Raw genomic sequence first — 72,089 nt, forward strand, 5'->3', positions numbered from 1 at the left:
CAGAATCATCTAGGCCCTTATATCATATTCCTGAGGATTCAAGATCCTTGTCTTATTTTCATATCAGCAACTTCATCAAGAAATCTCTCCCAGTACAGAGTGCCATCACCACCCCCATTATGGAGTGATTTTTTATTAGTCTCACTATAATTCCTGTCACTGAAAGGTTACCCTGGATAACAGAAACTAAATATTCTAATTAGTGCTTGGGAAACATTTTTTTTTTCTACATTCTGAACATCTGTAAAAATTAAGGGTCTTTCCATGGAATGTATATTTATTTGTTAAATAGAAAATACTGAGCTGCACTTAGCAGTAAAGCTAGCAGAGTACAAGAAGGTGTATACTTTATTCTCCTTTGTTTCCACAACACTTATAATTTCTGAAAAGCAGAAAACAGCTGCTACACTGGCAATCTGCAGTATATTTTGGGCAAGTAGGACAGCAGGGTGACTAATGTGCACTGCAATGGCATTATAAGTGAGTCACTAGAGTGCAATTATCAGTATAGTTGCCGCATGCTTGGTTTATGATTAGGTTAATCAGTTCCTTAGCAGGTTTCATTCTGTGTCCTCTTCTGGTACGCTTGAACATTTTATTCTCTTGTTTGGGGGACCTAGGCATAGCCTTTATTTTAGGTTGTTCCCCGGTTAAATTTCATATGTCACCTTTGCTGCAAGTTGCTATTTTCCCTGGGTCCTGTTTGACCCCACAGACCAATTTGCAAACTGCGCCACTGTACAAAATTCAGTCAACGCTGAATTTCTCAAGGCATTGTGCATCTTAGCAACTAAGAGTCTCTCAAGGGAACATGCTAGTTTTCTTTATTGCTTTTCTCACCCTTATTATTCATGGTCATGAGGACACACTGGGAGGAGATGGTATTAATTCTTCACGTGGAGTGGGCATCTCATGGGCAATTCATGGGCCTCTCAACTTGTAAATGACCAGAGGAGAGTGGTTTCTGGAGCACTCTGTGAACTATGGCCTAACATTTGAAAGGCAATACCTTCAAGACAATACCTTCAAGTTCTTTTTCCTTAATACTCCTGTTTCTATTTGAAAGCAAAGCTGAATTTTCTCCTCCTTTTAGCCCAACTCTGATTATTTCCCTCCCCTACTCAAAAATCTTTAATGAATTCCTAATTGTATCAGATGGAGTTTAAATATTCTACACATGGCAATCATGGTGGATAGACTCTAGGGTGGCTCTATTTATCCCCACCTCTGGGTGTTTATGCCCTGTATTATCCTCTCCACTTGAACGTGGGAAGAATCTGTAACTTGCTCCTTATCGATAGGATTACATAGCAAGAAACTTTGATGGGTCTCTAGGAACTTTGAGCAGCAGCGAGGAGGTGAGGGTTGCTTATAACTCAACAGCCGGCAAAAGCAGCTAATGCTCAGTCCTACAACTGCAAGAAACTAAATTGCTCCAACTTTTTGAGCAGAAAAGTGGGCTCTTTCCCAGTTGAGCCTCCAGATGAGAATACAGCTGACCAACACCTTGATTGCAGCCTGTGAGACCTCATTTAGACTGTGAACTCAGTTAAACTGTGCCCAGATTCCTGAACCAGAGAAATTAGGAAATAATGAAGCACTAAAGTTGTGGCAATTGATTACACAGGCATAGAAAACTAATACAAAAATCAAAGGTTTTATCTATAAGTTAGTTACCTTTTTAGCTGCTTCTTATATTTATGTGTGTGTTGTAAGTTCCTGTCACACAAGACTATTTTCTAAATAGTCAGGATTCTTATCTACAGAATGCAGATATTAAGTGACTGGCTGGTGTACAACCATCTTCACCATTGGGGGGGATGATGATACTTGGAAAGTTTTTGTGAGTATTAAATTATGACACACAGAAGCACTTATTACAATTTTTGGAACATTGTAGGTACTCAGTAAATACTAATTTCATTTCTTTTTCACTTGCCTTCCCTTTCCAAATAATCATTTTGGTCACCAGTCTCTATGCCTTCAATTTTGCTGTTCCTTCTTTCCAGAATGCCCTTCACATTCATCTCCATTTCCCCCACTTTAAACTTCAGCTCAGATTTAACTTCTCTATGAAACATTTCTCCACAAGAATCGTAACCTTACTGTATCTGTGCCCCTTCAGTACTTAAAAATCTGATAAAAGCTCTGATTAAGGTATAAAGTGACAACAATTCTGCTTCTATAAGAAGACATGTCTGTCATAATTATATTTACACTGTAGGTCTTTGTGGAATACAGTTCTTCTTCCCTGGTCCCATCTGTTATCAGGCCCCATCATTAGAGTCCGACACAGGTCAGACACTGGGAACAGATCCTGGAGATCTGAAACTTCTGTCATAGGCTTACTCTGTTCCCTCCAGATGCACAACCTTCACTGTACAGGCCCTGCTTTTCTTTGCAACTATCTCACTTTTTTTTTTCACTTTGTCACAACATTACACTAAAAATGGATGAGGAGATATGAGGTATTTATTATTTAATTTTTTAAAAAAGAAATATGAGGATAGGAATAATACTAATAAGCAGGGTTGTTACCTGGTGAGGGCAAGGGTGAAGGGTATTTTTTATTGTCGTTTTCTAATCACAATATTCCCTCCACACACAGTTACAAATTCCATAACCCTCCTTGTGATTATGCTTTATCTGTATTGCTTTCTATCATATGATTTACATGAGTTTTTTCATCCATAAAATAGGCAGTCAAGCCTGGAACAAAAATAAGACAAAAATAGCATTTGTAGAATCAAAATGTCCCATTGAATGAAAGTAGAAATACCAGTTCCTTAACCCTGATAAAATCTCTTTTTTGCCCCCTGTTGTCTTTGCCTTTAGAGTTTGAGAGAGGGCTTTGGCATTGAAAATGATCATATTAAACATTTTTCTCTTTATTCCTCAATGTATACAGCTGTTAGTTTTTCATAAGAGTCCTGTAATATAGCTGGCAAAGTAGTAGTTACATTAAGAGAGATTAACTTTGGAGAGAAAAGAAATGCCTCTACTTCTTTTTTTACTCACTAACATTTTTAGGATCGTATTTTATTTTCTTTAGATAATTTCTCTTTTGTTGCAATCTGTTGCATATTGGCTGAGTGCAGGTTTTTCCATAAATGTTGCACATGCATATGCATTAAATTGAGTGGCTGTCTAGCAATGACAGGCAAGAAGATGTTCCACTGAATGTTCAGTTGGTCCCAAGGGCTTTCTGGGCTGTTGCCATGATTCTGTAGCCCGTAATCCGGTTGGTTATCTCTTTGTAAATGTACATATAACTCAATCACAATATTTTTTTTTATAAATGTTATACTGATGTTTGGCTCCTGAAGCTATGACTTGTCTGGTTATATCTGTATCATGAAATATGAACACACATGAAATATTAAATATAAAAGGAAATAAGATTCAGTCCTGTTCAAAAAAGTAATATAAGATATAGTCTAGTTAAACTTCTAATTATACTATTCTCCTGATGTATAGCTAGCTTGAAGTTATGGGTTGAAGGCTACCAATAAGAGAAACATACAAGACCCTCTTAGCTATGTTAGCTAGGGGCAGTGCTCATTCAGTGGGAGGCATGTTTTTATTCTAAGTTAATCTTTAGAACACTTGGAACATTTATTTACAATTAAATCCTATTAGAGGTGTTATCTTCTATGTGAAAAAGCACATACAAGATATTATTATTCAACAGCTCCTTTTAACCTAGAGAAAATTTCTTCTGAAGAATTAAATACTGGCAAAGATGCCCTTTTGAGTTTCAGCTGAAGTACCTTGTATTTCCCTGTAGGAGCTACCTTTCTCCCACACTTTGTCCTGTATCTGCCACTATTGTCTGTCAGGTAAAATAAACTAGAATGCATCTATAATGCCAAAAGTTTTGTATACATAATCCCATTCAATACTAAGAAGAAATTTTGTCCACGTCCCTTAGATTTAGTATCAGAAAAGCATTCGTAGGACTGTTCTCTTATAAAACCTAAATGTGTGACAGAAATCCACAGTCCTTCAGACCACATTGAGAAGAACATTTTTGGTAACTGACAAACTGGGAATACTTGGCTGCCTTATCTCTTTTTAATCTTCTTCAGATTGTCTATAAATATTTGAACATTTGAAAATAAAGATTATATTTATGTATCTCAAAAGAGTAAAAGTAGAGTCAATGGAGAAAAGGAGATGAATTTTACTGTATTACCAGATTTCCCATAGGGTGGCTGTCATTAAGCATAACAAGCAGAGTCTTAGAAAAGATGTTATAGACAGAATTCAAGTACCAGATGAAATATTAGACCAGAATACCTTTGAAGCTCCTTAAAAACTTAAGATTCTATCAGTAGAATATTTTAAGGACCAAGCCTCCAAGTTTCTAAAACTCTGGTCATTAAATGGTTTCAGGATGGCCTTTTTTCCTCTGTGACATTTTTCACTGATAATATTCATCATTCTTTGTAATTTATCAGTAATACGATAGATTAGAATGTCTGTAAAAAATGTAAAAAAGCAGTGATGTCCAAAGGGATGAGAAAGTGCTATCCCTCATGATCCACCACTGATTGGATCATCTCCTTGAATAAAATCCACTCGCTATGAATATCCTAAGGAAATAAGCATATAACCCAACATGGAGGATGGGTGCTGTTTCATTTTAGTCTTAAAATTACTCCTTTCCTCTGATGAATAGTATTTTCCCTGCCTGTAAGCCTTATTTTTGCCACATGTTTTCTGAGTACGTACAAGAAAGTGATTTTAATGACTTTTTAAATTATGTTTAATTGAGCTATATATTATAAATAGAGAATAAAATCATAATTATAGGTATATTAGTCAAGGTTCTCCAAGGAACAGAAACAATATATATATTGAGAGAGAGAGATTGATTTAAGGAATTGTCTCATGTAATAATGGACATCCAAAATCTGCAGAGTGGACTGGCAGTCAGGAGACCCAGGGAAGAGCTGATGTTGCAGTTCAAGTCCAAAGACCATCTGCTGGAGCATTCCTTCTTGCTAGGTCAGTCTTTGATTGTATTCAGACCTTCAACTGACTGGATGAGGCCCACCCACATTATGGAGAGCAATCTGCTTTAGTCAAAGTCAACTGATTTAAATGTTAATTTCATCCAAAAACATTCTTGTAGAAACAGAATTATGTTTGACCAAATATCTGGACACTGTGGCCCAGCCAAATTGACACATAAAGTTAACCATCACAATAGGAATATATCCACTGAAGTCTTCCACTGTTTGAGTTTCTTTGTCTAGAAGCTGATCCTTCAGGATTTCTCCCCTTTCCTTTCTCTGGACTATGTTATTTGTAATGTTATGCATCATAGTATTATTATATAAGCATATATGTGTATATATATGCACTATAATTCAGGGTTTTGTTTTATGAAAGTTTCACTGACTTGTCACTATTTTCTTTAGGTCATTTTTCACATTGTAATTATTGAATAAAAACATACCCAAGTCTATCAGAAACAAACTTAAGTTTTAACCTTATCTAGGTACTTTCAACTACCTTTTAAAACCTGTGCTATTCAAAGTGTGGTCTGTGGATCACTGACTGAGTAGCACTGATTTAATCCTCTCATGCTGCCACTTAGAGTGAATATTTTAAGCGTTGGCATATAATTATTTCTATATTTTTGCTACATGAAATTTCTGAAATCCCTTTTTATGAAAATAAGTAGTTGTAAATAGCAGTGATTATTTACAGACCACATTATAATATCAACATTTAATTAAACTGATTTGGAAGCTTATAAAGATTATAAGTATTTTTTCAAATTTTAATTACTAAAATTATCTGACAGTTATTATAATTGCTTTCCTGTTAAATGGTCACTTTGGTAGAAATTAGTATATCACTTATAATGTGTGTATTATTTGGCAGAAAATAATTTTCAAATGTATATTTTAACATTATGAGACAATGAGTTTATATTTTTTAAATCTTAAATACTTCAGTACTTCTGGGAGACATTATTCAAAAGTTAAAAAGTGGACACCATATATAAAATAAAGTAAATTAAAATGGTTTATTTCTTGTCTCATTTGGAATATTTATGCCAACACCTTCCTTTGATTAGCAAATAAATTTGTAAATTCTGGACCTCCCTCCCATATAATTACAAACATATCTGAAGTGTTTGTTAGTTAATGATTAGTCTTAAATAATTAATGTCTGAAGTAATTCAGTTCAACAACCTGCCTAGCCATGCACAGTGGCTCATCTATACCCTTTCTCAGGTATAGTGGGAGAAATTGTCTAATATTTATGACATGTTTATATTATTTTATATATAATATGTTATGCTCCTGTGGTGTTTTTCACATAATCATCACAACAGTATGACAAAGTCTGATTATTGCCTCTTTATAAAGGCTAAAACTAAGGCTTAGAAAACTAGGTTCAACGCTGCAAAGTAGCTTTTATAAAATTCAGATTTTATAAAAGCTAAAACTTGGTGACAATTAGGGACTAGCATTCAGTAACACATCCAGATGATTCCACAGCTTGCAGTTCTGCCAGTACTCTAGATGCCTTTATCCAAAGAATATTGAATGTGACTATGAAAAGGGTCAATGAAACAAAAAAGAAGCCTCACTTTGAGTAACAGTCTTTGGCTTTTAAATTTTGGCTAAAATGGAATACCTTGCATAATTCCATATGTAAGAGCCATATCCAAGAAAACATATTAGGTTGTCTAAAGACAAAAGAAAAATCGCATTGTGAAATTCAACTACATTCTGAAGTAAAATGTCCCTTTATAATTTTGCTATATAAAGTAAGTTTTGGTTATATCATACTTTTCTACCTTATTATACTTTCTAATTATATATTCCATCCATACTTCTATGAGAATTAGATATTCATCATCTTCTTTCACCACCCAGATTTCACTCACCCACAACCAAATCAGTTGGTCAAAGTTATGTGGCTAATGAAGAAACCCAGACTTCTATTCCTGTGGGTCTGATCCTTGGTTATCTTGACATTGTCAAACTGTGTTGACCCAATTGCCCATGTACTTTTATCAGTGAAAATAGAACAACAATTATATCAGTGAATCTACTGATTTCCAGAGATACTCTTCCATGCCTCATTAGGTAAAAGCAACATTAATATATTAATATTAATTAGTTATTAATATATATTATATATAATATTATTTATCATATATATGGAGATATATATATATATATATATATATTCAGTATATCCTTTAAACAGAAAGTTTTACTTCTGTCCACTTCTCCACCTAGGTAAAAATAATGAACAAGTATACTTTTCTACTTTCTGAGAGGACTTTTTCTCAACTGCTGTCCTTAGAGTATGTATCTGTCTGCCCACAAGTGAAGTTGACTGAAGCAGCTGTATACTTTTATTCACACTGTCATATAGAGATGACTCATTTATGAACCAGGCCAGAGTTTTATTCTTCTCCATCCATTGCTTGAAGATACCGTCCTACCACCTTCACCATTCACACTCCATGAGGCCTTAAGTATATGCTGAACGAGACATTATATGCAACAGTGGTGGACAACTTGGTTAGTTTGGGCCAACTGTGTAATTTACTCTTGGCTTCTGGACTTGCACAGATTCTACGCTAAATGTATAATTTCTAGCATATTGTAGGTTGGTGCTGCTCCTGCTCAACAATGTGAGCTGGAAGGTCTGACAATACCAACTTACTGTGGACAGCTTCAAGTTACAGTCAGTTGGTGCCTCAGTCAGCCACTTAGGCTCTACCAGGCCCCAGGAGCACACCAGGAACTGCTTTTCAAGCATCTATAAAAGAAACAAATTACACCAAAACTCTTCAAGAGTCCATGCTGCAAATCTGTTGGGATTTGCCACAGAGGCATCTTTTTTTTTTTTTTAATTGGAGTATAGTTGATTTACAATGTTGTGTTAGTTTCAGGTGTGCAGTAAAGTGAATCAGTTATACATATATACACTCCTTTTCAGATTCTTTTCCCATATAGGCCATTAAAGACTATTTAATGAATAGAGTTCCCTGTGCTATACAGTAGGTCCTCATTAGTTATCTATTTTATATATAGTAGTGTGTATATGTCAATCCCAATCTCCCAGTTTATCCCTCTCTCCCCCTTTACCCCCTGATAACCATAAGTTTGTTTTCTACATCTGCAACTCTATTTCTGTTTTGTACACAAGTTCATTTGTAGCCTTTTTTTAGATTTCACATATAAGCAATATCATATTATATTTGTCTTTCTTTGTCTAACTTACTTCACTCAGTATGACAGTCTCTAAGTCCATCCATGTTGCTGCAAATGGCATTATTTTTTTCGTTTTTATGTCTGAATAATATTCCATTGTATATATGTACCACATCTTCTTTACCCATTCCTCTGTTGATGGACATTTAGGTTGCTTCCATGTCCTGGCTATTGAAAATAGTGCTGCAATGAACACTGGGGTGCATGTATCTTTTCTAATTATGGTTTTCTCCAGAAATATGCCCAAGAGTGGGAGTGCTGGCTCATATGGTAGCTCTGTTTTTAGTTTTTTAAAGAACCTCCATACTGTTCTCCATAGTGGCTCTACCAATTTACATTTCCACTAACAGTGTAGGAGGGTTCCCTTTTCTCCACACCCTCTCCAGCATTTACTGTTTGTCGATTTTTTGATGATGGTCATTCTGACCAGTGTGAAGTGATACCTTTTATAGTTTTGATTTGCATTTCTCTAATAATTATTTATGTTGAGCATCTTTTCATGTGCTTTTTGTCCATCTGTATGTCTTCTTTGGAGAAATGTCTATTTAGATCTTCCACCCCTTTTTTGATTGGATTGTCTGTTTTTATGATATTGAGCTGCATGAGCTCTTTGTATATTTTGGAGATGAATCCTGTCAGCTGCTTCATTTGCAAATAATTTGTCCCATTCTGAGGGTTGTCTTTTTTTTTTTTTTGCGGTATGCGGGCCTCTCACTGTTGTGGCCTCTCCCATTGCAGAGCACAGGCTCTGGACGCGCAGGCTTAGCGGCCATGGCTCACGGGCCCAGCCGCTCCGCGGCATGTGGGATCTTCCGGGACCAGGGCACGAACCCGTGTCCCCTGCATCGGCAGGTGGACTCTCAACCACTATGCCACCAGGGAAGCCCGGTTGTCTTTTTATTTATGGCTTCCTTTGCTGTGGAAAAACTTTTAAGCTTAATTAGGTCCCATTTGTTTATTTTTGTTTCTATTTTCATGACTGTAGGAGGTGGATCAAAAAAGATCTTGCTGGGATTTATGTCAAGGAGTGTTCTGCCTATATTTTCCTCTAAGAGCTTTATAGTGTCTGGCCTTACATTTAGGCCTTTAATCCATTTTGAGTTTACTTTTGTGTATGCTTTAGGGGGTGTTCTATTTTCATTTGTTTAGATGTAGCTGTCCACTTTTCCCAACACTGCATCTTCTTCTACAATAAGAACCTCTAGATCAGTTGGATCTACTGGGCTATATGGCCTGAGTGGTAGGACAGTTTGCACTGCAGCCTGATGCTGAGCCCTCTCTTGCTCTAGGTCTCACCTAAATCTGGAAACCTTCCGAGTCACACAGTAAAAGGGTCAGAGCACTAGTCCCAAATGTAGTATACGCTATGTCTTAAATCACAAGGGGTACACCTAGAGCTGTGCTCATGATAGGAGATATAGGGTATAATAACATGTCCCTTTCATAGAGATGACATCCCTAGATCATTGGACCCTTAAAACTTCACTGATATGGCAGGCTCTGAACATTTGTAGGGTCTATCTCCAAATGTCTGGCATGTAATGTGTCTTTCTAGGACATCCAGAGTATTGCTACTCACTGCTCCCCAGATCCAATTAACATGATATCGTTGGTAGAGTGGACAAACGTGATAGTCTACACACCGTCAGGACAATTGAGGTCCTTTCAGATCAGATCATTGTTTCCGGAGGGCAGGAAAGTTATTATGTCCCTGGGACATGGTAGTGAGCTGTAACCTCCTTATAAAAACAAACTCTTTTACTCCTTTTTACTTATCAAGGTAGGAAAGAACGCACTTGCCATAGTAGCTGTGCACAGAGTTCCTGAGCTATATGGATCTGCTCCAGTAAAGGTACCACATCTCACAGGGCAACTGTTATTGGGGCTACCACGTATTAAATTTTTGTTCTACCCTTCTATGATCTATCTGTTTTTTGCCACGCAGGGAAACATGGCAGATGTTGGGAACCTTAACCCTTTCATACTTCAATTATTTGAGGGGGTGCTAACCTGTGCAATTTACCCAAGATAGAATAGTGATTGTGATTTACTATGTTAGCTGGAGACAGCATTTTACACAGCCCTTCCTACATTAATGATTCTTACTCCAAGTCAGAGAAGACATTTTGAGGAAATGGGTACATACTGAATCCATGAACTTACTGGGCCTCATATAAAAGAAACCTGGACCAGCATTTCATTTACAGTGGTTTTCATAAACTCCAGTCTTACTGGGGGCCAAGTGGTCTCTCAGGTCTGGACATCTTCCTTATTATAGTGTATACCTACTCTGATAAATGGCTGCAGATTTCATTGGGGGAAGTATTGGGGGAGTGTTCATCATATAAAGTTGTGATGGCATTACAAGGTCCTACCTCAAGGAGATCTGGCCTCCCCTTAACTGATGAGCTCTGTGTATGACAGCCAACTCAGATCAGGAAACAGGGTGAGGGATCAAACTTTTCCATTGTAGTATGTGAAAGAAAGTCCCTCCCTCAACCGCCCTCAAATAATCTGAAACAAATAAACATAAAAGCCAAATTTATTGCTTACTAAACAGGGGATAGCTGGTCCTGGAAAGCAGTATGTCTGCAAACACTGATTCTCTATAGGATTTTGAGAAACATAGAATTCAGGGATCAGCTAACACTCAGCCAAGGAAGCATGTAGGGAATGGTTATTTTTCAGCCAAGGAAGCACAACTATTGGAGCAGCCCTTGTTGACTGTCTGGCTTTAAGAATCATGGGCTGCTACTGATTGGCTGACTTCAGAGGCATAAGTACTGAGGCATAAGTCACTGATCAATTGGGATGGGTTTTAACTGGCTATAGCAATAACTTGTCCATGGATAGGGCTATAACTAAAGAAGAATCAGTATCTTTCTTTTATGAAGTTTGAGAAGGGAACTGGTTTTCACAAGCAGCTGACAACAATGTTTTGCTCCCCACACCTTGATTTGTTTTTTCTGGTTACGTAAGCTAAAGTATGCATAAGTTGCTGTCCGTTTCTCTTGCCCTAAGAACACTGTGGCCTATTAGCCATTGTCAGTGACCCCATGGTCAATACATCTTGGTTATCTGGTACCTAGTATGGTAATTATATCCACTTTGGTTCTGCTATTCTATAATCTTGTCATCCTTATCAACACTAGCGTATTCAGTTCCATGGTAGCACATGTAAGTGTCAAACTTGACCTTTAGATGATTTCTACTGAGATTTTCAAAGATACCAGTGACCTCCCTCACTGAGGAATTCCTCAAGGCTTTAATGAAGGGAGTTTCCTCTGCCCCTCACAAGGAATAGAATCAAGTGGTAGTTCTCCATACTGTGTAAATTTCTTCGGCCGTGCTTAATCCCTGAGTCTTTTGACCCTTTTTAAATACTTTGCAAAGGCAGTCCAGAATTATCACATTATTTATTAGGGTCATTGTCATTTACAAGTTTTAACAAGTCCATATCAGGAGTATATCATGACAGGTTCCAAGTGTTTGTGCTAGGATGCTAAGTCCTGAATCATAAGAGAGTGTTCCCATGTCAGTAAGTTCTCCCCTATCCAGCCTTATAGTCCACACCCCATCCTGGTCAAGCATAGTCAACTCCACATTCCTGTGTGTTCTGCTAGTTCCTGTTGGTATATTTTAGTCAAGTCCTGTGGTTCTTTTTGTAGGTAAAGCAGAGACCAAATTTTCCCTCTCAAGAAATGCTAAGCAGCGGCTGTAGTTATTGGACTGGAGGTAAAGGGGAAAGGCAGGGGAGGATCTTGGGGAAGATGAGCATCATGTTGTAAGGCAGCTACCTGAGGTAAAGCCCTTCTTTCAGAAGGTTAGACAACTCTAGCAAGGGGAAAAAGATGCTCCTTTTACCCACAAGGGTCTAGCTAATATGGGGTTCAAGGATATGAGGCATATTCACTCAAATGCCTCTATCCAAAGTCTCAGGGGCTACTTCTTCTTTGTGAAGTCCTTGACTTGAGGGAAGAAATTATTTGACTTTTGTGGAGGCAGAGAACTAGAGATATTTAAGAGTACAGTAGTATAATTTAGAGGTGTTTAAGAGATTATATGTGTGAGGAGAATACTATTGATGGTGGAAATTTTGGGAGAGTATAAAAATAAGTGCTTAAATCATAAAGTAAAAGATGTATTTTTCACAACACTGACGAACAAACCTTCTTTCAAAGAAGAAGAAACGAAAAGAAAACAACAACAAAACAAAGAAATCTTTGTCAGTGATGAGGTCTAAAGAACAAGGAAGATCAGAGTTTGAGCCAGAAAATCTGGATCATCTCAACTAGGATGGCAGTTAAAGCTGTGGAGGGAAACTGCAGGATGAGGGACTCAAGGAGTATGCAAAAGTTTTGGAACAAATGATCTAAGTTATAGGGAGACATTAAATTATATTCAGCCTAAACTCCCACTAAATCTAAGGGTTAGAAGAACATCATAAATAATTTATTGGTTCATTCATTCAAGGTATGTTTACAAACTAAGCACTGTGCTACACTCTGGGCTTATAAAGGATAATCAAGCTAAGAGATCTGCTATTACAGGAAATATTTAAGGTACATAAACCTGCAGGTGGCATTTGTGCATTCAATCAACAAGTATTTACTTAGTGTCTTTAATGTGACAGTTAACTATTTAATCATGATATTTTTATAGACTGTTTGACAGACTGCAGTGTTTGGGGGATAAAAAGGAGCATAAGAATCACATTCAATTTTTAGATAATTCCTACTCTGATATGAGAGGCATATGAATATGAACAAAGTAAAATGGAAATTGATACTGCACAGATTTGGAAATCATATTTTGGGAGCTTAGAACAAAGATTAAGTCTGCTCTGGTAGCAAGGAAAATTTATCAAAAAAAAAAAAGGAAAAAAAGTTCTGGGTAGAAAGAAGCATGTGATAAGGTAAAGAACACAAGGGACTTGAACTGTCGAAAAAATGGTGAGATATTTGGTGTGGCCAAAGCTTAAGTCTCATGGGGAATGAGGAGAGAGGAGTGGAATAAGATCAAGAACCCAAAGAAGGGTTGATTGTGAATAAATTATGAGAGACTTTATATTTTTTCTGCAGTTCTTAAGGAACTAGCATGGGTTCTGAAGCAGGGAGATAGCAAGCCACATTGTTTTCTGCACTTTGGTATTTGGTAGCAGTGTGGATAGGGGATAGGAGGAGCAAGCAGGTCTAATGGTAGGAATACCAGCTAGTAGTACATTGAAGATATCCAAAGCAGAAAGAATGAGTGCCAAACTAAGGTAGAATAAACGGAAATGAGAAGCTGGATTTATGAGTCATTGTTGGGGCATTTATAACTAGATTTTAAAATCTAAATTCTTCAACATATCAAACCAAAATCCTGATTTAAAAAGAAGAGGAAGGAGGAGAAGGTAGAGGAGGAGGAAGAGGAAAAAAGAATTTTGTTGTGAGTATTAAGATCTGTGACCTAGATCCATATGTTTGTGAAGTTGAAGAAAGAAATGAAAGAATGTTATTCAATGAAAAGAGACAAGCCATATGAGCATATTGGCTATTCAGTTAATGACTGATTTTATTATTTCCATAGATTTTGGAAAGCTGTATATTAAAAATTGACATCTATTCTTAATTAAAACACACAATAAAGTAGGAATCCAATGTGCGTGCACGTGCATGCACACACACACACCAAGCATCATGCTTTATGGTGGGGCAGAGGTGAGGGAATAAATAGAAGCATTCTCATCAAAGTTAAAAATAAGACGGAATCACCTTTATCACAACTATTATTTACCATTGCTCAAGTGAATCCAAACAACACAATTAGGTAGAAGAAAGAAGTAAGAAGCATACAATTGAAAAATAAGACAAAATATGGTTTGTACATGACATGTTTGTTGACCTGGAAAACCCCAGAGAGTTAATTAGAGCATTCTTATGCATGCTGAGAAATTAAAATGTGTCGGTACTATAAGATTATTATTAAAACCACTATTCTTCATCTTTTTAAACTGAAGAAATAGTTTGAAAATATAGAAGGAAAAAGCTTTATTATAGCGTTATGTAATTAAAACATCTAGGAATAAAATTTTAAAATGTGCTGGATCTATATAAAAACATGTTTGCATATTTTAAAACACAAAGTGTCACATGATTCAAACATACAAAAATAAGAAAATAATAGGTGAATCTCTGTACACTCATCATCCAATCACAACAATATTGTTTTGTCTATACTCCACCATCATATTATTTTGAACAGTTCCAGATAGGAAATTATTTCATCCACAACTGTTTTTGTATTCCTTAATATCATCAAATATTCAATTTTCCTTTAATTATTTGCCATATTGCAATATCAAATATCCAATTGTTCTTTAAAATATCCAATTTATATATATAAAAGCATATAATATTTAAAACATATATTATACATGTTTAAAGTGTGTGTGTGTATATATATATATAACAAATACATTACATATTTGTTTTATATAAATACAAGTATTTTTTTTAAAGAAACTAGAAAGTGGGTCATTTATGCTGTGTAGTTTCATACAATCTAGTTTAACTTATTTTTCTGACATCTCTATTTCCTGTAAATTGGATCTACAGCTTTGATCTGATTTGAGTTCAATTTTTTGGCAAGAATATATGTAACGTAATGTTCTTCCATCCGAAGACACATAAAGTCTTGTTGTCTCTATTTGTGTAATATTAACAGCTGTTCATGCTCAATGACTAGATTTATTTATCTAATAAGAATTGTAAACTGGTGATGTTCTAAATCTAACATTAATCCTCACCTTACCAGCTGAGATATTTCTGTAAAGAGGAACTTTCCTCTTCTCCAAAGGTAGAATGTGTGTAGGAAAGCAGGATAAGGTTAACTTTTTCTCTTAGTTAGCAGTTTGCAAGATAATGTATTTTTTCCCTAGCGTCTTCCAAAGGGAACCGAATAGAACTTTCAAAATAATATTTTACTTACTAACTCAAGGATTTAATAATATATGATGTGTTGCATCTATTGTGGTTATTATTGCTATTAACATCAGTAAGAGACTCTTCACCAGGAAAGAAAGAATTAGAATATTGTATAATTATTCATTTGTTTTATGCTAAATTACAGGCAAGAGCCTCAAATAACAATACCATTAATGACATCACCATCAACAATATGATTACTACAGTTTTTTTTTTAAACATCTTTATTGGAATGTAATTGCTTTACAATGGTTTGTTAGTTTCTGCTTTATAACAAAGCCAATCAGCTATGCATATACATATATCCCCATAGCTCCTCCCTCTTGCATCTCCCTCCCACCCTCACTATCCCACCCCTCTAGGTGGTCACAAAGCACCGAGCTGATCTTCCTGTGCTATGTGGCTGTTTCCCACTAGCTATCTATTTTACATTTGGTAGTATATATAAGTCCATGACACTGTCTCACTTCATCCCAGCTTACCTTCCCGCTCCCATGTCCTCAAGTCAATTCTCTACATCTGCATATCATTCCTGTCCCCTAGGTTCTTCATAACTTTTTTTTTTTTAGATTCCATATATATGTGTTACCATACGGTATTTGTTTTTTCTTTCTGACATACTTCACTCCGTATGACAGACTCTAGGTCCATCCACCTCACCACGAATAACTCAGTTTCGTTTCTTTTTATGGCTGAGTAATATTCCATTGTATATATGTGCCACATCTTCTTTCTCCATTCATCTATCGATGGACACTTAGGTTGCTTCTGTGTCCTGGCTATTATAAATAGAGCTGCAGTGAACATTGCGGCACATGACTCTTTTTGAATTACGGTTTGCTCAGGGTATATGTCCAGGAGTGGGATTGCTGGGTCATATGGTAGTTCTATTTTTAGTTTTTTAAGGAATCTCCATACTGTTCTCCATACTGGCTGTATCAATTTACATTCTGACCAACGGTGCAGGAGGGTTCCCTTTTCTCCACGCCATCTCCAGCATTTATTGTTTGTAGATTTTTTGATGATGGCCATGCTGACTGGTGTGAGGTGATACCTCACTGTAGTTTTGATTTGCATTTCTCTAATGATTAGTGATGTTGAGTGTTCTTTCATGTGTTTCTTGGCTGTCTATATATCTTCTTTGCAGAAATATCTATTTAGATCTTCTGCCCATTTTTGGACTGGGTTTTTTTTTTTTTCATATTGAGCTGCATGAGCTGCTTGTAAATTTTGGAGATTAGTCCTTGTCAGTTGCTTCGTTGGCAAATATTTTCTCCCATTCTGAGGTTTGTCTTTTCATCTTGCTTATGGTTTCCTTTGCTGTGCAAAAGCTTTGAAGCTTCATTAGGTCCCATTTGTTTATTTTTGTTTTTATTTGCATTTCTCTAGGAGGTAGGTCAAAAAGGATCTTGCTGTGATGTATGTCATAGAGTGTTCTGCCTATGTTTTCCTCTAAGAGTTTTATAGTGTCTGGCCTTACAGTTAGGTCTTTAATCTATTTTGAGTTTATTTTTGTGTATGGTGTTAGGGAGTGTTCTAATTTCATACTTTTACATGTACCTGTCCAGTTTTCCCAGAACCACTTATTGAAGAGGCTATCTTTCTGCCATTGTATATTCCTGCCTCCTTTATCAAAGATAAGGTGACCATATGTGTGTAGGTTTATCTCTGGGCTTTCTATCCTGTTCCATTGATCTATATTTCTGTTTTTGTGCCAGTCCCATACTTTCTTGATTACTGTAGCTTTGTAGTATAGTCTGAAGTCCGGGGGCCTGATTCCTCCAGCTCCATTTTTCTTTCCCAAGATTGCTTTGGCTATTTGGGGTCTTTTGTGTTTCCATACAAATTGTGAAATTTTTTGTTCTAGTTCTGTGAAAAATGCCAGTGGTAGTTTGATAGGGATTGCATTGAATCTGTAGATTGCTTTGGGTAGTATAGTCATTTTCACACTGTTGTTTCTTCCAATCCAAGAACATGGTATATCTCTCCATCTGTTTGTATCATCTTTAATTTCTTTCATCAGTGTCTTATAGTTTTCTGCATACAGGTCTTTTGTCTCCTTAGGTAGGTTTATCCTAGGTATTTTATTCTTTTTGTTGCAGTGGTAAATGGGAGATTTTCCTTAATTTCTCTTTCACATGTTTCATCTTTGGTGTATAGGAATGCAAGAGATTTCTGTGCATTAATTTTGTATCTTGCTACTTTACTAAATTCATTGATTAACTCTAGTAGTTTTCTGGTAGAGTCTTTAGGATTCTCTATGTATAGTATCATGTCATCTGCAAACAGTGACAGCTTTATTTCTTCTTTTCCAATTTGGATTCCTTTTATTTATTTTTCTTCTCTGATTTCTGTGGCTAAAACTTCCAAAATTATGTTGAATAATAGTGGTGAGAGTGGGCAACCTTCTCTTGTTCCTGATTTTAATGGAAGTGGTTTCAGGTTTTCAAAATTGAGAATGATGTTGGCTGTGGCTTTGTCATACATGGCCTTTATTATGTTGAGGTAAGTTCCCTCTATGCCTACTTTCTGAAGGGTTTTTATCATAAATGAGTGTTGAATTTTGTCAAAAGCCTTTTCTGCATCTATTGAGATTATCGTATGGTTTTTCTCCTTCAATTTGTTAATATGGTGTATCACATTGATTGATTTGTGTATATTGAAGAAATCTTGCATTCCTGGGATTAACCCCACTTGATCGTGGTGTATGATCCTTTTAATGTGCTCTTGGATTCTGTTTGCTAGTATTTTGTTGAGGATTTTTGCATCTATGTTCATCAGTGATATTGACCTGTAGTTTTCTTTCTTTGTGACATCCTTGTCTGGTTTTGGTATCAGGGTGATGGTGGCCTCATAGAATGAGTTTGGGAGTGTTCTTCCCTCTACTGTATTTTGGAAGAGCTTGAGAAGGATAGGTGTTAGTTCTTCTGTAAATGTTTGATAAAATTTACCTCTGAAGCCATCTGGTCCTGGGCTTTGTTTGTTGGAAGATTTTTAATCACAGTCTCAATTGCAGTGCTTGTGATTGGTCTGTTCATATTTTCTATTTCTTCCTGGTTCAGTCTCAGAAGGTTGTGCTTTTCTAAGAATTTGTCCATATCTTCCAGGTTGTCCTTGTTATTGGCATATAGTTACTTGTAGTAATCTCTCATAATCCTTTGTATTTCTGCAGTGTCAATTGTTACATCTCCTTTTTCTTTTCTAATGCTATTGATCTGAGTTTTCTCGTATATTTTCGTGATGAATCCGGCTAAAGGCTTATCAATTTTGTTTATCTTCTTAAAGCACCAGCTTTTAGTTTTATTGATGTTTGCTATTGTTTCCTTCATTTCTTTTTCATTTGTTTCTCATCTGATCTTTATGATTTCTTTCCTTCTGCTAACTTTGGGATCTTTTTGTTCTTCTTTCTCTAATTGCTTTAGGTGTAAGGTTAGATTGTTATTTGAGATGATTCTTGTTTCTTCAGGTAGGATTGTATTGCTATAAACTTCCCTCTTAGAACTGCTTTTGCTGCATCCCATAGGTTTTGGGTTGTTGTGTTTTCATTGTCATTTGTTTCTAGGTGTTTTTTGATTTCCTCTTTGATTCCTTCAGTGATCTCTTGGTTATTAAGTAGTGTATTGTTTAGCCTCCATGTGTTTGTATTTTTTACAGATTTTTTCCTGTAATTGATATCCAGTCTCATAGTGTTGTGGTTGGAAAAGATACTTGATATGATTTCAATTTTCTTAAATTTACCAAGGCTTGATTTGTGACCCAAGATATGATCTATCCTGGAGAATGTTCCTTGAGCACTTGAGAAGAAAGTGTATTGTGTTGTTTTTGGTTGGAATGTCCTATAAATATCAATTAAGTCTATCTTGTTTAATGTGTCATTTAAAGCTTGTGTTTCCTTATTTATTTTCATTTTGGATGATCTGTCCATTGGTGGAAGTGGGGTGTTAAAGTCCCCTACTATGATTGTATTACTCTCGATGTCCCCTTTTATGCCTGTTAGCATTTACCTTATGTATTGAGGTGCCACTCTGTTGGGTGCATGAATATTTACAATTGTTATATCTTCTTCTTGGATTCATCCCTTGATCGTTATGTAGTGTCCTTCTTTGTCTCTTGTAATAGTCTTTATTTTAAAGTCTATTTTGTCGGATATGAGAATTGCTACTCCAGCTTTCTTTTGATTTCCATTTGCATGGAATATCTTTTTCCATCCCCTCACTTTCAGTCTGTATGTATCCCTAGGTCTGAAGTGGGTCTCTTGTAGACACCACATATATTGGTCTTGTTTTTGTATCCATTCAGCCAGTCTGTGTCTTTTGGTTGGAGCATTTAATCCATTTACATTTAAGGTAATTATCGATATGTATGTTCCTATTACCATTTTCTTAATTGTTTTGGGTTTGTTATTGTACGTCTTTTCCTTCTCTTGCATTTCCTTCCTAGAGAAGTTCCTTTAGCAGTTGTTGTAAAGCTGGTTTGGTGGTGCTGAATTCTCTTAGATTCTGCTTGTCTGTAAATGTTTTAATTTCTCCATTGAATCTGAATGGTATCCTTGCTGTGTAGAGTAATCTTGATTGTAGGTTCTTCCCTTTCATCACTTTAAATATGTGCTGCCAGTCCCTTCTGGCTTGCAGAGTTTCTGCTGAAAGATCAGCTGTTAACCTTATGGGGATTCCCTTGTATGCTGTTTGTTGTTTTTCTCTTGCTGCTTTTAATATTTTTTCTTTGTATTCAATATTTGAATATTTGATTAATATGTGTTTTGTTGTGTTTGTCCTCTGATTTATCCTTATGGGACTCTCTGTTCTTCCTGGACTTGATTAACTATTTCCTTTCCCGTATTAGGGAAGTTTTCAACTATAATCTCTTCAAATATTTTCTCTGACCCTTTCTTTTTCTCCTCTTCTTCTGGGACCCCTGTAATTCTAATGGTGGTGTGTTTAATATTGTCCCAGACATCTCTGAGACTGTCCTCATTCTTTTCTCTTTATCCTGCTCTGCAGTAGTTATGTCCAATATTTTATGTTCCAGGTCATTTTTCCATTCTTCTGCCTTAGTCATTCTGCTATTGATTCCTTCTAGAGAATTTTTAATTTCATTTATTGTGTTGTTCATCATTGTTTCTTTGCTCTTTAGTTCTTCTGGGTCCTTGTTAAACGGTTCTTGTATTTTCTCCATTCTATTTCCAAGATTTTGAATCATGTTTATTCTCATTACTCTGAATTCTTTATCAGGTAGACTGCCTATTTCCTCTTCATTTGTTTGGTCTGGTGTGTTTTTATCTTGCTTCTTCATCTCCTGTGTGTTTCTATGTCTTCTCATTTTCTTTAACTTACTGTGTTTGGGGTCTGCTTTTCACAGGCTGCAGTTTCATCGTTCCCGTTGTTTTTGGTGTCTGCCCCCAGTGGCTAAGGTTGGTTCAGTGGGTTGTGTAGGCTTCTTGGTGGAGGGGACTAGTGCCTGTGTTCTGGTGCATGAGGCTGGACCTTGTTTTTCTGGTGTGCAGGTCCGCGTCTAGTGGTGTGTTTTGGGGTGTCTGTGACCTTATTATGATTTTACGCAGCCTCTCTGCTAATGGGTTGGGTCGTGTTCCTGTCTTGGTAGTTGTTTGGCATAGGGTGTCCAGCACTGTAGCTTGCTGGTTGTTGAGTGGAACTGGGTCTTAGCGTTGAGATGGAGATTCCTGGGAGAGCTTTTGCCATTTAATATTACATGGAGCTGGGAGGTGTCTGGTGGACCAATGTCCTGAACTTGGTTCTCCCACCTCAGAGGCACAGGCCTGACGCCTGCCCGGAACACCAAGACCCTGTCAGCCACACGGAAAAAGAGAAAAGGGAAATATATATATATATATTGCTGCTCCCAAAGTCCACCACCTCAATTTTGGGGTAGTTCATTGTCTTTTCAGGTATTCACACATGCATGGTACATAAAGTTGATTGTGGAGATTTAATCTGCTGCTCCTGAGGCTGCTGGAAGAGATTTCCCTTTCTCTTCTTTGTTAGCACAGCTCCTGGGGTTCAGCTTTGGATTTGGCCCCGCCTCTGCGTGTAGGTCACCTGAGGACGTCTGTTCTTCGCTCAGACAGGACGGGGTTAAAGGAGCAGCTGATTGGGGGCTCTGGCTCACTCAGGCTGGTGGGAGGGAGGGGTACGGAATGCCGGGTAAGCCTGCGGTGGGGGAGGCTGGCATGACATTGCAACAGCCTGAGGTGCCCCTTGTGTTCTCTTGGGGATGTTGCCCCTGGATCATGGGATCCTGGCAGTGGCGGGCTGCACGTGCTCCCGGGAGGGGAGGTGTGGAGAGTGACCTGTGCTTGCATACCGGCTTCTTGGTGGCAGCAGCAGCAGCCTTAGTGTCTCTTGCCCGTCTCTGGTGTCTGCACTGATAGCCAGAGCTCGCGCCCGTCTCTGGAGCTCATTTAGGCAGTGCCCTGAATCCCCTCTCATTGTGTACTCCAAAACAATGGTCTCTTGCCTCTTAGGCAGGTCCAGACTTCTTTCCCGGCTCCCTCCCGGCTAGCCATGGCACACTAGCCCCCTTCATGCTGTGTTCAAGTGCCAACCCCAGTCCTCTCCCTGGGATCCGACCGAAGCCCGAGTCTCAGCTCCCAGCCCCTGCCTGCCCTGCGGGTGAGCAGACAAACCTCTCGGGCTGCTGAGTGCTGGTCGGCACTGATCCTCTGTGCGGGAATCTCTCCATTTTGCCCTCTGCATCCCTGTTACTGTGCTCTCCTCCATGGCTCTGAAGCTTCCCCCCCTGCCCACCTCTTCTCCACCTGCGAAGGGGCTTCCTAGTGTGTGGAAACCTTTCCTCCTGCATAGCTCCCTCCCACTGGTGCAGGTCCCATCCCTATTCTTTTGTCTGTTTTTTCGCTTTTCTTTTGCCCTACCCAGGTACGTGGGGAGTTTCTTGCCTTTTGGGAGGTCTGAGGTCTTTTGCCTGCATTCAGTAGGTGTTTGTAGGAGTTGTTCCACATGTAGATGTATTTCTGATGTATTTGTGGGGAGTAAGGCGATCTCCACGTCTCACTCCTCTGCCATCTTGAAGGTTTCCTCCAGTTTTTTTTTTTTTTAAGTTTTTTCTGTCTTTATGCTATAATCCACTGAGGATATGCAGTCAAATTACCATGTTCTCTTAAATCACTTGGAATAGATCCTCTGTACTGGTATGCCGCCAACTAGATATAAAGTGCATTTGTTTTATTTCAAATTTTGGAGATTTCTTTCTTCTAAAAACATAATTTTGTTTGGTGATTATATAAATATTTATAAAACATTTTAAAAAATCATTTGGAATTTTATACCATTTTAATCCATAATACTGAAATACATCATATTTTAATGTATTTAGAATGGGGTATACCATTTTTACACAAAATTTTTCATTTTTTATTATAATTATTCTAAGTGTGAGGACTGTTAGCATATAACTACATAACCGTTCTTAAGAAAATTTATTTAATTCTAAGATCATGAAAGAACAGGTTCTTCTCAAAACTAGAATTATTTTTTGAGATTATCATCTCAATTTACAAAAGAATAGGGCCTTCTTAAAATTATAAGATACTTAGTGACAAAATATTGTACAACCATATTGCTATGTATTTTTCCTTTCATTTATCCCCTTACTGAAAATAAAAATCATTCTTTAGAAAAGCAAAAATTGTTATTAGAGTTTTCTTTTGTGAAGCCCTCTATTTTATAGATGAAAAAACAAGTTCCAGCCATGAAGATGAAAATACAAATGTGATTTGTAAATTGATTAAAAAGAGAGTTGGGCTCCCCTGGTGGCGCAGTGGTTGAGAGTCCGCCTGCCGATGCAGGGGACATGGGTTTGTGCCCCGGTCTGGGAATATCCCACATGCCGTGGAGCGCCTGGGCTCGTGAGCCATGGCTGCTGGGCCTGTGCGTCCGGAGCCTGTGCTCCGTCCGCAACGGGAGAGGCCACAACAGTGAGAGGCCCACGTACCAAAAAAAAAATACAAAAAACAACAACAACAAGGAGAGTTGATATTTAAGTTAGATTTTCTTCTTTTTGTTCCAGTCAGAGATTTTCCTTATCCTTCAGTGTAATAGGTGCTATATTAGAAGCAGAAAGTAAATAATATCACACCGATGTATCATATTGAAAAATAGGTAAGCATTTGAAGCTTGATGTCAGAAGTAATTCTCTCCAGAAACCGAAAATAGTATATGAACTTTATCCACATAGCCTTCACAGAGCTAATGTGGAATCTTCCAGAGAGATTTTATATTGTCATGAGTCTCACCCTTCAGAGAAGAGTAAGAGCCCCAAAGAACTAAATGGCTTTGGAAATAAATAAAATAATAAGAATGAGAAAATCATAGAATTTTAGTGATGGAAGAATGTCAGAAGCACTGTCACCATTCTGACTTTCAAAGCTGTGCAGCCTCCTTCACAAGCATCCAGAATGGCCTGAAGCACACAGATCTTGTTGGCTGTGTGCCCTGAAAGACACTTTATTGATGTGCTTGAATAGAGCAAAGACCTCACCTATTCACCTTTGAGCATTTAGCATAATGCCTGGCATATATAGGAGCCACTAAAGTGTTTATTCAGCAAATGCATACTCCAAATGAATATCAGTAGAAGGAACAGATAATTACAATATAATTCAGTGAATATTTTCTCTAATAATCATTTTTACAAAAAACAACAATGGATTCCTCTATACTCTAAAAATCTTTTAACAGATAAAACATTTTATGTGTTATAAAATGTCCTTAGGTGTATTAGAAGAGCTGACATCTATATGTTTTGTGACGTTATGGCAGCCTAAGTATATCCTTTGAGTAGTCTGAACACAGATTTTTCTAAATAAAAATATTTATGAAAAATAATTTTTAGAGGCACATATTAGGACAGAGAGACCTATTTCTGAAATAGGAATTCTGGAATATAACATATAAATACTTAATACCTAGTTAGAGGTAGTTACAATATGTCATAATTATATATCCTTTTTATTACTGTTAGAGGGGCTCAGGAACTATAATAAATATAGAAATAACTTATGCTTTGTATGACGAGTCTCACTAGTCTTGAATTTAATTTTTTTTTTTTTACTTTTTAATATGTTATCACATTTTGTCAGAGACTTTCTGCTGAGAAATTTACATGTGTAATCTTTAAATGGAGGTAATCATGATGGATGGGGCTAGTGGAGCTAAATTCAATGTTGATTCATCTGCCCTTAATCTGGATGATACTGATGTATCCTTGGAATGTGTAACCTAATGAAGATGTTCTTGGAGATTCTCAGAGTGGAGAGGATCTGTGATTAAATCCAGATGGATTCTGGCACCTAAAAATAAATGAAGTCAGAAATACTTGAAGGTCAAATGTTTTTGAGTAAGTGATAAACTCCATTGGAGTTTTCAAAGCAAATGGATAGGGTGAATTCTAAATGGGAGAGTATGTAATTTTCAAGATTGATTTATTGAGATAAGTACTTTATCTCTGCTTTTACATTGCTTGTTTTACATATGTAGTAGAATGGCATTTTTGAATTTTAACTGAGGTAATTTTTTTCCTATAATATTCTTGGCTTATTGAACTCTGGTATGTGTCCATGTTCAATGATGACATGATACAGTAAAAATACAGAGAGAGAGAGAAAAAAGTAAAGTACTGTTGCTTTTGAATTTAAAATTCTAAGACTTCAGTGAAATGGGAAGCAGTCATGCACATAGTTACTGTCAGAGAATATATGGAAAGAGAGAAAAGATTCTCACTCTGGAGTACAGAGACAGCCTAGATTTGGAAGGATTGTGAGAAAATAAAGGAAATGTGACAAGTGACAGGACTGTTCCAGAATGAGGGACCAGATGTGAAGGTACCAGGTGTATCAGAAAGACTCAGCATTCAGGGTGCTCCAGCCACTATCCACTAGCAGCCACTTCATTAGCCACATCTGGGAGTTAAATTCTCAGCCATACGTAACTCCTAGGCTATAGTAATTGGACACCAAACTTCACCTGTGCCAAATATTAAATATACTTTTACTCTCCATTGGCAGAGAAGACTTTTCTAGGCAGCAGCCAGGGTGCTTCCTTTAGACTTTCCAGGAACAGTGAAGCCATTTGACTCTCCTTATATTTTACTGACTTACCTTGGGTACGAAGCTTACTTTTGATTTGCCAGAATATGGAAAAACTGTGATGGAAAGCAGCACCCTGGATATTGTCAAAGAAAAATTGCACAGGACAGAGTTAAACAGGCAAGGAAGAATTTATTCAAGATTATTGCAATAGGAGAGGACAATTGAACTCAACCTTGAATATAAGAGGGTCAGGTGGGATTTATAAATGCCCATAGGCAGGTGAAGAAGTAGATGATAATTACTAAGAACTTGGTTAGGTATCAGGTGTGGGGAGAAAGAGGAACTTGATTGGATATTAAGGGTTGAGGGTAGTGTCTCTAAACTGGATTAGCAGGATTCTTTATGAAAATTCGGTTCATCGACCAAAGATGGGGCCAAGGACAAGGCTTAGTTGAAAAAAGTGCTCAAAGGACCCTGAGCAAAGTTCGGTTAAAGTTGTAGCCCTTGTCAACATCTAGAGGAAGAGAGCGCCATGGAGGAAGAAGCACCATTCTTCCCCACCAACCCTGCTTGCCAATCTCTGTCACCCCATACTTTCACAGCCTTCCTGCCCCCATTACATATATAATCATAATTTTTGGACCAGAACAATCTGAGGAACAAACTGTCTCAATAATATATCCATTTGCATAAATTATTTGTGCTACCTGAAGTCACCATGCCTAGGGCAGAGCTTCTTGCCGCTGGCCTGTACTGTGAGGGAGAATCATCAGGTTAAATGTTCGGGGAATTAAAATCTTCCAGCCCACATTTCTTTAGCTTGACATTCCAGCATTCTGCATGATACTTAAAATAGGTCTATATTTTAAAGTAGCAACCTCTACTCAGTGTTTGATGAATCTACACTACTGGTTCTAATCTCATGGAAGTACCTGGGGAACTTTGTAAATATATAAATACACAGAGACTGTACTGGACAAACTTAATCAGAACTTAGTACGGGTTGAGGACAGAGGCAGCTTTTTGTATTTTTACAGTTTCCAGGCAATTGTGATAACCATATGTATTTTGGAAACGGTGATCTTGACAACTGTCCTCCAGGGCAGTCCTCCCACACCCTGGAGCTCACAATGAGTATGTTGGGTCATCAAAATACTGTAAAAGGAAGGGAATGGATCACCTTGGTGTTTGCTTTGGAGACTACAAAATAACTGTAATAATTGTACAATTGCAATTGCAGCTAGCAATTATCGAGTGCATTCTGTTCACCAAGCTCTGTATTATTAGCCTATGAATTCCTTACATGGCAACTGTGATATTACTATCTTTACTTTGAAATGAGAAAATTGAGGCTTTTAGAAGTTAAGTAATGTGACCAAAGTCGTGCAGTGTAAGTGATAGTGCCAGGAAACACAGTCAGATCTGCAAAAGTCACGTCCTCATTCTTAACTATTATATAATACAGCCTCAATATTTTATTTCCTAAATTTTGTTTTAATTAGCAGTTACAGTTACCTAATGAGGTTGGAAGCAAAAGAAATGTAAAATAAAAAAATAACATATTCCCATCATGCAGTTAGCTACTGTTAATAATTTAAAGTATTTTTATATTTCTTTGCATATTTTTATGTGATCTTTGTAGCCTATTTTTCTGATATGCACACAGGAATATGTTCAATTAAAAAAAAAAAACTATTTCTAGCAAACATTTCCCCATACCATATAATATCTATAAAAATCTTACCCTCAATGGTTGCCTAATCTATTAGCTTTATGTAACCAGTCACCTATTTTTGGACTTAATTATTTCTAAATCTTTACTATTATAAATAACATTGAATACCTCAATAAACTTATCAAACACTAAATAATACTGTGAAAAACATACACACATATGCACACGCATGCACACACACATATATATATGTATCCGTATTTGTCCAAGTATCTATTTCTTCAGGATATATTCCTAAAAGAGTTATTTTATATCTATTTTTTATTTTTTTTGCAATACGCGGGCCTCTCACTGTTGTGGCCTCTCCCGTTGCGGAGCACAGGCTCCGTATGCGCAGGCTCAGTGGCCACAGCTCATGGGCCCAGCTGCTCCGCGGCACGTGGGATCTTCCCGGACCGGGGCACGAACCCGTGTCCCCTGCATTGGCAGGCGGACTCTCAACCACTGCGCCACCAGGGAAGCCCAAGAGTTATTTTATTAAAAAAGCAAATGATTTAAAAATCTAAATACATGATGCCAAATTTCTTACTAGAAAGACATATAAACATATGTCTTACTATAAAGACGTAAAACTTATAACTAGCAGTATGTGAAGTGACTTTAATTATATTTATTCCCTCATTGAACGGTACCATTTTTCATCTTTGTTAATGTGATAAAGTGATATCTTGAAATTATAATTTTTGTACCCCTTTTAACCATTTTTTATATTTTCTTGGGTAAATAGTATGTATCCTTTGTTTTTCCTCAGAATTTTCATCTAATAATAACAATAGCAACAGTTTAAATTCTGTGAATCACTAGCTATATGCCAGACACCATTTAAAAGCTTTATATGAGTTACCTAATATGCTCCCAACAACAGGCCAGTAAATAAACACTCTTACTTAATATTTCCATTTTATGTGTTAGGAAACTGAAGAGACATGAGGTGAAGACATCTACTGAAGACTGCACAGCTAGTACATTCTCTTTTTAGGTTACAGTGATCAATAATTTTTCTGTAATAGGTTTTTTTGCAAATAATTTGCCAATTTTGTTATTTACCTTTCCATTTTATCCATAATGTTTTTATTGTGCAGAAATCAGAGGTTTGTATATGGTCAGATCATCAATTTATTTAATGATTTCTTCCTTTGCTTCAAAGATTACAAAGTAACACCTCTATTTCAATAACAAATGTTCTCCCGTAATTCTAGTTCTTAATATTTTCTTTATTTTTTTACATGCTTGGAATATATAAATGATATGAGATGGGAATCTAAATTTAAGTTGAGTTTTTCCACAAATAATGAATACTTTAAAATTTACTGAACAATCCTTTATTTTCCTGTTGGTTTGTGATAGCCCTTATTATATGCTACATTCATATATATGCGTTCTATTAAATTATTTTATTTCCTCTGGAAGTCATAACATCATTTCATTATTATATATTGTAAAACTTTTAAATGTGATAAAGGTTTTAAACCTTTTATTTCTTTTTAATTCTATCTTTTTTAAAGTATTATTTTTTGTTGAGGTTACACTGATTTATATTATATAAGTTTCATGTATACAACATTATATTTCTACTTCTGTATACCGTATAGTGTGCTCACCACCAAAACTTTAGTTTGTTTTATTCATTTATTTTGTTTGTTTACTAGTGTTTATATTCCACATATGAATGAAATCATATGGTATTTGTCTCTTTCTCTTTGATTTATTTCACTTAGCATGATACCCTCATGTTCCATCCATGTTGTCACAAATGGCAAGATTTCATCTTATTTTACAGCTCTGTAGTATTCCATATTTATAGTATGTATACCACATCTTTATCCATTCATCCCTTGATGGGCACATAGGTTGTTTCCATATCTTGGCTATTGTAAATAATGCTGCAATGAATATGGGGGTGCAGACATCCTTTCAAATTAGTGTTTAAATACCCAGAAGTGGGATAGGTGGACCATATGGTAGTTATATCCTTAATTTTTTGAGGAATCCTCATACTGTCTTCCATAGTGGCTGTACCAATTTACATTTCCACTAACAGTGTGCTAGGATTCCCTTTTCTTCAAGTTTTCACCAACACTTGTTATTTGTTGTCTTTCTGATGCCATTCTGACAGGTGTGAAGTGATATCTTATTGTGGTTTTGATTTGCATTTCCCTGATGTTAAGCACCTTTTCACTTGTCTGTTGGCCATCTGTATGTCTTCTTTGGAAAAATGTTTATCAGGTCCTCTGGCCATTTTTTAATTGGGTTGTTTATTTTTTGTTGTTGAGTTGTATTAGTTATTTTTATGAATTTCATATATTTTATATATTATATATTTTGTATTAACCCCTTATCAGGTGTATCATTTGCAAATATCTTCTCCCATTTGGTACATTGTATTTTTATTTTATTAATGGTTTCCTTTGCTGTGAAGAAGCTTTTTAGCTTGATGTAATCCCATTTATTTTTGCTTTTGTTTCCCTTGCCTGAGAAGACATAGCTAGAAAATTTTTGGTAAGACCTATGTCAAAGAGTGTATACTGCCTGTGTTTTCTTCTAGGAGTTTTATGGTTTCAGATCTTACATTCAAGTCTTCAGTACACTTTGAGTTAATTTTTGTGTATGGTGTAAGATAGTAATTTAGTTTCATTTTTTGCATGTGGCTGTCCAGTTTTCCCAGCACCATTTATTGAAGAGACTGTCCTTTCTTCACTGTATGTTCTTTGATCCTTTGTCATACATTTTCTACATATGTATGGGTTTATGTCTGGGATCTCAATTCTGTTCCATTGATCTGTGTGTCTGTTTTTCTGTCAATACCATGCTGTTTTGACTATTATGGCTTTGTAATATAGTTTCAAATCAGGGCATGTGATACCTCCAGCTTTGTTATTTTTTCTCAGAATTGCTTTGGCTATTTGAGGTCTTTTGCAGTTCCATATAAATTTAATATTTTTTTTGTTCTATATTTGTGAAAAAAGTCCTTGTAATTTGATACGGATTGCATTGAATCTGTAGATTGTTTTAGGTAATATGGACGTTTTGATAATGTTAATTCTTCCAATCCATGAGCATGGAATATATTTGCATTTACTTGTGTCTTCTTCAGTTTCTTTCAACAGTGTCTTATAGTTTTCAGTGTACAGTTCTTTCACCTCCTTGGTTAAATATAGTCCTAGGTTTAAGAACCTTTTAGAGTAATCTCTAGGATTCTGACCATTGTTCCATCTGGCAGAATATTCTCTTGAAAGTAGAAAAAAGAAGAAAATGAAGTTATAGGAAACAGCAAATGAGAGAGAGACAAGAAAAACAAAATCTGTGACATTGAGGTTAATATTACTTAAAATCTATGCTGTCTCACTCTGAACATACTCACATGCACACATGTACTACAGATAGGCACACAACCTATATAAAGAAAAATATTTTGTAGCTATTCCTAGAAACAAACTTGTAATGGTACACAGAAATTATATTTCTTTACTTAGGAGGTATAAAATGTGAAAGCCATTTTGAGAAAAATGTTAAATGAAGGCATTCCAAATTTTCATGTGCATGAACCGCAATATATTCTGAATATGCTTTTGTCATTAGCTGGGCACAGTATTGTGTGTGCTTATTCACAGCAAGATAATTCATATTTTTTAATCACATTATCAAAATTTTTGTTTCTAATAGGGAAAAATCACTTTATCTTTAAAAATATGTATTGAGAACGTATTATTCTAAGTATTAAGAATACAAAGGCAAATGGGTCATGGCTCTTGCCTTCAAAAACTCATAGTTTCAAAAGCCTAAAAAACATGTTAAACATAATTATAACACACTGTGGTCAACTAATAATAATGGATTAAAAGAACAGGTACAAAGGAGGAAATATCTAGTTAAGGGAAAGGTGAAATCTTGTTGGAAGCAGTGATATTAGAGTAAACAGAGTACAAATTCACAAATAATATCATTGTGTATTATTATGTACTGTGCATCTGAAAATAAGTTTCAATACTGTAATATCTTTTCAGATTTGAATACCTTAATTTAAGAATTTCATTGGCCAATAAACAGTGTTTTTAAACAAAATACATGTCAGAAGTCATCACAATTGCATTTCCTGATTTTCTGTCATTACAACCTTACTTACTCAGATTTTTCTAGCATTTGAAATTTTTGCCATTTTGCAATACTTTTATCTTGCATGTTGACATGTTCCAACTACAAAAATAATATACTATGTCATGGCACCCCATGAGGTGCCATGAAGGGAAGAAGGGAAACATTTTTACACCCCTACACAGCCCGGTTTCCTCTTATACTTCCTTGTCAACATAGCTCCTCTCTCTTTCCCTCCCTTTTCTTCTCTTTCCCTCTTTCCTTTTTTCCCTTCTTCCCTCTCTTTCTCTCTCTCCCTCTCATTTTGTGGATTAGTACTTTCTCTTTCAGTATAGGTGTACCACCTCACATCCAGCACTCTGGGACTTCTCGGGTAAAGCAATCAGCTGAGACTTGTCCAGTTGGTCTAACTCATACATATTCCAAATACTAGATAGAATGTAATTGGACCAGCTTGGGTAAAGTATCCCTTTCAGATTCAACCAACCCAAGATGGTATGAGAGGTTCATGTGAGAATGTTTATTGCTGTAAAGCAGAAACAAAAGGATTGACAGATGAAATAATTGGCCACTTTGTGTGCTGCTATTATTGACAGTGTCAAATCTGAGTACAGTAAAACCTCTTCAGTAGTCATGTTTTAAAACCAGGAGACTGGACTAAGTAACTCTAAGTTTGTTTCCTAGAGAAGAGGGAAAGCCATAAAATCCACAGTGATACAATGCTAATAATAATAGTATTAAAGAATTACTGAATAATTCATCAATAAAATATTTAATGAAATGACTAATTGCACAATGAATCATTAAGTAGTTTTGATATAAAAGGGACTTTATGTCATTTACTACTTCTAAATAAATATATTTTATATCACATATTATAATGCTATTATACATTAAGTATATTATATTACACATATCACATTACACCATATTTTAAATATATTGTATAATATTTGAAACTATTCTATGAGGTGGGTGTAAAATTATCATCAATAAACAAGAAGAAAACAGATATTTAGAAAGTCTAACTTGCTTAAGCCTACTGCTGTAGACTGAATGTTTGTGTCCCTTCAAAATTCATACGTTGAAACCTAATCCCCGCTGTAATGGTATTTGGAGGTGAGGTCTTTGGGAGGTGACTAGTTCCCTCATGAATGAGATTAGTGCCCTTATAGAAGAGGCCCCAGAGAGCTCCCTTACTCCTTCCACTATGTGCAGTTACAGTGAGAAAGTGGCATCTGTGAACCAAGAAAGGTGCCCTCACCAGTCACTGAATCTGCCGGAACCTTGATCTTGGACTTCCCTGCCTCCAGGACTGTCAGAAATAAATGTTTGTTGCTTAATCCACCCAGTCTATGGTATTTTAAAAAATTATTGAAATACAGTTGAAGTACAATATTATGTTACTTTCAGATATAATACACATTGATTTGACATGCTCATATATTATAAAATGATCACGATAATAAGTATAGTAACCATCTGTCCCCATACAAAGTTATTATATTATTCTTGGCCATATTCCTTATGCTGTATATTACATCCCCATGGCTTATTCATTTTGTAATTAGAGGTTTGTACCTATTAATTCACTTCACCTATTTTCACCTACCTTCACACCCCTTCCCTCTGGCAACCACCCATTTGTTCTTTGTATCTATCTATAAGAAGACTGTTTTCATTTTGTCTTGTTTGTTTGTTTCATTTTTTAGATTCTACATATTATTGAGTTCGTATGTTATTTGACTTTCTCTGGCATTTTACTTATCTGGTGTACCATTTATCTTTTATCAATTTCATGGATCTCTAGATCCATCAGTGCTATTGCAAATGGCAAAACTTCAATTTTGATGGCCGAGTAACATTCCATTGTGTGTGTGTTTATATATATGTGTACATATATACATATATCTATGTATATATATTTGTATATACACATATATGTATGTATATAAGTTTATGTGTGTGTGTATATATATGCAGTACATTTTTATCCATTCATCTATCTGTAGACACTTAGGTTGCTTCCATATCTTGCCTATTATAAATAATGTTGCAATGAACATACATCTTTTCAAATTAATGATTTTGTTTTCTTTGGGTAATCATACAGTGGTTCTATTTTTAATTTTTTGAGGAAACTCCATACTGCCTCCATAGTGGCTACACCAATTTAAAATCCCACCAAGTGCAAGAGGGTTTCCTTTTCTCCAAATCCTTGCCAACCTTGTTATCTATTGTCTTTTTTTTTTGAGGTACGCGGGCCTCTCACTGTTGTGGCCTCTCCTGTTGTGGAGCACAAGCTCCTGACGCGCAGGCTCAGTGGCCATGGCCCACGGGCCTAGCCGCTCCACGGCATGTGGGATCTTCCCGGACCGGGGCATGAACCCGTGTCCCCTGCATCAGCAGGCGGACTCTCAACCACTGCGCCACCAGGGAAGCCCTCTGTTGTCTTTTTGATGATAGCCATTCTGATAGGTATGAAGTGAAATATCATTGTGGTTTTGATTTGCATATCCCTGAGCGCCTTTTCATATCCTTGTTGACCACCTGTATGTCTTCTTTGGAACAATGTATATTCGGGTTCTCTGCCCAATTTTTAATCAGGCTGTTTGTTTTTGTATGAGTTGTATGAGTTATTTTTATATTTTGGATATTAACCCTTTATCAGATATATCATTTGCAAATATCTCCCATTCTGGTGGTGGCCTTTATGTTTTTTGATAGTTTCCTTTTCTGAACAAAAGCTTTTTAGTTTAATGTAGTTTAATTTGTTTATTTTTGCTTTTGTTTCTCTTGACTGAGGAGGCAGATCCAAAAAAATATTGCTTAAGTTGATGTCTAAGAGCAGACTGCCCATATTTTCTTCTAGGAGTTTTATGCTGTCAGGTCTTACATTTAGGTTGTTAATTCATTTTGAGTTTATTTTTGTATATGGTGTGAGAAAGTATTTCAGTCTGATGCTTTTTCATGTAGCTATTCAGTTTTCCCAACACCATTTATTGAAGTGACTGTCCCCTCCCCATTATGTATTCTTACCTCTTTTTTTACTGTCCATTTAAGCATGGGTTTATTTCTGTGCTGTCGATTTTGTTCCATCCATCTATGTGACTGTCTTTGTTTCAGTATCATAGAGTTTTCATTACTGTAGCATTGTAGTATAGTTTCAAATCAGTGAGTGTGATACCTCCAGATTTGTTCTTCTTTTTCAAGATTGTTTTGGGTATTTGGGGTCTTTTCTGCCATACAAATTTTGGAATTCCCTATTCTAGTTCTGTGAAAAATGCCATTGATATTTTGATAGGATTACATTGAACCTGTAGATTGCCTTGGGCAGTATGGTTGTTTTAACAATTTTGATTCTTCCAATACATGAGTATGGTATATCTTTCTATTTTTGTGTCATCTTCATTTTCTTTCATTAGTGTCTTACAGTTTTCAGAGTACAAGTCTTTTACCTACTTGGTTAGGTTTATTCCTATGTATTTTATTCTTTTTGATGCAGTTGTAAATGGGGTTGTTTTCATAATTTTTTTCTGGTATAAAAAAGCAACAGAGTTCTGGATATTAACTTTGTATCCTACAACTTTCCTGAATTTATTTAAAAATTCTAATAGTTCTATTGGTGGTATCTTTAGCATTTTGTATATATAGTATCATGTCATCCGCAAAAAGTGACAGTTTTACTTCTTCCTTTCCAATTTGTTTGTCTTTTATTTCTTTCTGTTTTCTGATTACTGTAGCTAGGACATCCAATACCATGCTGAATAAAAGTGGTGAGATTGGGCATCCTTGCCTTATTCCTAGTCTTAGAGGAAATGCTGTCAGCTTTTCAGCATTGCGTGTGATGTGGGCTGTGGATTTGTCATACACAGTCTTTATTATGTTGGAGTGTGTTCCCTCTATACTCATTTTGTTGAGCATTTTTATCATAAATGGATGTTGAAATTATCAAAAGCTTTTTTTGCATTTATTGAGATGATCATATGACTTTTATTCTTGAATTTGTTAATATGGTGTATCTCATTGATTGATTTACAGATATTGAATGATTCTTGCATCTCTGGGATAAATCCCACTTGATCATGGTTCTGATCCTTTTAATGTATTGTTGAATTCAGTTTGCTACTATCGTGTTGAGGTTCCCTGCATCTGTGTTCATCAAGGATATTGTCCTGTAATTTTCTTTTATGTGGTGTATTTTCCTGGTTTTGGCATCAAGGTGGTGCTGGCCTCAGAGGATGAGTTTGGAAGTGTTTATTCCTCTTAAACTTTTTTGAATAGTTTGAAAAGGATACACATTAACTTTTTTAAATGTTTGGTAGAATTCACCTGAGAAGCCATCTGGTCCTGGACTTTTGTTTGTTCAGATAATTTTTATTACTGATTCAATTTTTTCACTGGTAATTGGTCTGTGCATATTTTCTATTTCTTTCTGATTCAGTCTTGGGTGATTGTACGTTTCTAGGAATTTATCCATTTCTTCTAGGTTATTTCTCTTTATTAGCATATAATTGTAATAATCTTTTATGAGCCTTTGCATTTCTGTAGTGTTGGTTGTAACTTCTTTTTCATTTCCAATTTTTTTTTATATGAGTCCTCAATTTGCTTGATAAGTCTGGCTAAAAGTTTTGTCAATTTTATTTATCTTTTCAAAGAACCAGTTATTTGTTTCATTTATCTTTATTATTATTAATTATTATTATAACTTTATGTTTTGTTTATTCTTCTTTTTCTAGTTCCTTTAGGTGTAAGGTTAGATTGTTTACTTGAGATTTTTCTGGTTCATGAAGTAGCCTTGTGTGGCTATAAACGTCCTTCTTATAACTGCTTCTGCTGCAGCCAATAGGTTTTAAATCATTGCGTTTTCATTTTCATTTGTCTCCAGATATTTTATAATGTACTTTTTCATTTCTTTAGTGGCCCATTAATTGTTTAGTGGCATGTTGTTTAGGACCCATGTTTTTGGTAATTTTTTCTTGTAGTTGATTTGTAATCTCATACAGTTGTGGTCAGAAAAGAGGCTTGATGTGATTTCAATCTTTTAAATTTATTTATACTTTTTTATGGCTTACCATATGATCTTGCCTGGAGAATATTCTGTGTGCACTTGAAAAAAATAGGAATTCCATTGTATCTGGATTGTCATTTAAGGCCAATGTTTCCTTATCGATTTTCTGTCTGGAAAATATGCCCTTTGTTGTAAGTGAGGTATTAAAGTCCTCTACTGTAATCCTATTACTGTCAATTTCTCTCTTTTTGTTTGGTAATATTTGATTTATGAACTTAGGTGCTCTCAGGTGTTGGGTGCACATATATTTATAATTGTTATATCTTCTTGTTTGATTGATCCCTTCAACATTATATAATGCCCTTCTTTGTCTCTTGTTACAGTCTTTGCTTTAAAGTTTATTTTATCCAGTATAAGTATTGCTACTCAAGATATCTTTTTTTTTCATTTGCATGAAATATCTTTTTCCATTCCCTCACTTTTAGTCTGCATGTGTCTTTAGATCTGAAGTGTGTCTCTTGCAGGCAGTATATATATGAGTCATGTTTTTTTATCCACTCATCTATTCTGTCCTCTGATTAGAGCATTTAGTCCCTTTACATTTAAGGCAGTTATTGCTAGGTATGTATCTGTTGCCATTTTGTTGAGTGTTTGCTCATTGTTTTTGTAGTTCTTTAAGTTCCTCTCTTCTTTTGCTCTTTTCCTTTGTGATACATTGATTATCACAATAATGTTACATTTGGATACCTTTCACTTTTTTTGTGTGTGTATGTATTATAGATTTTTGGTTTGTGGTTACCATGAGGGTCATATATAACAAGCTACATAGGTAGATTGATAGATAAAGTTGGTGATCTCTTTTTTTTGAATTTTATTTTATTTTTTTAAACAGAAGCTTCTTATTAGTCATCAGTTTTATACACATCAGTGTATACATGTCAATCCTAATTGCCCAATTCATCACACCATGACCCCCAGGCCCCTGCCACTTTCCCCCCTTGGTGTCCATACGTTTGTTCTCTACATCTGTGTCTCAATTTCTGCCCTGCAAAATGGTTCATCGGTACCATTTTTCTAGGTTCTACATATATGTGTTAATATAAGATATTTGTTTTTCTCTTTCTGACTTACCTCACTCTTTATGACAGTCTCCAGATCCATCCACATCTCAACAAATGACCCAATTTTGTTCTTTTTTTATGGCTGAGTAATATTCCATTGTATATATGTACCACATCTTCTTTATCCATTCGTCTGTCGATGGGCATCTAGGTTGCTTGATGTCCTGGCTATTGTAAATAGAGTTGCAATGGACATTGGGGTGCATGTGTCTTTTTGAATTATGGTTTTCTCAGGGTATTTGCCCAGTAGTGGGATTGCTGGGTCATATGGTAGTTCCATTTTTAGTTTTTTAAGGAACCTGCATACTGTTCTCCATAGTGGCTGTATCAATTTACATCCCCACCAGCAGTGCAAGACGGTTCCCTTTTCTCCACATCCTCTCCAGCATTTGTTGTTTGTAGACTTTGTGATGATGCCCATTCTAACTGGTGTGAGGTGATACCTCATTGTAGTTTTGACTTGCATTTCTCTAATAACTAGTGATGCTGAGCATCTTTTCATGTGCTTCTTGGCCATCAGTATATCTTCTTCGGAGAAATGTCTATTTAGGGCTTCTGCCCATTTTTGGATTGGGTTGTTTGTTTTTTTAATATTGAGCTGCATGAGCTGTTTATATATTTTGGAGATTAATCCTTTGTCAGCTGATTCGGTTGCTAATATTTTCTCCCATTCTGAGGGTTGTCTTTTCATCTTGTTTATGGTTTCCTTTGCTGTGCAAAAGCTTTGAAGTTTCATTAGGTCCCATTTGTTTATTTTAGTTTTTATTTCTATTACTCTAGGAGGTGGATCAAAAAAGATCTTGCTGTGATTTATGTCAAAGAGTGTTCTTCCTATGTTTTCCTCTAAGAGTTTTAGAGTGTTCCAGTCTTACATTTAGGTCTCTAATCCATTTTGAGTTTAATTTTGTGTATGGTGTTAGGGAGTGTTCTAATGTCACTCTTTTACATGTAGCTGTCTAGTTTCCCAGCACTACTTATGGAAGAGACTGCCTTTTCTCCATTGTGTATCCTTGCCTCCATTATCATAGATTAGTTGACCATAGGTGCGTGGGTTTATCTCTGGGCTTCCTATCTTGTTCCATTGATCTGTGTTTCTGTTTTTGTGCCAGTAGCATATTGTCTTGATTACTGTAGCTTTGTAGTATAGTCTGAAGTCAAGGAGTCTAATTCCTCCACCTCCGTTTTTTTCCCTCAAGACTGCTTTAGCTATTCGGAGTCTTTTGTGTCTCCATACAAATTTTAAGATGATTTGTTCTAGTTCCGTAAAAATACCACTGGTAATTTGATAGGGATTGCATTGAATCTGTAGATTGCTTTGGGTAGTATAGTCATTTTCACAATGTTGATTCTTCCAATCCAAGAACATGGTATATCCCTCCATCTGTTGGTATCATCTTTAATTTCTTTCATCAGTGTCTTATAATTTTCTGCATACAGGTTTTTTTTTTCTCCCTAGGTAAGTTTATTCCTAGGTATTTTATTCTTTTTGTTACAATGGTAAATGGGAGTGTTTCCTTAATTTCTCTTTCAGATTTTGCATCATTAGTGTATAAGAATGCAAGAGATTTCTGTGCATTAATTTTGTATCTTGCAACTTTACCAAACTCATTGATTAGCTCTAGTAGTTTTCTGGTGGCATCTTTAGGATTCCCTATTTATAGTATCATTTCTTCTGCAAACAGTGACATTTTTACTTCTTGTTTTCCACTTTGGATTCCTTTTATTTCTTTTTCTTCTCTGATTGCCATAGCTAGGACTTCCAAAACTATGTTGAATAATGGTGGTGGGAGTGGACATCCTTGTCTTGTTCCTGATCTTAGAGGAAATGCTTTCAGTTTTTCACCCTTGAGAATGATGTTTGCTGTGGGTTTGTTGTATATGGCCTTTATTATGTTGAGGCAATTTCCCTGTATGCCCACTTTCTGGAGAGTTTTTTTTATAAATGGGTGTTGAATTTTGTCAAATGCTTTTTCTGCATATACTGAGATGATCGTATGGCTTTTATTCTTCAACTTGTTAATATGGTGTATCACGTTGATTGATTTGCATATATTGAAGAATCCTTGCATCCCTGGGATAAATCCCACTTGATCATGGTGTATGATCCTTTTAATGTGTTGTTGGATTCTATTTGCTAGTATTTTGTTGAGGATTTTTGCATCTATATTCATCAGCGATATTGGTCTGTAATTTTCTTTTTTTGTAGTATCTTTGTCTGGTTTTGGTATCAGGGTGATGGTGGCCTCATAGAATGAGTTTGGGAGTCTTCCTTCCTCTGCAGTTTTTTGGAAGAGATTGAGAAGTATGGGTGTTAGCTCTTCTCTAAATGTTTGATAGAATTCACCTGTGAAGCCGTCTGGTCCTTGACTTTTGTTTGTTGGAAGATTTTTAATCACAGTTTCAATTTCATTACTTGTGATTGGTCTGTTTATATTTTCTATTTCTTCCTGGTTCAGTCTCAGAAGTTTGTGCTTTTCTAAGAATTTGTCCATTTCTTCCAGGTTGTCCATTTTATTGGCATAGAGTTGCTTGTAGTAGTCTCTTAGGATGCTTTGTATTTCTACGGTGTCTGTTTTAATTTCTCCTTTTTCATTTCTTATTTTATTAATTTGAGTCCTCTCCCTGTATTTCTTGATGAGTCGGGCTAATGGTTTATCACTTTTGTTTATCTTGTCAAAGAACCAGCTTTTAGTTTTATTGATCTTTGCTATTTTCTTTGTTTCTATTTTATTTATTTCTGCTCTGATCGTTATGATTTCTTTCCTTCTGCTAACTTTGGGTTTTGTTTGTTCTTCTTTCTCTAGTTCCTTTAGGTGTAAGGTTAGATTGTTTATTTGAGATTTTTTTTGTTTCTTGAGGTAGGCTTGTATAGCTATAAACTTCCCTCTTAGAACTGCTTTTGCTGCATCCCATGGGTTGGATCGTTGTGTTTTCATTGTCATGTGTCTCTAGGTATTTTTTGATTTCCTCTTTGATTTCTTCAGTGATCTCTTGGTTATTTAGTAACGTATTGTTGAGCCTCCATGTGTTTGTGTTTTTTACGTCTTTTTCCCTGTAATTTGTTTCTACTCTCATAGTGTTGTGGTCAGAAAAGGTGCTTGATATGATTTCAGTTTTCTTAAACTTACTAAGGCTTGATTTGTGACCCAAGAAGTGATCTATCCTGGAGAATGTTCCCTGCGCACTTGAGAAGAAAGTGTAATCTGCTGATTTTGGATGGAATGTCCTATAAATATCAATTTGGTTTTGGATGGAATGTCCTATAAATATCAATTAAGTCTATCTGCTCTATTGTGTCATTACAGTTTCTGTTTACTTATTTATTTTCATTTTGGAAGATCTGTCTATTGGTGTAAATGAGGTGTTAATGTCCACTACTATTATTGTGTCACTGTCAATTTCCTCTTTTATAGCTATTAGCAGTTGCCTTATGTATTTAGGTGCTCCTATGTTGGGTGCATATATATTTATAATTGTTATATCTTCTTCTTGGATTGATCTCTTGATCATTATATAGTGTCCTTCCTTGTGTCTTGTAACATTCTTTATTTTAAAGTCTATTTTATCTGATATGAGTATTGCTACTCCAGCTTTCTTTGATTTCCATTTGCATGCACTATCTTTTTCCATCCCCTCACTTTCAGTCTATATGTGTCCCTAGGTCTGAGGTGGGTCTCTTGTAGACAGCATATATATGGGTTTTGTTTTTGTATCCATTCAGCAAGCCTGTGTCTTTTGGTTGGAGCATTTAATCCATTCACGTTTAGGGTAATTATCAATATGTATGTTCCTATGACCATTTTCTTAATTGTTTTCGGTTTGTTTTTGTAAGTCCTTTCCTCCTCTGTGTTTCCCACTTAGAGAAGTTCCTTTAGCATTTGTTATAAAGCTGGTTTGGTGGTGCTGAATTCTCTTACCTTTGGTTGTCTGTAAATCTTTTGATTTCTCCATCGAATCTGAATGAGATCCTTGCTGGGTAGAGTAATCTTGGTTTTAGGTTCTTCCCTTCCATCACTTTAAGTATATCATGCCACTCCCTTCTGGCTTGTAGAGTGTCTGCTGAGAAATCTGCTGTTAACCTTATGGGAGTTCCCTTGTATGTTATTTGTCATTTTTGCCTTGCTGCTTTCAATTATTTTTCTCTGTCTTTAATTTTTGCCAATTTGATTACTGTGTGTCTTGGTGTGTTTCTCCTTGGGTTTATCCTGTATGGGACTCTCTGGGCTTCCTGGACTTGGGTGTCTATTTCCTTTCCCATATTAGGGAAGTTTTCCATTATAATCTCTTCAAATATTTTCTAGGTTCCTTTCTCTCTCTCTCCTTCTGCGACCCCTATAATGCGAATGCTGTTGTGTTTAATGTTGTCCCAGAGGTCTCTTAGGCTGTCTTCATTTCTTTTCATCCTTTTTTCTTTATTCTATTCCTCAGCAGTGAATTCCACCATTCTGTCTTCCCAGTCACTTATCCGTTCTTCTTCCTCAGTTATTCTGCTATTGATTCCTTGTAGTGTAGTTTTCATTTCAGTTATTGTATTGTTCATCTCTGTTTGTTTGTTCTTTAATTCCTCTAGGTCTTTGTTAAACATTTCTTGCATCTTCTCGATCTTTGCCTCCGTTCTTTTTCCGAGGTTCTGGATCATCTTCACTATCATTATTGTGAATTCTTTTTCTGGAAGGTTGCCTATCTCCACTTCATTTAGTTGTTTTTGTGTGGTTTTATCTTGTTCCTTCATCTGGTACATAGCCCTCTGCCTTTTCATCTTGTCTATTTTTCTGTGAATGTGGTTTTTGTTCCACAGGCTGCAGGATTGTACTTCTTCTTGCTTCTGCTGTCTGCCCTCTGGTGGATGAGGCTATCTAAGGGGATTGTGCAAGTTCCCTGATGGGAGGGACTGGTGGTGGGTAGAGCTGGCTGTTGCTCTGGTGGGCAGAACTCAATAAAACTTTAATCTGCTTGACTGCTGATGGGTGGGGCTGGGTTCCCTTCCTGTTGGTTGTTTGGCCTGAGGCAGCCCAACAGTGTCACCTACCTGGGCTCTTTGGTGGGGCTAACGCAGACTCTGGGAGGGCTCATGCCAAGAAGTACTTTTCAGAACTGCTGCTGCCAGTGTCCTTGTCCCCACGGTGAGCCACAGCCACCCCCCGCATCTTCAGGAGACCCTCCAACACTAGCAGTCTCCCTTGGGGTCACTGCTCCTTCCCCTGGGTCCCGATGCGCACACTACTTTGTGTGTGCCCTCCGAGAGTGGAGTCTGTGTTTCCCCCAGTCCTGTCGAAGTTCTGTAATCAAATCCTGCTATCCTTCAAGGTCTGATTCTCTAGGAATTCCTCCTCCCGTTGCTGGACCCCCAGGTTTGGAATCCTGACGTGGGTCTCAGAACCTTCACTCCAGTGGGTGGACTTCCGTGGTATAAGTGTTCTCCAGTTTGTGGGTCACCCACCCAGCAGTTATGGGATTTGATTTAATTGTGATTGCGCCCCTCCTTCCATCTCATTGTGGCTTCTCCTTTGTCTTTGGATGTGGGGTATCTTTTTTGTTGAGTTCCAGTGTCTTCCTGTCAATGATTGTTCAGCAGTTATTTGTGATTCTGGTGTTCTCGCAAGAGGGAGTGAGAGCATGTTGTTCTACTCCACCATCTTGGTTCAGGGACCCCTGGTGATCTCTTAAGTTTGAGTATATTCTAACAACCCTGCATTTTTACTCTCCCCACCCATGTTTAATGTTTTTGACATTGTATATTATATTTTTTTATTTTGCCTGTTCCATCAGTACTTATTGTGGATATAGATGATTTCACTACTTTCTTCATTTAACCTTTCTACTAGCTTTATAAGCAGTTGATCTGTTTTTACTGTATATTTGCCTTTACCAAAATTTTCTTCATAATTTTCAAATTTCTAGTTGTGGCCTTTTCTTTTCTGCTGAGAAAAATCCCTTTAACATTTCTTGTAGAACTGATTTAGTGGTGCTGAACTCTTTTATCTTTAGCTTGTCTGTAAAACTCTCTATCTGTCCTTGAAATCTGAATTACAGCCTTGTCTGGTAGTATACTCTTGACTCTAGGTTATTTCCTTTCATTACTTTGAATATATATTTCCATTCCTTTCTGGCCAGAAAACTTTCTGCTGAAAAGTAAACTAGTTGTGTTCTGGGAGTCCCCTTATGTGTAACTAGTTGTTTTTCTCTTGCTCTTTTTAGGATTCTCTCTTTATCTTTAATTTTTGCCATTTTAATTGTAATCTGTATTGGTTTAGACCTCTTGGGTTTGTCTCGTTTGGAACTCTGTGTGCTTCCTGGACCTGAATGTCTGTTTCATTTCCCAGATTAGGGAATTCTTTTACATCTTATTTCTTCAAATAATTTATCTGCCCTTTCCTTTCTCTCTTTTCCTTCTTGGACCCCTATAGTATGGAAATTAGTGTATTAGATATTGTCCTTGAGGTCTCATAAGGTATACTCATTTATTTTCATTCTGTTTTCTTTTTTCTGTTCATCTTGGGTGATTCCCACTACTCTGTCTTATAGATCACTGATTTGGTCTTCTGTATTGTCTAGTCTGTTGATTCCTTCTAGTGTACATTTTATTTCAGTTATTGTATTTTTACCTCTGTTTGCTGCTTCTTTATATTTCTTCTTTATATTTATGTTCATACATTCTTCTCCTGAGCTCAGTGAGCACCTTTATAATTATTACCTTGAACTCTCTACTTATTAGATTGCTTGTCTCCACTTCGTTTAGTTCTTCTGAGGATTTGCCTTGTTTTTTCATTTGGAACATATTCCTCTGTCTCCTTATTTTGCCTAGTTCTCTGTGTTTATTTCTATGCATTAGATAGGTTGGTAATGTTTCCCAAATCTTGGAGTAGTGGCCTTATGTAGGAGACATCCTCTGGGACCCAGGAGCATCCCCTCCTTTGGTCACCAGAGCTGTATGCTCTAGGGGTGCCCCCTGTGTAGCCTGTGTAGGCCCTTATAGTGTGGCCTGTGTAGGCCCTTCCATTATGATAGGGTCAACTACTGTGGGTGCGCTGGTAGGTGCGGCTGGCCGCCGGCCCAGTTGGCTGCAAGGCCTCACCTTGTGTGGTGGCTATTGGTCTGCTGGGTGGTGGGGCTAGGTGCCTGTGTACCTGATTGCACAGGTTGAGGGACCAAAGAGCCACGGGGTTGGTGTCCACCTCCTGGGTGAGGGGGCCAAGTCCTTGTGACTGGCTCTGTGGCCAGAGGGCTGCAGTGCTGGTGCCAGTCTGCTGGTAGGTGGTTAAGCCTCCAGCGCTAATAGGCTAGAAGGAGGACTGCAGAATGGCACTTGTCAGTACTAGTGTTCATGTGGTTGAACAAGCTTTTAAAAATGGCTGCTGCCAATGTCTCTGTCCCCAGGCAGAATACCAGTTGCCTCCTAACTCTCTGGGAAGCTCTCCAAATCAGCAAGTGGGTCTGACCTAGGTTTCTTTCAGACGACTGCCTCTTCACTGAGACTTGGAATGTGTGAGATTTTGCACATGTTCTTTAAGAGCAAAGTCTCTGTTCCTATAGCCCTCTCGCTCTCTCAGACATAAGCCCCACTAGTTTCCAAGCCAGACATTCTATGGGCTCATCTCCCTGGTGTAACACCCCAAGGATAGGGAGCCTGATGTGGGGCTCAGACCCCTTGCTTCTTGGGGAGGACCTCTGCAATTGTGATTATCTTCCCATTTGTGGGTTGCTGACCCAGGGGTGTGAATCCTTACTATACTATGTCTCTGCCCCTCTTACCCATCTTGTTGTGGTTCCTTCTTTTTATATTTAGTTGTGAAAAATCTTTTCTGCTAGTCTTTGGGTTGTACTCATAGATAGTTGCTCTGTGAGTAGTTGTGATTTTGGTGTTCCTGTGGGAGAAGTTGAGTTCAAGGTATTTCTAGTCTGCCATCTTGGCCATGCCTCTTAGCCAGTCTGTGTTTTTGTTTTTGTTTCGTTTGTTTGTATGTTTGTTACGGCAGCCTGAATGAACTAAGAAACTAAGACAAAGAGTGGGGATATTAGTGTAACAAATGCCATGGAGGAAGCTTTGGAACTGGGTATTGGGAAGAGGATGGAAGAGTTTTGAGATGCATACTAGAAAAAACCCACATTACTGTGAACCAACCATTAACGGCAACTTTGGTGAGAGCTCAGAAAGTAAAGAGTAGAGTTGGAAAGAAAGTCTCTGTTTTCTTAGAGAATAGCTAAGTAATCCAGAACATGACTTGGTAGAAATATGATGGTTAAAGGTCATTTTGGTGATATGTCAGTTAGAAATGAGGAACATGTTATTGGAAACAGAAGGAAAGGCCATCCTTGTTACAAAGTAGCAAAGAACTTGGCTGAATTATGTTCCTATTCTAGTGTTTTTTAGAAGGTAGAACTTGCAATTGATGAAATTGGTTATTTACCTAAAGCTATTTCTGAGCAAATTGTTGAAGATGTGCCTTGGCTCCACCTGATTGCATATAGTAAAACATGAGCAGAGAGAAATAACTTATAGACAGAATTGTTAAGCAAAAAAGCAACCAAAACTTAAGAATTTGGAAAATTCTCAGCCTATCCATATTATAAAAAATTAGAATGCTGTGGGTGTGGCCAGGTGACCATTCGATAAGAAGATTAGTATGTATCAGCCATCTCAACAGAAGCTAGGAGCTATTCTCCAAGACAGTGAAAGAATGCCACCAAAGGTGATTTGGAGATCATCAGAGCTGCCACTCACGTCACAGGCCCAGAGTGCAAGGGCCCAGAGGGCAGAGCAATTTCAAAAGAGGGCTTGTGGGTATCTGTGGGACCTAGGCTTGCACTGCCTGATACTATGTAATTCACCAGTTCCTCTCCCTACACCTCAGTGCTGCACTCCTCATCTGCCCCAGGTTTGCTTCTGGTGGGCTCTAGGCATAGCACACAGCCCCTCCCCAGGCTGCAGGCAGCTAACTTTGTCAGCACCTGTGTGGAGCAGCCTCTGCCAATGACAGAGTGCACAGGCTCACGGGGCATGGCTACCTCTACCTAGATTTCAAAGAATAGAGCTGCCTGGAACCAAGGTGGGTACAGGACCCCTACCCTGGAGAGCTACAGACACAACCCCTGTAGGGAGCCACCCCAGGGTAGGGCCCAAGCAGATTTGACATGAAGCTGTTCTGCTGAGCCTTGGGGATGATGTTGCCACTCCACTAGGCCTGGTGGGCCTAATGGAATTTGCCTTATTAAGTTTTGGACTTACTTGGGACCTGTCATTTATAAAAGAGACCCCAGACCCTTATCCCAGCCACCATGTGAGGACACAGGGAGAAGATAGCAATTTATGAAGTGACCTCTCTCAGCTGGCACTAAATTTGCAGATGCCTTGATCTTGGACTTCTTAGCCTCCAGAACTGTGAGAAATGTTTGTTGTTTAAGCTACCCAGTCTTTGATATTTTTGTTATAGCAACCTGAGCAGAGTAAGACAGCTACCCAGATAGCAAGTTTTAGAGGCTAGGCCCCAAAGTAAGTTTGAAGATAAAGTATACCTTACTGGCTCGTTTTTAAATAATTATCAAATTTGTTCCAAGGTTGTTTTTTTCAACACTTAACTATTAAAATATAATGGTCAGTGAAATAAATTTCATAGTTATGAGCCCAATTTTACTTTATTTCTACCACTTTTTGTTTAAAATTTATGTGTATAAGTATATATACACACATTAATATATACACATATATGTTTATAAGTACATATATACATTCAAAATATGTATATACACCACACAAATACACACATACATGTATAGAAAAGTTTTAAAATTTACCTTCTGTCATTTAAAGGATTTTATCCTAGGCATTGCTACGACTTGTAAGTATATAAATTATTTTTTTATTCTTATAAAGATGTTTGTCTAAAGACAGCATTCAAAACTCTCAAAATGAAGAGGCAGCCTGTCTTGTTTTTTTCTTCTAAATGAAAATGTGCTTCTATTTTCCAGTTATCAATTCTGTAGGATTATGGCATGATTACCAGCTATGAACTAGAAGCTTTCTTGAGTGATGATTGTCTCTGACAATTCTTTTGGTACTCATTGAAATAATATGGTATACTGTTACTTTTATGTGTGTAAGTTCTGTCTTTCAAGCAGATTCTAAATTTCTTGATAATGTATCCCCTCATCAAACCCCCTTCCCAGAGACTATTATGGGAACGGGCTCATTGTCTCCACTGGGTAATGTTTGAGCATAAGAACAGAAGGTCACAGAAATTGGTAAAGTAAGTAGTTGGTTTATTTTAATACTATGTCTCACAGAATCCAAGGACAGGAAATACATCCGGTTCTCATAAGAAAAGAAGCTTAAACAGTAGAGTCAGTGTAAGTGATATAGAATGAGACATTTTCTGATATTTTGGAATTGCAGTTAAAGCTAATTGTAAATTAAGCTTACAACAGACTCCTAGTGCTTTATATTCTAAAGAGAATTCCAATGAACAACTCATAAGGGTGGCCAGATTTCTCTCCACAGAGCTTACCAATGATTACTCCACCACGCTCTCCCTAGAGAAGAAAAAGAGAGACTTGAGGGTATATAGAAGGGTCAGATTGTCTTGGCACTGCACGTGGGCAGAGTGTACAAAAAATGGTAAGAGGCTGCTAAGTATCCTCTTGCATCTCTCCCTTCTTCTCAACTACGGAAGAGAGAAAGTAAGAGCCACTTACCAGTAGCATAGCCAAGTTTGAGGGATGGTTGAAGAGAATCACTAGGAGAGACTGGGTATACCTCTAACAAATGGAATTGGGCATCTCATTACCTGAGTGGATGTTGGTCAAATTGTAGAACTTGAAAGCCCATTCTTGTGATCACGAGAGAAGAGAATAATGAGGAAGCTCTTGAAGACCTTGATTTGTATGCTCTGAATTTGGGGTGCTGTGCATTTATTGTCTACAGCTTTTGGCAGGCTGAGGATCATCTGGAGAATCCCATGCTATTAGGACTTGGAGAAAGCATGATGAAAGGTATTGGGAAGAAGATGGAGGCAACCTCTATTCCATCCTTATTGTCTTTGACCCTCAGTTGATGAGAGAGCAAATCTCAGCAGTCACTCACTGGGTGTTTGATTGAAGGAGAAAGGGAATTAATGAAGGGACAGAAGACAGAGCTGACCAGACAGCTGCCAGGCAAAACAGTGGGATGCCTAACATTACAAAAAAAGGATCGGAAATTGGACTTCAAGCAGGATCACTTAGGGACAAAGCTGCCTCTGTCTGAGAGGATAATCTACAGTGGAATGGTCTAGGATCGAGGTGATGCCCATTCCAAGAAAATCACACTTATCATCTCCTTGGGGACATCCAGAATCAGATAGAACCAGATTGAACCAAAATGTCCAGGGATATTTATCACCAGAGATAACCTTACCAAGTTAAGTATGGGAACATTTTCTCATGTCTTTCCACCCACAAGCTATTAAAAGAACAAGTGACTAGAAGGTGTGAATGGGAGTGGAGCAGTGTGGGGAGTAAGTTCTTTGAATCAGATGTGTGACTGGAATATTAAACTAGACTGAATTAAATTTTAATGACGGACAGTGACCAAAGCATCTTTCTAAGGCAAAAGAAAGGGACCTAGTAGGGCACATTTGAAAGGAATAATTAGGGCTTCCCTGGTGGCGCAGTGGTTGAGAGTCCGCCTGCCGATGCGGGGGATATGGGTTCGTGCCCCGGTCTGGGAGGATCCCACATGCCGCGGAGCGGCTGGGTGCGTGAGCCATGGCCGCTGAGCCTGCGCGTCCAGAGCCTGTGCTCTGCAACGGGAGAGGCCACAGCAGTGAGAGGCCTGCATACCGAAAAAAAAAAAAAAAAAAAAAAAAAGAAAGTGAATGAAAGGAATAATTAAAAACTAAAACCAACCAATGTTAATAAAATCTAATCTTTTTAAAGTCAATGTCTACTTCTCTCATGGGTTGTTTATCTTTTGCCTCTTTCAGTTACAGGTGTGATACAGTCTCTCATTTTCTTCTTTTCTTTACCTTTATATCCTCTTTATCTACATAAGTTTGTCCTGCCTGAATATAACTTAACATGGGCCCAAGGTTATATGACCCCAGTGCAAATCACCATCTGACTATGTGTCTTCTAATATGCATTTTCAAGAGAAGATATTAACTTGCTTAACTCATCTAGCAAATTGATTCTCCTTAGGTGTGTCATTGGTCCAATTAGCTTTGGATATGATGTGGACATATGGTACAAATGGCAGAAAAAATTAAGGATCGTTGTAAATTTTCTTAGGAAGGGACGTAGCAAGTAGGTAGTCATTACTTAGAGTGTTCACTTAATGTTTTGTGGATTGTGATGAGTCAATGTCTTGAACATATATCTGTAACTTTCTCAAATCACAGAGTGGCTCTCTGGTATTATGTCGGAGTAAATCATAATAGATCTATTTACCTACCTATTGCTTATGAACAAAGAGGAAGTTTTGTTAAGCAGGTCAAATCTGACATCTGTTCTCCATCAGGAAGAAGAAATGAAACAAGCAAGATAATCTTCCTTCAGATTACTTGCTCACGATTAAGCACAGAGCTTCAAGTAAATGAAAAGTGCAGTTGCATTAGTAATGTACTTGTTCCTCAAAGTGGAGTATAAAAAATTATATATACAGCTGAATATCGCAGTTAGAGAAGCACTGAACTTCATGGGGTCAGACGGGCTTGGAACTCCTGTATCGCAGTGTTCTGAATATCTCACACCATGTCCTTGAGAGCAGCAGAGGGTTTTGCATTTGATATGCAACTGAGGAGACACACGTATATGCTGGACAATGTATTTTCTTGTTACTTGGCAACAGTTTCTTTTTCCTCTTAGCAACAGTAGAGAGAAGAGCTTTTAGAAAACTTACAAAAAAGAGAAAACAGAAGAAGTCAAAGCCTTTCATATTTCCTTTGGCTGGAGGGCATATTGGAAGGAAGTGGATTCAGCTGTGGATAAAATGAAGTATATTTGTTACCTAGTTATGGTTATGTCCCTATTGAAATGTAACCAAAAGTTTTAATATCTTAGTCATATAATTATTTCACTCCTATACTACAGTTCATTAAGTATTATAAATCATAGCCCTCTTAGTCAATTTATATTCATGTCGGTTTTCCCAGTATGTGTTACTCACACTGAAAAGAAACATATCAGGAAAGGTAATGATTTTCAGGTGACCTGTTATTATTGGTTAACCAGCCACTGCCTGGATTTCTCACTTATACTACAATTCTTTCTTTTATATTTATAGAAACCTTGTTTCTATTTATATGTTAAAAAGGTGACTTTTTAATTACTGAATTTGAGTTACGTAATGTTTACACATATACCTGTATGTGTATATGCACATATACACATACATGTGCCTTGACATTGCCCATTTTTTTCAGCTTTTCAAATGCCTCATTCTCCCTTCATGCCACTTCATATTCTGTAAAAACCACCATCACCTCTTCTTAAAAGGCAGTATAGTATTATAGAAGACCATGGAGTCTAGGAGCAGACAGCTGAGTTCAAACACTAATTCTGCTCCTTACTGGCCCTGTGCCTCAATTTCCTCACTTGTAAAATGGAGATGATGATAACATCTTTAGGGTTAATATAAAGATTAAATGAGTTAAAGTATGTAAAACATTTAGAACAAATTGTACCACATTATGAGCACATATGTACTAACTACACCATATTATGTTTCCAGGCTCTGCTCCAGTAACACCTCCACTAGGAAGCTTTTTTTTAGTGCTTCCTATCTGGGTAAGAGTCACCTCCAAAATTTGCATATGGTACTCCTCTTCTACGCCCAGTGTGCTAGCATACATCTACCATTTCCCCTAACTTAAAACAGATATAAAATACAAAACCCTGAGACCAATCTCAGCAGCACTAGTGAAAGAGATATACAATTCAATATTTGAGTCTCAGCAGTAGATATAGCTTTTGCTTAATCTCTGCCCTCACCCTCCACAAACTGTCATTGCCTTTTATTAGTGTGTATGTGAGGAAGATCTCTGCTCCCTCTCTGCTTCTTGCTTCTATTATCCTCTTTTATTTTTTTTCTCCCCAAGCACACAAAAGGAGCAATTAATAAAATTGTTGGTCAGATGCACAAAAAATTGATTAGACCACTTTCTCTAACGGGCAACTCTGTGTAAAAGCTCACTGTGTGTGCACCCACTCTTCTACTCCGGGCAATGGTGAACCAATTCAGAGTCCTCTTAGGACTCATCCATCTTGCTCTCCACTCTTCATTCCAACTGACTCGAAGAACGTTCATGAATACTTACACCTCCTCTACTAACAAACAATTCAACCCAAGATTGGTAAAATGCCAGAATTTAATTTTGTGCATTTAGTTTTGTACATCTCTTGGGCATCTATGCTTGCCCGGCCTCTGCTTTACCAGGCCTCTGCTTTAAGCATCTCAAACATGAGACTAATTAATGTCAAATTGACATTTTATACTTATTCCTTATATATAGAATGAGTCTTATAGTAAATTTATAAGAAAGGTTGCCTTGTCAAGACAGGGTTAGTGTATTCCTAGATTTCTTTAGGATATTGGGATGAGGCTTTATTCACAGCTTTTCTTTTAAGTTAAATTTTATCTTGAATTCATTGTGATACAGAAATTACTATTTTGTAAAATAGGGGTAAATGCAGTTAGCATTCACAAATCAAATTTGTAGAATCATATAATTCTCTGTCGGAGACCTGGGCTGTAAATTCAACTCCACAAGCAAGAACCTAGTATAGTATTGTGTGACATTAGGCAAATCATTTAACCTGTGACATATTTCCCTCAAACAAAGAGGTATAAAATACATTCTGCTTACTTTAGTATGTTATAGTGGTTGTTTAAATATACATATATGTAATATATATATATACATATATATATATAATAAATGTTTATAGCATTATTTTCTAGATGAAGAAACTGCAAAGTTAACTAAATCGTTTAAAGACACACGGTTTTTCAGTGGAAGGAACTAAATTTCAGGCCATTACTCCTTGCATCCATTTCCTTATCCTTCTTCAAAATGAAGAAAATTCCATAATGTGAGGGAATTCAGGGCAGCCAGGAATTCTGTCTTGTAATTCTCTATCATCTTAAGTGTGGGAACCATAGTATACAACAGTTTTCGACTGAAGGTTTTTACTTCCAGAATTAGGTAAACACCCAAGCAACACCACTGATGAGTCTGAGTACCAGTTATATCACCTACTCACCTACACAGTGACGTATCTGGTTGGCTGTGTTATGGGTTGCCCTAATCTCTCAATCTCATGACTTCCTTCTTGTGTCCTCCCCAGAACAACTATCTCCTCTGCACCTGTACCAGTACTCCCATGACTATGCTCTGGACTTTTGAGGTGAGTGAGTTCCGACATGGAACAGTCCTCAGTGATGAATGTGGCCTCTGGATTCCAGGCCCTTTGCCTGTTAATCTCATTATATACAGGTCAGGCCTCTCACCACTCCTGAGAGTCAGTGGAATAGCAACCTCAAAGCCAGAGGCACACAGTCTGTCTAGACAGAAAGGGACCCCTTCCAGAGAGGATAGAGTCTCATCCATTAGAGCCCCCAAATTCCTCAAAACTGGAATCCGCGCAGGCTATGGCAGCCTTGTAATATTCTCTTTCCATCAAACAGAAAACAGCCCGGGCTATTTTGGCAGCTTGTCAGGACCTCACTGTCCTGGCTAATCCGTTCATCCTTACCCTCATTCCATTTGTATCTTTTCTCTGGAAAACTCACTCACCACTTCTTCCAAAACTTTTTCCAAGCTTATGTCCCCCAGATTCCATGTTTTACATTTTATAATCTCCTTTGTAATACTTAATCATCAAAGTGGCTGATATTTACAAACTTCTTGGTCTCACATCATTATTCTTGAATTTTATCATCATCCTGGGTAATTTTCACGTTTGTGTGAAAGACTTGTATAAAACCCTAACCTCTCAATTTCTCGACCTCCTTTTCCCCTGGATTATTACCTTCCCTTCATTTGTATTAGTACTCCCACAGCTGCTCTCTGCATCCCTTGATCAAATGTTGAAACATTTAGCTTTCAGAGCTCTGAGATGGAACAGTTGTCAATGATGAAAGCTCCTATACTTCCAATTATCTAACTCAGCTATGCTCATTTTACATGTTTAAGGTAAGTCAGAAGGAGGTGAGAAAAAGGTAAATAAAGGACACCAGGGATTAGAGGCTTTACTGAACTCAACTTTCATGGTTTAGCATCTCTTAGACTATATTGTAGACTTAAATAAATATATGTTCAAATATATTTTACCTGGGTTTCACACTGCTTTCAGAAAGCCATTTTTGAATGCTTACCCTCTTCCCTCTCTCTCTCTCTATATATATGTAAATATATAAAATACAATAATAAAGTAACATAATATTAGTTTTAACTTATTTCATTAAATAATTAAATATATTAAATAATTATTTAAATTACTTTAAAATAATTGGAAAATTGGTAAGATAAAATTTATAAAAAAGTACAAATTTAAAAATTTTCTTGTGACACCACAATAAATCACCCCCTACTTTGGAGACAGTGCTCTACTTTTTGTCCCATTTTCCTTACATAAAACCCATCTAGAAAACTCTGATTCTAAATCTGATCACCAGGCAGTTGAGCTCTCCTAGAGTAAGAACCACAAATGCCAATCTTGCTCTCTGTTATAGGCCTGCTCTCCATTTTAACTGAGCGCTCAATACCACCAATTAATGTTTCCATTCTAGTTAGCGTTCTCTCATTTCACACAGCTGGCAGTTCAGTGCTTTTCTGCTCTCTGAACTCTGCCCTAGCTACTCACCTTTCTTTTCACTAAATGACTTTATCTCAGCTTTCAGTCTCACTAGATGACTATATACTTCACAGAAGGTATAGAAACCATCAAGTAAATTCTCTCAGTTTTCTGCCACCTTATCCACAACATGTCTCTGCAATCATTTTTTTCTTTCTCTTTATTAGGAAAGCCCCAGTTTTCCTAGAACAATCTCATTTTATGCAGGTCATCCCAGGATAAATATTAATAGTGCCTCCTTACATTATTGAAATGTTACCCTAACTATACTGGAAGCTCCCCTCCCCTCTACTTCTGTCTTAATAGCAGGATATTATCACCTTTTCCTTATCTGTTAATTATACCATCCTTTTCTTGTATCTTCCACATTTGAGTATCCTCTGGCCTTCTTCCATCAGTATTAATGTTTTTCCCATAGTAAAAATCAAAACTCTTTTTTTTTATTGGAGTGTAATTGCTTTACAGTGTTGTGTTAGTTTCTTCCATGGTTTCTTTAGCTGCTTCTCTTTCTCAGCTCACACCTCTTGAAAGAGTCTTCAGATTAAATATAAACTGCTTATAGTTTACAGTATATAAACTGCTTGAAAAAGTTTCCCTGATTCTACAGATAGAGAAGTTTGGACATCCTCCCTATGTACTTTTCTTATAATACTTTTTCCAGGGAAACAGAGATATTAAGATATATATATATACACACACACACACACATGTAAAAAAATAAGGCATTGGCTCATGCAGTTATGGAGGCTGAGAAGTTCCAAGATCTGCAGGAGGCAACCTGGAGACTCTGGAAAGATGATGATACAGCCCTAGTCTTAGTCTGAAAGCCTGAGAACCAGGAGAGCAAACAGTGTAAGTTCCAATCCAAGTCCGAGTCTGAGGGCAGAAGAAGACTAATGTCCCAGCTTGAAGGCAGTCATGCAGAGAGAATGAATTCTCCCTTAGCATTTTTGCACTATTCAGGCCTTCCATGGAGTGAATGAGGCTCACTCACATTGGGGAGAGCAACCTGCTTTCCTCAAGTCTACTGATTCAAATGTTAATCTCATCTAGAAACACCTTCACAGACACACTCAGAATAACTGTTAAGCAAATATCTGGGCCACCCATGACCTAGTAAATTTGACGTATAAAGTTTACCATCACAAGTCTATTCCTTGTCAACATGGCATCCATACGCATCTCCTTTAACTATACGTAATTTCCAAATAAAAAAATAACAAGGCCACAGTTCTACCTAACATGATACAACTATGCTATATATAACCAAACATGCACTAACCTCTTCCCCAGAAGATTGATGTTTACTTTTCTCCTTGATATCCCATAACTTAAATACTATGATGTAAAGTTAACAGTACTTAAATACTGTGATATAAAGTCAGGATATCTTATGTTCCATGATAAGGAAATAAGACAGAGAAGAAAACAAAGACATTTGCTGTACATTCGCACAGACATATTCATAACAAAAGAAGGAGGAAATACTCATGACAGTTGCAGTCTTTATTCTTCTAACAGGTCATGTGGTTGAAGCTGATATTTATAACTACCTTCTTCCACTATTCATTCTGCATTCCCTTTGCTTCAGCAAGTACCTCAACTGGTTGTGCTTCTTTGCCTGGTGGGGTGGGCAACTAGTAGTCCTGTCTGGATTGGATTATTATAGTTTAACATTGACCTTAATCACAAGTCATGGTATTACTAAGAGATGCCCTATGGGATCTCCTATATTCCAGACATACTCTTCCTTACCTCCATTGTGGATGAGAGTCCAGTTTCCCCTTTGTAGCCACAATCAATCACTCCAGTCAACACAGTAACAACCTTTGTTGATTCAGAAGCACGGGAGTCCGAAGTGTCTGGGGAGCCTTAACTTCCAGTTCAATACAGTTATTGTTGTGTCTCCAGGTTGAAGCATTCCTCCCTTTGGAACCAATACCTCTGGGTCAGCAGAGCATAAGATTACAGTAACAGCAAGCAAAACTTTTGCTAGAGCATCATTAGGGGTAGTAGGGAGTGGTGCCGCTCCCATTTTTACACCTTTATTCCTGGGCACGTGAATCCTGGCTATGGTAGAAATAGCACCCAATATTGGATGCTGATTCAGCTAAGAAGCTTGTCCCAACCCTGCAAGGCATTGTCACCTAGCTGGCACTGGATCTTCAAAGGGCCATTCTACTACTCTATCAAACCAGCTGCTTCAGGATTGTGGGAAACATTGAAAGACCAGTGAATTCCATGAGCGTATAGCCATTGCACTCACGTCATTTGCTGTGAAGTGAGTTCCTTGATCAGAAACAATGCTGTGTAGAATAACATGATGGTGGATAAGGCATTCTGTAAGTCCACAGATGATATTTTGGCAGAAGCATTTTATGCAGCGAAGTCAAGTCCATATCCTGAGTAAGTGTCTACTCCAATAACAACAAAACATTGCCTCTTCCATGATGGAAGTTGTTCAATATAATCAACCTGCCATTAGGTAGTTGGCAAATCAACCCATGGAATTGTACCATATTTTAGGCTTAGTGTTGATGTCTGCTGTTGGCTGATTGGGCACTTAGAATTAGCCATAGTCAGGTAAGTTTTGGTGAGTGAAAGTCTATGCTGCTGAGCTCCTGTGTAGCCTCCATCTTTGCCACTGTGGTCACTTTGATAAGGAACCCCCATTGGGCAATGACAGGGATGGCTCAGGAGAAAGGCTGATAGGTATACACAGAACAGGTTATCCTATCCACTTGATAATTAATTAAAATTGTCTTCTGCTGAGGTCACCTTTTGGTGAGTATTCATGTCGGAGACAAATATCTTCATGTTTTTTACCCATTTATGATACTTCTTCCCCAAATGTGCTTGTCATCATTTTCTAATCATGTTCCATTTAGTTCCCTTACCATACAGCCAAACCATTGGCTACAGCCCATGAATTCAGTATATTATTGCACATCTGGCCATTTATCCTTCTAAGCAAAGTGAACAACCAGGTATACTGCTTGACATTCTGCCCACTGGGAGACTCTCCTTTCACTACTGACATTCACGGATGTCCTATAAAGGTGCTACAGTGCTATAGCTGTCCACTTTCTGCTGGTTCATGTTTATTGTGCAGAACCATCTGTAAACCAGGACTGAGTCTGCTCTTCCTTGGTCCAGTGATCATAGGGAACTACCTATGAGGCAATAGGTTCAGGCTGGGAGAGAGACCCCTGTGTGGCAGTGTAGCAGGAGTGGGGACCATGGACATTTAGGCTACTTCTCCATGTAACTTGCATAAGCCTTCAGGGCCTTCTTAGGCCTAATCACTTATATCCCACTTCCATTTCATGATGACATGCTGTACAATCCACCTTTACGGGTTGATGGGTCACGTAGTATCTAGTTCATGATGGGCAGCTCAAGACACATGGTAACTAAGTGGCCTGTCGTTAATCATTCAGTTTTTACTAGGGCCTGACAGGAGGAAAGGAGCTACTTCTCAAAAGGAGAGTAGTCATCCACAGAGAATGACAGGGCTTTTCTCCAAAATCCTAAGGATCTGCACTGCGATTCATCTAAAGAGACCTGCCAAAGATAGCAAACACTATCCATATCTGCCACTGACACTTCAAACACCACTGGATCTGCTGGATCATTTGACCAAGCAGCAGAGCAGTTTGTATGGAAACATGCACCTGTTATTGAGTCTTCTCTTGTTTTGGACCCCATTCAAAACTAGCAGCTTTTTGGGACACTTGGTAAATGAGCCAGAGTAACACACCCTAGTGATTAATCGGTTGCCTCCAAAATCCAAGGAGGTCTACTAGGTATTGTGCCTCTTTTTTTCTGGAGGGTGGGACTGATGCAACAACTTAATCTTCACCTTAAAAAGGATATCTCAGCATGTCTCACATCACTGGACCCTAGACATTTTACTGAGGTAGAAGGCTTCCTAAATTTTTGTTGCATTTATTTCCCATCCTCTGACACAAAAATGACTTACCAATAAGTCTAGAGTAGTTGCTACTTCTGCTCAGTAGGCCCAATCAGCATAAGTATTGTAATGGACCAGTGTAATGTCATGTGGAAAGGAAGGATGATCAAGATCTCTGGAAGCTAAATTATGACACATCAGGTTGGAGAGTTTGTACACCCCTGAGGTAGGACAGTGAAAGTGTATTTCTGGCCCTGCCAGCTGAAATCAAACTGCTTCTGATGGGCCTCATTGGCAGGAATGGGGGAGGGAAGGCATTTGCCAGACCAGTAGCTACTTACCAGGTACCGGGGGTTTGTTGATTTGCTCAAGCAATGAAACTACATTGGATACAGTAGCTGAAATTGCTGCAGTTGGGGTCAACACCTAATTAAGCTTACAGTAATACACTGTCACTCTCCAAGATCCTTCTGTATTTTACACAAGCCAAATGGGAGACTTGGATCAATTTATTGATAGTAAACCAAAAGCAAAACTGAAATCCCCTGGAGAGATTTCAAGTACTGGAGGCAGAAGACTAATACCCCAACTCAAAGACAGGTAGAGACAGCAAATTCTTTCTTATTCAGTTTTTTGTTCTATTCAGGCCTCCAATGGATTGGATGAGGCACACAGACATTGGGGAGGGCAATCTTCTTTACTCAGTCTACCAATTTCAATGTTAATGTCATCTAGAAACATCCTCATGGATCCACCCAAAATGTTTAACCAAATATCTGGGCACCCTGTGGCCTGATCAAACTGACACATAAAATTAACTGTCTCAACATTAAACTGTATTGATGGGTAACATGCGATTCACATACATGATGAGAAAACCAATATCCATTCCAGTATACGTATCTCCACTAAATGGTTGATGCTGATTTTGTGCATTGGCTCTTTGATGTGTGGTTCTTTTTTCTCCAGCATTGCACTGCTGGAAACCACCCAAGTCCTGTATATGTGATTATATATGCATTCCTCACCTTTTCTTCCTGATATATCACTGATTCAAGACTGTATGACTGAATTACGATATGAAGAAACTAAGTGAATTTAAATTATAGCCAGCCCAGAACAGCAACAAATTAAAAATTAATCATAGACATTCCTGAATGTTAAAGTCCCTCACTGTGCACATTTCTAGAGAAACTGACTGGTCTAAAGTTCTAGTCCCCTCTCATATTCTCAAACCCTTCCTCAATCCCATCTCCTTTCTATTCTTTCTTCATCCTTCTAACTGTCCAGTGTTTAACATTTCAACTATCTCTGATGCCTAGCCAATTCCAATTATGATTTGAAGGTTATTTCTCCATAAGGTATTTTGCTAAGCAAAATAGTCTGCTTTTTTAAAAGGAATTCTAATGAAAAAAAAAAAAGAAAAGAAAAAATGAATTTTGTTGCCAATAGTAGTTTAGACTTTTTTTTTTTTTTTTTTTTCTAAACCACTCGTCTATATTTTCCACATAAACATAAGCTATTTCAGAGCTGGGTCCGTATCCTGCTTTGCCATTGGTTTCACCAACAGCTTTCCTAGTGTCTGGCCTGTTTTAAACAGTAAATAAATATGTGCACAGTGAGTGTAGAAACCTGAAAAATCTTAATACTAAGGCAATATGACTACAGCAAAATACATACATATATACATATGTAAGTGGGTTATTTCTTAAGTTTGTTTTAATTCTTTCTTGGATAACACAACTTAGACCACCTGACATTTTCAAGCAGTCACCTCACGGAGTTACCTTTAAGGTTAAATGAGAACCATAAAAGGCAAGAGTTCTCATATCAAGCTCTGGTGACATAGAAGAATGGCAGCACATGTCTAAGCATGATCCTTATTGGTTAGCCCTAGACTAAGGTTGCATGAACTTAAATATTTTTGATTTACTCTATTAAGAGTATTCATGCTTACTCAAGTCTGAGTACTCTGCAGCCAATACTGACTTCCATGATCCGTTTCCCCCAAGTGTTACTTCTTCCTACCTTTGCAGTTAGTAGCATGTCTATCAACCACAGCTCGGCGAATCCCTTCTACTCAAAATAACAAGCTTATCAAAGATGTAAATAGCTAATTATAATTTATAAACATGGCCTGAGTTTATAGGCACACACACATGGCCTGAGTGTTTGAGCTGGAAATATAGGTATTCTTACATCTGATCTAAAAGAGTTCTTGGACTGTCATTACATTTTGTATATCTCAAATGTTGCATATAATGGCCTATTCTCTTATTATCTCAATTATATAAAATATAGTAATTAGAATTTTGGTTTTACATTTACTTAGGTTTTATATTACATTTTTGTGTTATGTAGGTTGTCATATGTCTATTCATTTTTCACTATGTTCTTATATATTCTGTAGATTTAAAACAGAAAAACTTCTTAATTTAATGTTTTCAAATATCCCTTTATTTTAATTTTTATTTATACTTTAGTTTAATATTAATGACAGCAACTTCTAAATATTTCCTGAAAAGGAAAATCTGAAATACATCTGCAAACTGCAGTATGGAATGATTAATACAATGAAACTGCATAGTTTGTACATTACAGTGTTTGTCTCCTACCAAGAGGAATCTCTCAACGTTTTTGGAGAGCAGTGACATTTACGATAAAGACATTTCTCAAAAAAAGTGATCCCAATAGTCTTCTGTCAAACAAACCAATAATGTTTCAGAAATTTGGTAACTTCATCAAAGTTTACAAACTTTTTTTAGTGGTTATTTTTATGTACGTTTTTATGTAGTTCTGCACGGAAACATCCTGTTGCAGTGAGAAAAGTAAGGTCTTAAAAATTAGTTGGATTCAATCAGTTGAAATCCCAACATTAAACTCTCTGGCTATAAGAATTTGTACAAGTAACTTATGCAGAAGTTTTCAGATATATAAAGTTAGAATATCTCACCTTGTTGTCTTAAACGTTTGGAAATAATATATGTAAAACATTTACCAAGTGTCCAGGACTGAGTATATTATTACATTCTTGCCAAAATATAACTACTTTTTCTCCTATAGCATGTTCTTTTGCCTGTGGTGGCCTCCAGTAACTGCCTGGTTTAATCAGGCAGTAGCTCTCAGAGGTCTGTAGCTCTCAGAGCTGCATGCGTAACACTGGCCATGCAGCCCTCACAGCAACTGTCTTCCAGAATTATAACCAAGGTGTTGCTTTGAATACCAAGAGACCCTTTTCATTCAGCAGCCATGCCTCCCTCTATCAGCTGAAACTAATTCAAGTAGTATTTCTTCTCTTTGCACTTGTTTCTTTTATCCGTCCATCAGGATATTGAAGGCCAATTTAGCATTCAGTAAAATCAGGAATGCTGATTTTACTGAATGCTAAATTGACCTTCAATATCCTCAAGCTCAAATTTGGTATCTTATATCTGGCCTCCAATTTCAGGATGAAGTGCTTCATGAAACATTGACCTTAAATTCTAAATGAGGATTCTTAGTTTGGCATCCTTGGACACATCTTCAATATCTATGAAAGTGTGTTTTAAATAGTATTAGAAAATAGAATGTTGAAGGAAACAGAATTTCTTTGTTCAATGTTATCACATGTTGCGTTAGTGAAATTTTATTTTTAATTTCAATTTATTTTATTTAATTTCTAATATAAAGTTTATTTTTAAATCTAAAGTTTATTTTTATTTCAATTTATTTTATTTCATTTTTAATTAAGAAACACTTTTATTGAAGTATAATTTACCTACAACAAAGTATACCCATTTAAAACATACACTTTAGTGAGTTTCTACAGACGTATACCCTCATGAAACCATCACCACAATCAAGATACAGACTATTTCCATCGTTCAAAAGTTTGAGTGAAACACCTCTAAGAGTTTTCTTGTGCTACTTTGCAGGTCCTCCTTTTCTCCTTCCCTCCCCTGTCCCAGGCAACCACTGATCTGCTTTCCATCATTATAGATTAGGTTGTATTTTCTAGAATTTTATGTAAATTAAATCATAGGGTATATACTCTTTTGCCTCTGGCTTCTTTCTCTCAGCATAATATTTTTGAGATCCATATTGTTTTATCAGTAGTTCATGTCTTTTTATTGCTGGGTAATATTTCACTGAATACTAAGGCAATATGCCACGACTGAATACAAAGGACATATCATAATTTATCATTTCACCTGTTGATAGACATTTGAGTAGTTTCCAGGTTTTGGCTTTGTGAAATAACTTACTGTGAACATTTGTGTACAAGTCTTTGTATGGATACATGATTTGGGGCTTAAATACTTAGGAGTATAATCGCTGAGTTATATGGTAAGTATATGTATATGTTTAACTCACAGAAACTGCTAGTTTGCCAGAGTGGTTGTAGTATTTTAAGTTCCCACCAGCAGTGTGTGAGAGTTCTAGTTGTTCCACATCCTTGTCAACATTTTGAATTTCTAAACTTCAGCTAATCTGGTAAGTGTGCAGTGGTATTTCATTGTGTGTGTGTTTTACCCCCTGTTTTTTTTTTTTTCTTTTGATTTTTGAGGTATAATTTACATACACTAAAATTCATCCTTTAGTTTAGCATATAGTTTTTAAAAAAGAGATAGCATTTTTTAATCATTAAAAAGTGAATTAGATAACCAAAGTTTTAACTCTTGATCAGTCAATTAAAACATTGATTAATTCCGTATCAACATATATGATTCAACATCACACTTTAATGTTTGCTTTTAGTTATATGGTGGATAAAAAAGTTTTATTTGCCCTTTCAAATACTGATTTTTTTTAAAGCACTTTACTGAAGTATGAATGACAAACAAAAAGCTGTACACATTTAAAACTTGATGAATTTGGAGATAAGTAGATACCTATGAAACCATCACCACAATCTATGCCATAAATATATCTATCATCTCCAAAAGTTTTTACTCACCCTATTTGTTATTAATTTTTCTAATAAGAACACAAGATCTACACTTTTAGCAGTTTTTAAGTATACAATACAGTATTGTTAACTATAAGCACAGTGCTGTACAGTATATCTATAAGACTTATTTACCTTGTATAACTGAAACATTGTGCCCTTTGATTGATAATCTCTCCATTTTTCCTCTTCTCTGCCCCTGGCAACTACCATTCTACTCTCTGCTTCTAAAAGTTTGACTGTTTTAGATGCCTCATGTGAGTGGTGTCATGTAGTATTTCTCCTTCAGTATTTGCTCATTTCATTTAGCTTAATGCCCTCCAGGTTTATCCATATTGTCACATACAGCAGGATTTCCTTCTTTTTTAAGGCTGAATAATATTCCATTGGTTGTATATACCACGTTTTCTTTATCTATTTATCCATCAGTGGACATTTATGTTGCTTCCTCCGTGTCTCAGCTGTTGTGAATAATTCTGCAGTTAACATGGTTGTGCAGATATCTTTTAGAGATTCTTATTTCAGTTCCTTTGGATGTATACTCAGAAGTGGGATTTCTGGATTATATGGTAATTCTATTTTTAATTTTTAAAGGAGCCTTCATACTGTTTTCTATAGCAGCTCCACCAATTTACACTCCTACCAAGGAATGTAAAAGGGTTCCCTTTTCTCTACATCCTCACCAGCATTTGTTATCTTTTTGAAAAATACGTCATTCTAATAAGTATGATTTTGGCTCACTGTGGTTTTGATTTGCATTTCCCTGGTGTTTAGTGATGTTGAGCACCTTTTCATAAACCTGTTGGTATATCTTCTTTGGAGAAATGTTTATTCAAGTTCTTTGCCATTTTTAGTTATTTGTTTTTTGCTATTGAGTTATAGGAGTTCCTTATATATTTAAGGTATTAACCCTTTATCAAATATATGGTTTGCAGATATTTCACCTGTTCTCTAAGTTTCCTTTTCAGTTTGATTGATTTTTTTCTTTACTATGAAGAATCTTTTTACTTTAATGTAATCCTACTTGTCTATTTTTGCTTTTGTTGCCTGTGCTTTTGGTATCATAGCCAAGAAATCATTATCAAGGCCAATGTCAAGAAGCTTTTTCCTGTTTTCTTCTAGAAGTTTTATGGTTTCAGTTGTCAACATTTAAGTCTTTAATCTCTTTTGAATTGTTTTTGTGTATGGTGTAAAATAAGAGTCCCATTTTATTATTTTGCATATGGATATTCAGGTTTCCCAACACCATTTATTAAAGGGAATATCCTTCCCCATTGTCTATGCTTACCATCCTTGTTGAAGATCAGTTGACTGTGTATGTGTGGTTTATTTCTGGGCTCTCTGTTCTGTTCCATGGTTTGCATGTCTGTTTTTATGCCAGTTCCATACTGTTCTGACTACTGTAGTTTTGTAATATATTTATAAGTCATATATTATTTTCCTGATTTCATTTAGTTGCTCATGTTCTCTTGTAGTTCACTGAGCATCTTTAAGATGACAACTTAAATTCTTTGTCAGGCAGTTTGTAGATCTCTGTTTCTTTAGGGTTGGTTATAGGAATTTTATTTTGTTCTTTTGGTGATGTCATGTTTCCCTAACTCTTTGCAATTCTTGTAGCCATGCATTGATATCTCTACATTTGAAGAAGCAATCCAGCTCTTCTAGTCTTTATAGACTGGCTTCAGCAGGGAAAGCCCTTCATCAATCAGCCTGGCCAGAGCATGGTGTGTGGGTGGGCTCGCTCCCAGGATCTAGATGTGGGCAGGCCCAGTGCCAGACTCCCAGAATGGATGGGCCTGCTTCCTGCAGGGGTTGAGGGGGGAGGAGGGATAGGCCAGCTGTTGAGATCCTCACTCTAGCCATTGAGAGTGCCCCCCCTCTTTCCTTTGTTCTTAGATAACCCCAAGTGATCTAGTCATGCTGATTCCCTCAGTGTCCTGGGTGAGGCTTTGAGAGAAGCAGGTCTTAGAAGGTCTGGGATAGTTAGATGCTAATTTTACTTTCTCTTTCCCTCATGGGGCTGTGCTCTGCTGCCTTAGGGGAGGGGTAAAGCAATACTGTTTTTCTTACCCTTTTCGATGCATCTTTTCTTATTTCTGTGCTACTCCAGGGTGCTGTAGTCTCACCTGGATTCTGGAGCTTTCATTAAGGCATTATTGTCCAAGGACGATTGTTAAATAGGTGTTTCTGTGGGAAGGGCTGGAACTTCCTATTCTTCTATCTTGCTGACATCACTCTCTCTGGTCAATTTAATATATATATATATATATATATATATTTTTTTTTTTTTTTACATCTTTATTGGAGTATAATTGCTTTACAATGGTGTGTTAGTTTCTGCTTTATAACAAAGTGAATCAATTATACATATACATATGTTCCCATATCTCTTCCCTCTTGCGTCTCCCTCCCTCCCACCCTCCCTATCCCACCCCTCTAGGTGGTCACAAAGCACCGAGCTGATCTCCCTGTGACATGCGGCTGTTTCCCATTACCTATCTATTTTACGTTTGGTAGTGTATATATGTCCATGCCACTCTCTCACTTTGTCACAGCTTACCCATCCCCCTCCCCATATCCTCAAGTCCATTCTCTAGTAGGTCTGTGTCTTTAGACCTGTCTTACCCCTAGGTTCTTCATGACATTTTTTTTCCTTAAATTCCATATTTATGAGTTAGCATACGGTATTTGTCTTTCTCTTTCTGACTTACTTCACTCTGTATGACAGACTCTAGGTCCATCCACCTCATTACAAATAGCTCAATTTCATTTCTTTTTATGGCTGAGTAATATCCCATTGTATATATGTGCCACATCTTCTTTATCCATTCATCCGAAGATGGACACTTACGTTGTTTCCATCTCCTGGCTATTGTAAGTAGAGCTGCAATGAACATTTTGGTACATGACTCTTTTTGAATTATGGATTTCTCAGGGTATATGCCCAGTAGTGGGATTGCTGGGTCATATGGTAGTTCTATTTGTAGTTTTTTAAGGAACCTCCATACTGTTCTCCATAGTGGATGTACCAATTCACATTCCCAACAGCAGTGCAAGAGTGTTCCCTTTTCTCCACACCCTCTCCAGCATTTATTGTTTCTAGATTTTTTGATGATGGCCATTCTGACTGGTGTGAGATGATATCTCATTGTAGTTTTGATTTGCATTTCTCTAATGATTAATGATGCTGAGCATTCTTTCATCTGTTTGTTGGCAGTCTGTATATCTTCTTTGGAGAAATGTCTAGGTCTTCTGCCCATTTTTGGATTGGGTTGTTTGTTTCTTTGTTATTGAGCTGCATGAGCTGCTTATAAATTTTGGAGATTAATCCTTTGTCAGTTTCTTCATTTGCAAATATTTTCTCCCATTCTGAGGGTTGTCTTTTGGTCTTGTTTATGGTTTCCTTTGCTGCGCAAAAGCTTTTAAGTTTCATTAGGTCCCATTTGTTTACTTTTGTTTTTATTTCCATTTCTCTAGGAGGTGGGTCAAAAAGGATCTTGCTGTGATTTATGTCATAGAGTGTTATTCCTATGTTTTCCTCTAAGAGTTTGATAGTTTCTGGCCTTATATTTAGGTCTTTAATCCATTTTGAGCTTATTTTTGTGTATGGTGTTAGGGAGTGATCTAATCTCATACTTTTACATGTACCTGTCCAGTTTTCCCAGCACCACTTATTGAAGAGGCTGTACTTTCTCCACTGTACATTCCTGCCTCCTTTTTCAAAGATAAGGTGACCATATGTGCATGGGTTTATCTCTGGGCTTTCTATACTGTTCCATTGATCTATCTTTCTGTTTTTGTGCCAGTACCATACTGTATTGATTACTATAGCTTTGTAGTATGGTCTGAAGTCAGGGAGCCTGATTCCTCCAGCTCCGTTTTTCGTTCTCAAGATTGCTTTGGCTATTCGGCGTCTTTTGTGTTTCCATACAAATTGTGAAAGCTTTTGTTCTAGTTCTATGAAAAATGCTAGTAGTAGTTTGATAGGGATTGCATTGAATCTGTAGATTGCTGTGGGTAGTAGAGTCATTTTCACAGTGTTGAATCTTCCAATCCAAGAACATGGTATATCTCTCCATATATTTGTATCATCTTTAATTACTTTCATCAGTGTGTTATAGTTATCTGCATACAGGCCTTTTGTCTCCTTAGGTAGGTTTATTCCTTGATATTTTATTCTTATTGTTGCAATGGTAAATGGGAGTATTTTCTTGATTTCACTTCCAGATTTTTCATCATTGATACATAGGAATGCCAGAGATTTCTGTGCATTAATTTTGTATCCTGCTACTTTACCAAATACATTGATTTGCTCTACTAGTTTAATGGTAGCATCTTTAGGATTCTCTATGTATACTATCATGTCATTTGCAAACAGTGACAGCTCTACTTCTTCTTTTCTGATTTGGATTCCTTTTATTTCCTTTTCTTCTCTGATTGCTGTGGCTAAAACTTCCAAAACTATGTTGAATAAGGGTGGTGAGAGTGGGCAACCTTGTCTTGTTCCTGATCTTAGTGGAAATGCTTTCAGTTTTTCACCATTGAGGACGATGTTGCTTGGGTTTGTTGTATATGGCCTTTATTATGTTGAGGAAAGTTCCCTCTATGCCTAGTTTCTGCAGGGTGTTTATCATAAATGGGTGTTGAATTTTGTTGAAAGCTTTCTCTGCATCTATTGAGATGATCATGTGGTTTTTCTCCTTCAATTTGTTAATATGGTATATCTCGTTGATTTATTTGCGTATATTGAAGAATCCTTGCATTCCTGGAATAAACCCCACTGGATCATGGTGTATGATCTTTTTAATGTGCTGTTGGATTCTGTTTGCTAGTATTTTGTTATGGACTTTTGCATCTATGTTCATCAGAGATATTGGCCTGTAGTATTCTTTCTTTGTGACATCCTTGTCTGATTTTGGTATCAGCGTGATGGTGGCTTCGTAGAATGAGTTTGGGTGTGTTCCCCCCTCTGCTATATTTTGGAAGGGTTTGAGAAGGATAGATGTTAGCTCTTCTCTAAATGTTTGATAGAATTCACCTGTGAGGCCATCTGGTCCTGGGCTTTTGTTTGTTGGAAGATTTTTAATCACAGTTTCAATTTCAGTGCTTGTGTTTGTTCTGTTCATATTTTCTATTTCGTCCTGATTCAGTCTTGGCAGGTTGTGCATTTCTAAGAATTTGTCCATTTCTTCCAGGTTGTCCATTTTATTGGCATAGAGTTGCTTGTAGTAATCTCTCATGATATCTTGTATTTCTGCAGTGTCAGTTGTTACTTCTCCTTTTTCATTTCTAATTCTATTGATTTGAGTCTTCTCCCTTTTTTTCTTGATGAGTCTGGCTAATGGTTTATCAGTTTTGTTTATCTTCTCAAAGAATCAGCTTTTAGTTTTATTGATCTTTGCTATCGTTTCTTTCATTTCTTTTTCATTTATTTCTGATCTGATTTTTATGATTTCTTTCCTTCTGCTAACTTTGGGGTTTTTTTGTTCTTCTCTCTCTAATTGCTTTAGGTACAAGGTTAGGTTGTTTATTTGAGATGTTTCCTGCATCTTAAGGTAGGATTGTATTGCTATAAACTTCCCTCTTAGAACTGCTTTTGCTGCATCCCATAGGTTTTGGGTCGTTGTGTCTCCATTGTCATTTGTTTCTAGGGTTTTTTAATTTCCTCCTTGATTTCTTCAGTGATCACTTAATTATTAACTAGTGTATTATTTAGCCTCCATGTGTTTGTATTTTTTACAGATCTTTTCCTGTTAATGATATCTAGTCTCATAGTGTTGTGGTCGGAAAAATACAATTTTAATTTTCTTTAATTTACCAAGGCTTGATTTGTGACCCAAGATATGATCTATCTTGGAGAATGTTCCATGAGCACTTGAGAAAAATGTGCATTCTGTTGCTTTTGGATGGAATGTCCTATAAATATCAATTAAGTCCATCTTGTTTAATGTATCATTTAAACCTTGTGTTTCCTTATTTATTTTCATTTTCGATGATCTGTCCAATGGTTAAAGTGGGGTGTTAAAGTCCCCTACAATGAATGTGTTACTGTCGATTTCCCCTTTTATGGCTGTTAGTATTTGCCTTATGTATTGAGCTGCTCCTGTGTTGGGTGCATAAATATTTACAATTGTTATATATTCTGCTTGGATCGATCCCTTGATCATTATGTAGTGTCCTTTTTGTCTCTTCTAGTAGTCTTTATTTTAAAGTCTGTTTTGTCTGATATGAGAATTGCTACTCCAGCTTTCTTTTGGTTTCCATTTGCATGGAATATCTTTTTCCATCCCCTTACTTTCAGTCTGTATGTGTCTCTAGGTCTGCAGTGGGTCTCTTGTAGACAGCATATATATGGGTCTTGTTTTTGTATCCATTCAGCCAGTCTGTGTCTTTTGGTGGGAGCATTAATCCATTTACATTTAAGGTAATTATCGATATGTATGTTCCTATTCTAGTTTTCGTAATTGTTTGGGTTTGTTATTGTAGGTCTTTTCCTTCTCTTGTGTTTCTTGCCTAGAGAAGTTCCTTTAGCATTTGTTGTAAAGCTGTTTTGGTGGTGCTGAACTCTCTCAGCTTTTGCTTGTCTGTAAAGATTTTAATTTCTCCATCAAATCTGGATGAGATCCTTGCTGGGTAGAGTAATCTTGGTTGCAGGTTTTTCTCCTTCATCAGTTTAAATATGTCCTGCCAGTCCCTTCTGGCTTGCAGAGTTTCTGCTGAAAGATCAGCTGTTAACCTTATGGGGATTCCCTTGTATGTTATTTGTTGTTTTTCCCTTCCTGCTTTTAATATATTTTCTTTGTATTTAATTTTTGAGAGTTTGATTAATATGCGTCTTGGCGTATTTCTCCTTGGATTTATCCTGTATGGGACTCTCTGTGCTTTCTGGACTTGATTAACTATTTCCCTTCCCATGTTAGGGAAGTTTTGAACTATAATCTCTTCAAATATTTTCTCAGTCCCTTTCTTTTTCTCTTCTTCTGGAACCGCTGTAATTTGAATGTTGGTGCATTTAATGTTGTCCCAGAGGTCTCTGAGACTGTCCTCAGTTCTTTTCATTCTTTTTTCTTTATTCTGCTCTGCGGTAGTTATTTCCACTATTTTATCTTCCAGGTCACTTATCCGTTCTTCTGCCTCGATTATTCTGCTATTGATCCCATCTAGAGTATTTTAAATTTCATTTACTGCATTGTTCATCATTGCTTGTTTCATCTTTAGTTCTTCTATTTCCTTGTTAAATGTTTATTGCTTTTTGTCTATTCTATTTCCAAGATTTTGGATTATCTTTACTATCATTATTCTGAATTCTTTTTCAGGTAGACTGCCTATTCCTCTTCATTTTTTTAGGTCTGGTGGGTTTTTATCTTGCTCCTTCTTCTGCTGTGTGTTTTTCTGTCTTCTCATTTTGCTTATCTTACTGTGTTTGGGGTCTCCTTTTTGCAGGCTGCAGGTTCGTAGTTCCCGTTGTTTTTGGTGTCTGTCCCCAGTGGCTAAAGTTGGTTCAGTGGGTTGTGTAGGCTTCCTGGTGGAGGGGACTAGTGCCTGTGTTCTGGTGGATGAGGCTGGATCTTGTCTTTCTGGTGGGCAGGTCCACGTCTGGTGGTGTGTTTTGGGGTGTCCGTGGACTTATTATGATTTTAGGCAGCCTCTCTGCTAATGGGTGGGGTTGTGTTCCTGTCTTGCTAGTTGTTTGGCATATGGTGTCCAGCACTGTAGCTTGCTGGTCGTTGAGTGAAGCTGGGTGCTGGTGTTGAGATGGAGATCTCTGGGAGATTTTCGCCATTTGATATTATGTGGAGCTGGGAGGTCTCTTGTGGATCAGTGTCCTGAAGTTGGCTCTCTCACCTCAGAGGCACAGCAGTGACTCCTGACTGCAGCACCAAGAGACTTTCATCCACACGGCTCAGAATAAAAGGGATAAAAAGTAGAAAGAAAGAATTAGTAGAAGTAGAAAGAAAGAAAGGAGGGAGGGAAGGAGGGAGGAAGGAAGGAAGGAAGGAGGGAAGGAAGGAAAAAAGAAAGAAGTTAAAGTAAAATAAAATAAAGTAAGGTAAAATATAATAAAGTTATTAAAATAAAAAAAAAATTATGAAGAAAAAAAACGTACGGATAGAACCCTTGGACAAATGGTGGAAGCAAAGCTATACAGACAAAATGTCACACAGAAGCATACACATACACACTCACAAAACGAGGAAAAGGGGAAAAAACCATAAATCTTGCTCTCAAAGTCCACCTCCTCAATTTGGGATGATTCGTTGTCTAAAGGAGGGAAAGAAGGAAGGAAGGAAAGAAGAGAGGGAGGGAAGGAGGGAGGGAGGGAGGGAGGAAGGAAGGATGGAAAGAAAGAAAGAAAAAGAAGATAAAGTAAAATAAAATTATAAAAATAAAAATAATTATTAAGTAAAAAAAATTAAAAAATCAAAAAAAATCAAAAAAAAAGGAAGGATAGAACCCTAGGATAAATGGTGGAAGCAAAGCTGTATAGACAAAATCTCATACAGAAGCATACACATACAGACTCACAAAAAGAGGAAAAAGGGAAAAAAGCATAAATCTTGCTCTCAAAGCCCACCTCCTCAATTTCAGATGATTCGTTGTCTATTCATGTATTCCACAGATGCAGGTTACATCAAGTTGATTGTGGAGCTTTAATCCGCTGCTTCTGAGGCTGCTGTGAGAGATTTCCCTTTCTCTTTGTTCTCACAGCTCCCAGGCTTTCAGCTTTGGATTCGGCCCCGCCTCTGCGTGCAGGTCACCGGAGGGCGTCTGTTCTTCGCTCAGACAAGACGGGGTTAAAGGAGCTGCTGATTCGGGTGCTCTGGCTCACTCAGGCCGGGGGGGAGGGAGGGACACGGAGGGCGGGGCGGGCCTGCGTCGGCAGAGGCCGGCGTGACGTCGCACCAGCCTGAGGCGCGTGCGCTCACCCGGGAGAGTCTTCCCTGGATCCCGGGAAGCTGGCAGTGGAGGGCCGCACAGGCTCCCTGGAAGGAGGAGTGGACAGTAAGCCGCGCTCACACACAGCCCTCCTGGTGGCAGCAGCAGCAGCCTTAGCGTCTCCTGCCCGTCTGTGGCGTCCGCGCTTTTAGACGCGGCTCGCGCCCGCCTCTGGAACTCCTTTAAGCAGCGCTCTTAATCCCCTCTCCTCGCGCACCAGGAAACAAAGAGGGAAGAAAAAGT

This window comes from Delphinapterus leucas, chromosome 4 (assembly GCF_059928025.1).
Source record: "Delphinapterus leucas isolate spDelLeu-1000000601 "Yukka" chromosome 4, BTC_Dleu_Yukka2, whole genome shotgun sequence".
In the NCBI taxonomy this organism is placed as follows: domain Eukaryota; kingdom Metazoa; phylum Chordata; class Mammalia; order Artiodactyla; family Monodontidae; genus Delphinapterus; species Delphinapterus leucas.